This window comes from Camellia sinensis, chromosome 3, assembly GCF_055761805.1.
Source record: "Camellia sinensis isolate YWXY chromosome 3, ASM5576180v1, whole genome shotgun sequence".
NCBI classification, from domain to species: Eukaryota; Viridiplantae; Streptophyta; class Magnoliopsida; order Ericales; family Theaceae; genus Camellia; species Camellia sinensis.
The window spans coordinates 35,214,526-35,286,614 of record NC_138963.1 but is presented as its reverse complement, the minus strand read 5'-3'; the positions used below and the strand labels follow the sequence as shown (position 1 = coordinate 35,286,614).

At 33.8% G+C, this 72,089-nt stretch overlaps 2 protein-coding genes and 1 pseudogene across 4 annotated transcripts; 1 reads left to right on the top strand and 2 right to left on the bottom strand.

Moving 5' to 3' along the window:
- Positions 1-12,741: 12,741 nt before the first annotated feature.
- On the bottom strand, positions 12,742-22,824 carry LOC114264006 (pre-mRNA cleavage complex 2 Pcf11-like protein). Its single transcript, XM_028204593.2, has 7 exons — positions 22,053-22,824; positions 20,088-20,189; positions 19,509-19,769; positions 18,009-18,134; positions 17,475-17,930; positions 14,439-16,451; positions 12,742-13,350 (listed from the first exon to the last, which is right to left on the bottom strand). The coding sequence occupies exons 1-6, from the start codon at positions 22,401-22,403 to the stop codon at positions 14,442-14,444; spliced, it is 3,306 nt and encodes a 1,101-aa protein (XP_028060394.2). The 5' UTR covers positions 22,404-22,824; the 3' UTR covers positions 12,742-13,350; positions 14,439-14,441.
- A 3,359-nt stretch (positions 22,825-26,183) lies between these two features.
- On the bottom strand, positions 26,184-59,811 carry CTR1 (Protein kinase superfamily protein). Of its 2 annotated transcripts, XM_028204594.2 has the most exons (16): positions 59,017-59,811; positions 57,825-58,126; positions 57,579-57,723; positions 57,195-57,298; positions 51,493-51,701; positions 50,621-51,013; positions 50,420-50,460; positions 41,984-42,052; positions 41,750-41,850; positions 41,556-41,640; positions 41,232-41,330; positions 28,777-28,845; positions 28,534-28,665; positions 27,592-27,686; positions 27,279-27,481; positions 26,184-26,555 (listed from the first exon to the last, which is right to left on the bottom strand). In XM_028204594.2, the coding sequence occupies exons 1-15, from the start codon at positions 59,581-59,583 to the stop codon at positions 27,373-27,375; spliced, it is 2,520 nt and encodes an 839-aa protein (XP_028060395.2). In that variant the 5' UTR covers positions 59,584-59,811; the 3' UTR covers positions 26,184-26,555; positions 27,279-27,372. The 2 variants fall into 2 exon arrangements, with proteins under 2 accessions (XP_028060395.2, XP_082773586.1); XM_082917460.1 differs by lacking the exons at positions 26,184-26,555; positions 27,279-27,481; positions 27,592-27,686; positions 28,534-28,665; positions 28,777-28,845 and adding an exon at positions 40,846-40,955 and having other exon boundaries at positions 59,017-59,801.
- LOC145820852 (putative mitochondrial protein AtMg00820 pseudogene) lies at positions 29,269-36,880 on the top strand (annotated as a pseudogene). The gene is made up of 2 exons (XR_014362896.1): positions 29,269-29,896; positions 33,659-36,880. The product of XR_014362896.1 is annotated as a putative mitochondrial protein AtMg00820 pseudogene (transcript).
- Positions 59,812-72,089: the final 12,278 nt, after the last annotated feature.

Below are 72,089 nucleotides of genomic sequence, written 5' to 3'. Positions count from 1 at the left end.
CTCTTTCAAAATTTCTACAAAATCGGCCCCCATTTCCGTTGAAATTGCCTCTATAGCCTCGACCTCCTCCAGAATTAGGAGGACCTGAATTATTTCCAGAAGACCTAAAATTTGAAGAATAAGATCTATGACCACTAGTGGTTGTATAAGCAAACGAAATTTCAAATGCATGAGTATGCTTAAGAGCATGTTCAACATGAATCTCTTCAGAACAAAGTAAAGAGCACAAGGACTCCATGGAAATTTGATCTGATCTTGCTCGAATTGTGGTCTTGAATGCACTGTATTCATCAAGAAGACCATTGAGAATTAAGAGAACTAAATCTTCATCATTCACAAGAGAAACAACTAATGCCAATTGATCTGCAATGGCTTTGATTTGAGACAAATATTCCTCCATAGTGGATCCTTTTTTAGTCAATCGACCAAGCTGATTCTTTAATTGATGGATGTGTGATCGAGATAAGGAGGTGAATCGTTTTTCAAGAACAAACCAAACCTCATAAGTAGTTGTGCAATGGAAAACAGAGGTGAAAATTGCTGGAGATAGAGTAATGTAACTTAGTAGATGTGCATCAATGGTTAACCATTGTGCATGTTCTGGATTCAGAATTACTTCATTGCTTGAATCAACTACCGTAGGAGAAAGACAGTTCTTCGATCCATCAACATAACAAAGGAGTTTTGTTGCTTTCAGTATAGTAAGAAACTAATTCTTCCAGATGATGATTTGGATGAATCCAACTTAACAGTCACAAACGAACTCAGATTTAAAATGAGAAGAGAAAGATTTGATGGAAGAGACGAATCAACCATTGACGAAGACAATTGTAATTCTGTCATTTGACCAAGGATCACAGATCTGCTATGGAAGAAGGATCACAGCTTGTTGAAGCAAGAGCGACTCTGATACCATAAAGAGATTTTGTATTATTGAATTCATTGAATTAATACAATAGTGTACTTGATCTATATATACAATCAAGTCTTGTATCCTAATCATGGTTTATATAAACTCAACATCTAACAGTTTGTTAACTGTAGTAAACTAACAACCTAACTAACTCAACTGTATTAGTTATTCAGTTAATCTGTGAGCTGATCTGTTCATGGTTGTTGTAGAGCATCCGCATCAGACTCTCTACAATAGTTTTGAAGCTATTATAGAGAGCATCAGCATCAAATTTGTTTTCCATCAGTCTCAACAAATTTTTTCTAAATTAACTTTTTATTGTATTTGCTACAGTACATCAACAACTTTGTTGAACCACTGTTCATTAGTTACATGATTTTTTATTATCTTTTATGGAGCAAAACTGGACTAAAATCTTTAAACCGGTCATCCATCTGGATATCTTACCGGATGTCCCGTGAGTACTTGTAGCAGAAGAAAAAAAATGCCCAAAATTAGCCTAACCGGTCGACCGGCCGGTCTGCAGTAATTTTTTTTTTTTTTTAAGAATTGTTTAGGTGGCATCTCATCAATTTAATAAAAAAATAAAAAAAATAACAAATGCAATAAGAAATTAATATTTTAATAAGATTGAGTTCGAATAAAGAGTTTGATACAGTGAGTACTAAAAAGGTGACTAGCTAAAATAACAAAAGTGAATTTGGGTTATAATTTGACTCAAAATTTATTGAGACTGATGAGAATGCCCTTACACCGAAAATTCACTTTTGAAACTATTGAGTTAATCTTTTTAGGTCAAAAGGGTATTATCGGTCAAAATAGCATTTACTTATACAAAAACTTTTATATTTATCTATTTATTCAAATGTAACATGTATGTGTATGTGTCACTTTATCTATTTGTATATCTATCCAATATCATCTATCTGACCAACTCATTGTCACCTGTCACCATTGCCAGACGCGGCTGATTTTTTCGACTAATTTTTCAACGATTTTTTATCAGGTATCGCTAACTTTTCAATGTGTATCCTTGTCACCAAAAATGATTAAATTTTGGGCCAACTAGATAATATATGAATTTTTTACCAATTAATCCTTACATTTATAAGATATAAATAAATTTTAAAAAATTATTATTATTATGAAGAAGAAAATTGTTATTTTAGATTCTAGTTTAAATGTATTGTAAGTGCGGAGGAACAATAATTTCGGATAGATATGTTGAAATAATCCATCTACCTATTAATTTTTTTTTTTTTTTGAAAAAAAAAAAAAAAAAAAAAAAAAAAAACAGGCCTTATCTAGGAACGCGTGGAAAGTATGGATGAGAAAACAGCTGTCGGGCATGAGAGATGAGTTGATCCTTTTTGTAAAGTGACTACTCTTTTATTTATTTATTTTATATGTAATTTATAATTATTATATATGTATTTTATGTTAATTATACAAACACACTGGGTATGTTTGGTTTGTGTTTGAGAGATGTGTTTTAGAGATAAAAAGTACGAAAACATGTTTGGTTTAGTTTTTTTTAAAAGATGTTTTGGAAAATTATTTTGAGATAGAGTTTTGGAAAAAGTGATTGATTTGATATGTGTGAGAGAGAGATTTGTTTGGAAAACTTGTTTGGTTTACAAGTTTTGAGAAATTTTTTTGGGAAAATTTGTTTGGTTTGATTATTTTTGAAAACTTATTTGTAGAGAAAATTTCCCAAAATTTTTTCAGAAAATCAAACCAAACGAGCCCACTCTTTCCCCACGGAGGAATGAGAAATGGGATAGAGAGTAGCGTGGAAAGGTCAAGTACTGATAAGGGTGTTTCATTTTTACATCTTTTGTTTGGTTTTGATCTACCACATGATCAGTCCTGGCCATAGGCCACAACGTCATGGCTTAGGTCTTTTTAATAAAATTTAATGTAATATATTAAGTATTTTTTAAGTTTAAAAAAAATTCAAACTAATTTAAAATAAATTTGCTATTAAAAAATTGAAAATCATCAAAAATTACTTTCGACAACCATGTTACAAAAAAGATTAAATGGATTATCATTGTTATCCATTGAAAATAATTTTGTAAAAAAATTAGATTATACAAGTATGATTTATTTATTTACTTATAAAAATGTAGGAAGAACAAAGATGATGTGATACTTATTAGTTCTTGTAATATAATATTAAATATTTTTTGTGATTTTAATATAAATTTTTTATCGTTTATCTTTAAAAAAAATTATTTAATAAAAAAAATATGAAAGACTCTAAAAATTTAATAATTGATTATCGAATTTAAACTCCCAAAATCTGAGATCACAAGCCAAAAAAAGGTGGGGGTGGTGGTACAATCATAAAGTAACTGTATTAGGGATGAAATTATTTTTTATGCAATTTTTACACGTAAGAAAGGTTTCACCTCTCGTTTGGATTGAGTAATTTGGATTGAATATGACGGGGGAAAAAATTCAATCCCCCCTAATTCACTTTTTGAATCTCTCCAAAATTGGAGAGATTGAAATAAAAAAAAAATGAAAAGATTACTAATTTTATATATTATCAAAATTACCCATTTACCAAAAAAAAACATAACAAGTTGTTTTGGTAATATAAAATTTATAGGTTTTGAGTTCAAGTCACACCTTATAGTCATCGGAGATTTGCCCAGTCATTAATTTTAGGATTCGGAGATTAGTTGAGGTACATAAAAATTGACCCGGATACTCGGATATCAAAAAGAGTTATTTTAATAATATAACATGTAAGATTTTTTTTCTTTATTTTTATGTAATCTATCCGAATAAGATTTAAGCGAAATCACTATCTATTTTTTTCTTTTCTTTCCAATTTAACCAAAATAAATAAATAAATCACAATCATTATTTTTTTTTCTTTTATTTTCTCTCTTTACCTAACAAATCATTTCTCTTATTTTCTTATCCGTTCTCAATATCGAAACATAATCCCACTACATCATAACACTTGAATTATCATGAAAATAGATTTTGCTCTACTGTTCCATGAAAAGCAATTTCTCCAAAAGAAATAAAAGGGATGGAATATGTAGGACCCACCCAAAATTAATGTAATGAAGTTAAACCCATAAATTATTCAATATTTTTGAAATATCACATTATTTATAATTTTCAATCAATTATTATTTTATGTCTCTTTATATTCTTCAATTATTCAACACAATACTCCACTTATTTACCTTTTTTACTAATCATAATATTATAAAATATCATATATTTATATTCTAAAATTACTGAATAATTACCCAATTAAGACCGCCTTCTTTCTCTGTGGTGAGGGACCTCATGTGACTCACCAACAACACCAGCCTTTCTTCTTATTTATACAAGAAGACAACTCCACCACCCCTACCTCACTTCAACCCTTTAATCCTCTCTCTCTCTCTCTCTCTCTCTCTCTCTCTCTCTCTCTCTCAGAGAAGTCTTGAAACCATGAAGCAAATATCTCAAGCGGTTCTCACCATTTTCCTACTATTTTCTTACTCAATAATAGCATCTGCTCGTCTCTTGCCACCCCATCAAGAGCTGCTGGTGAAAGCTAATGAGATGATCACTCATGAAGGTTCATCCCTCAAGATACAAGATGATGATCTATTTAATAATGTAAGAACATATATATATATATATATATATTTGCTTTTCTTTCTTTAATTTTAATTTCTCTTTGTAATTTTACGTTATAATTATAAACTAGTGAAAAATTGAAAGTAATTACAAAATAATTGAAGTGCAAGTAGAGTTTGTGTTCTGGTATAAATACGGTCACAATTTTCACCACGTACGCACTTCCACTTGGATATTTTTGTAATTATTTTTCACTAATTATGATTAATCCTTATAAGTATTTAAAAGATTTTGCCCTTTTTTACCATGCTCTGATAATTTTTTATTCATTTTGGGTTATTTTTCTTTTCAACAGCTAATGGGATTGGAGGAGTGTGATGATGACAAAGATGAAGATTGCATAAAGAGAAGGATGGTTTCAGAGGCTCACTTGGATTACATATACACCCAACACCATAAGCCTAAGGGATCACCTTAGAAAAAAAAACATCAAGTCCTATGGCTTCTCTACACTTAAATTTGTAGTTAGAGATATATATAATATAAGATATGTTTGGGTAAGAAACCATATGTAACTATTAAATTCTATATATATATATATATATATATAAGATGATATGATTGTGGCAAAAGGAGTTGATAGCGCTTTCCAATTGTACAATAGAAGTAGTATTTGCTTGCTAGATGGAGTGCCTCACAGTGATTTTAAATAATATCTGACCTTTCAGAGTTTATGCTTAATATTCAATACAAAGCATCCAAAGTAACACAATCTCAACTAAATGCTAAGATCGAGATCATCATATAATCCTTAAAATATTATTTAGACATTAATTAATTTTTAGAATCAAGCTTGTCTAAATTTTAGATTAGAGGCTCTAATCTTAAAATTCAAACCATTCAACTTGTATTATTTATTAAGTAAATTATTCATTTTAAAAAATTAAGTTAATTAAATATTAGTAGATTTGTGATCAGTATATATTTATATTAAAAAATAGATGAGAAATTTGATCTAACAAGTAAGCTACTCATATCCGATTAAATTCCTTTTTTATATGAATAATTTTTTTAACAAGTCTTATAAGTTGAACAGTTTAAATTATCAAAAACAAATTAATCTAAATCCTTCAATCTAAAAGGTAGACAAGAGACAAGTGTGTGTTGCAATTACAAATTTAAAAAACTCTACTCATACAAAAATATTTACGCAAAAAAATTACAAAAATAGCATGATAATATTATTTTTATAAATAAAATTACTTTTATAAATATTTAATTTTAAAATAAAAAATTTATATTAAACTACATTAATTTATATGAAAAATTATATAAATTTTTTATTTATATATCATACACAAGTTTTGGAGATATCATACAATATTCTTGGAATATCACATGTTTATACTCTCGGAAATGATCCGTAGCTCGAATGCGTAGAGCTCGAATGACTCGAATGATACGGAAAATATTATCTTATCGGTAAGAGAATAAAAAAATTGAATGAAACGACGTTGTTTTGGAATTTCGAACTGCGTAACAGAATTGTTATATTCTCTAATCAATCATCTTTCAATATATCGCTCATATTTCTCAATCACCTAATATAATATCCTATCTACCCACCTTCTTCGCCGTTCATAATGTTATACCCCAAGTTTTGAGTAGGGATAGCAATGGATAACCTACCCTGTGGGTATCCATGGAGACCTAACCCAAATACATGGGTTTTCTCCTCTTTTTCTTATCCATTGGGTAGGGTAGGTGATATTCTTTAAATATCCACAGGGGATGGGTTGGGGATGGGTACCCACTAATTTCCCCATATGGTTTTTTTTTTTTTTTTTTTTTTTTTTTTAAGATTCACAACTAAAACTAAATATACATTCAATCTTTTTTCTTTTTTTTATTTATTTATTTTTTCAGGTTCACAACCAATTTTATTTTTTTATTTTTTTTTTAAGATCCACAACCAAAGCTAAATATACCTCCAATCTTTTTTTATTTTATTTTTAAGGTTCACAACCATTTTTTTTTTAATTTTTAAGATTCACAACAAAAGCTAAATATACATTTAATTTTTTTCCTTTTTTAAATTTTTTTTAAGGTTCACAACCATTTTTTTTTTTTTTTTTTTTTTAGATTCACAACCAAAGCTATACATTCAATCTTATTTTATTTTATTTGGCTCAACAATAAAATCAAATACACATTAATTAACATTCTCACATTATTCTTGTCAAATTTTATGCATATCTAGAATTTTTTTAATTTATTTAAAAAAAATTAAGGACATTGTCTAGTGTAGGTTTCGGTTTGCTTTTCTATGTTATTTTATTTTGTTGTGTATTGTAATTTTCAGAATGGTTTGCTTGTTCTGAAATTTCAATTAACGAGTATGAATCTATTTGTTTTATGTTATCACACAAATTATACAACATATATATATATATATATATGAATGTATTTGAAAATAAGAAAATTGTAGAGAATCAAAACAAGCATGAGTTGTGATTGGTTAGAAATGATGGGTACATAGATTTATTTGCTAAAAAAATAAAAAGGGGATACAAAGTCATACTAAATAATTTTTTTTTAAATTAAAAGAATTTTTCTTAGTTATGAACAGATTTAACTGAAATCAGCTTGTTTCCTAATGTTATGCTTCATTTATTTAAATAGAAAATATTTTTTAATGAAAAATATTTTTTAGTAAAAAAAATTCAAAATATATTTTTTTATATTTGGTGGTGGTGGTGGTGGTGATGGAACGAAGGTGAAAGTAGAAATTGTTACATAGTGGTGGGGTGATGGCGGCAGTGATGATGGTAGTGGCTATGGTGATGGTAGTGTGACAGTGAAAGTGAGAATAGTGGTGATGGTGCTGTGAAATTAGTAAAAATTTAATTGAAAAAATATTTTTTGTTTTTTAAAAGTAACAAACAACAAAATTCGTGGGGGACTAAAGGAAGAAGATGGAGGATGGATTGGGTGTGGTAATGCATAGATATCTTAAAATGAGTGGTTCAGATTTGTTAAAGGTATAATTAGATTTTGGATAAATTAAAATGAATTGTTCAAATTTGGTAAGAGAAAGATGGTTTAATGTCTAAATTGTCCGTGGCTAACAATTCCTTGTTTATGCCCTGATGCAATTTAATATGAGTCTTATAACACTTTCTTCAAACAAACTTTTTGATTTTCTCAAAATTATATATTTGATTATTATAAAACAAACTTTTTAATTAATTAATTAATGTGTATTTGATTTTGTTGTTGAACCAAATAAAATAAAATAAGATTGAATGTATATTTAGCTTTTGTTGTGAACCTTAAAAAAATAAAAAATAAAATAAAAAAATAAGTTGTTAACATTAAATATATTAAAAAAGAAAGAAAAAAGATTGAAGGTATATTTAGCTAAAACCTTTATAAAAAAAAAAAAGACAAAAGAAAAACAAGAAGGTTGTTAACATTAAATATATTAAAAAAGAAAGAAAAAAGATTGAAGGTATATTTAACTTTTGTTGTGAACCTTAAATAAAAAATAAAATAAATGAAATAAAAAAATTGTTAACATTAAATATATTAAAAAAGAAAGAAAAAAGATTGAAGGTATATTTAACTTTTGTTGTGAACCTTAAAAAAATAAATAAATAAATAATAAATAAATAAATAAATAAAAATTGTTAACATTAAATATATTAAAAAAGAAAGAAAAAAGATTGAAGGTATATTTAACTTTTGTTGTGAACCTTAAAAAAAAATAAAAATTAAAAATTAAAAAAAATTAAAAAAAAATTGTTAACATTAAATATATTTAAAAAGAAAGAAAAAAGATTGAAGGTATATTTAGTTTTTGTTGTGAACCTTAAAAAAACAAAAAAAAAACAAAAAAAAGTGGTTGTTAACATTAAATATAAAAAATAAAAATAGGGATAAAAGTAGGTTGAGGAAAATCCATACCCATTAAAAAATGGGGAAGGTGGTACCCATGGAGAATGGAGAATGGAGAATGAGGAAAATTTATTATAAGAGAATGGGGATGGAGAATTAATATCCACCCCATTGCCCCCATTACCCTTCCAAGTTTTGAGCTCTCCTCAAATTCACAAGGATAACATGGGGCCTCACCATTTTTCTTTTCTGTAATTTTTTTTTTTTTTTTGCGGGAGTGTTGTGATGTCGGGGAACTCACATTGGAACATGGGTCGTTTCAGTTGTCATTGGAATTGCTTTTCCATACGTAGTTGACTTTTAAAATCCCTTTCATTGCTTTGATTGTTTTCAATTTGAAAGGAAAAAAACTTTTCTCCCCCACATAACTATTCAAATTTTTCAATGTGATATGTCATGAAAATTAAGGGTAAATTTGGCATGCGTCAAAAAATTATTTAAAAAGTTAAAAAATTATCATTATTTATTAAAAGTCAAAAATTAAAGTTACACAACTCTCAATTTTAATTTTTTCTAGATACTAATTTATACAATTTTTTAATACATATTTTTTCATAAAAAGTTAAAAAGTTAACTCAAACAACCATATTTTTTTCCTCAACTTTTTAGTTTAAAAAGTCAAAAAGTACATTTATTTAGAGCATCCCAAACAACCCCTAAATTTGAATAATTAGAATCTGTCTATAGAATAAATTTGAATGGGCATATTTTAATCAAAAAAATTAAAAGGACGTAAAGGTTATTTTGAGTTATTTTGAAAAGCAAGAGAGAATATAATACAAAGGTGTGTACCATATGTAATTTATAATTAATGAAAGAAATGATATAATTTTGAGTCATAACTATAAATAAAAATAAAAATAAAAAAACTATAATCAAACATTATATGAGGCATAATTAAAATTCTCATGAGTCATAACTAATATATTGTTATAATTAAATAAGAAAATTAGTTATAATTATGAAACATTTACACACAAGTTCTAATTTATGAATTTATACTCCCTTAGGCATCGTTTGGAGAGTAACTATTTCAGCAAAAAATTTAAAAAGTCACTATAAGTTATCACATCACTCTCTTTAATTTTCTGCACATTTTTTCGTAAAAAAATAAAAAGTTACTAAAATAGCTTATTCCTAAACGATCCTGTTACTAAGATTTTTTGGACCTTCAAGTCCCATTAAATTTTTAATAGTCGGAATTACCCTTCAAACAATTATTATTTATCATTTATGATTATCTATTAAAAAAAAATGATAATTTGACATTTATTTTGATTTTCAAAACTTTAAAATATCAACTTTCAAATTAAAAAAACTTTTTAAAAAAATTATGTGCCAAAAAAAATTAAAAAATTTAAATTATTTTTTTGTGCAAAACTAAAAAATTTCTATTTATAACGGAACTTCAAAAAAAAAAACTTTAAAAATGAAAAAACTGATAATGTTCTTAGTTTTAAAATTGAAAAAAAAAAACTGATAATTTTCTCGATTTTTATTAGATAGTTGAATCAAACCAATAAGTAAAAAAGCAAAGACGTTTAATCTCATGTTCTATTTTTTTTTTATCAGTTAACAATATTCTTAGTTTTAAAAATTAATAAAAACTGATAATATTCTCAATTTTACTAAAATTAACTTATTGGTTCAAAAAATCTTAAATAAGACTTGAGCTATCATAACATTTTTAAATAGAACTTTTAGGTAATTAACTTAACAAAAAAAATAACATAATTAGAGATGCATATGGTACATTCTTTTTAAGGAGTGTGTATAGTAAAATTTCTCTTTGAAATATGATTATTTTAATTAACTTTTACCCCCAAAAAAAAAAAGTGTATAAAATAATAATAAAAAATAGTTAACCTTTTATAGTGACTTTTCCTACTATTTTAAGTCGCCAAAACAAGCCTTTGTATTTTCTTGTTTATTTTTTTTCCACTAGATAACAATTAGTTAATATGTTGGTAGTTAAATTACAACGGGCCAATGACTCTTCATAGATTCGAATCTAAAACATCATTCACATTAGTACCTAAGTACCCAATTTATAATCACTTGGACAATTATCCAGAATCTATTTGTAAACTAATATTTATTTAGGTTTATTCTTAAATTAATTTCTTTATAAAAAAATATGTAAAAAAATAGAGAGAATAGCTGATTTTTTGTAGTGACTTTTTAGTTTTTTTACTATTTTAGCCAATTGACATGGTTGTTTTGAGAATTTATTTTTAATAATTTTTTAACTTTTTACGAAAAGACATACAAAAAAGTAAAAAAAATAAAAAAATAAAAAATTTGACTTTCTTATAGTAATTTTTAAACTTTTTAAATAAAATAGGGTGTTGCTAAAATAGGGCTTCCCTTTCATTGCGTAAAACTTTAAAATTTTTACTATTTTATGTACTTTTAAGGCATGTTCAATTAAAAATTATTAATCTATGAGACTTTGCATTCTAGTGTTTGGTTATAGTTTTGGGAAGAGCTAAAAAAGCTAAAAGATTACTTTTCATCAATTTTGGATAACATAATCTCTTTACTATTTTACACTTTTTTTAAAAAAAAGCTATAAAAAAACCAAAATATCAATTTTTAACCAATTTTCCAAAACAATTAAGTTTTCATTCGACATTCTATCTAACAAAATTGACAAAATTTTCAATTCTACAACTAATAATGTAATAATAATAATAATAATAATAAATAATAAAATAATAATTAAAATTACATATTTTTATATTCATTGCAAAACAAACAAGTACAAGAGAAAATTATTTATTAATCTAATTGGATAACCAATCATGCACTAATCTAATAAATTGTTAACTCACTCACAGTTAATCCTTCTATTAATCTTGGTAATTAAATAAAGCCTCAATATACCAAATTTGTCCCAATCTCACATCTTCTTCCTAATGATTCAACTGTATTTGGTGGGAGATTTGAAGAGAGATTTAGAAAGAGAAAAGAAAAATGCGTGTAAAACTAAGTGAAATATAAATATATTTTATTCACATTTCACTTACCTTTTTCATTTCTCTTTCCAATCCATCCTCAAATTCCCTAACCAAACACAAAATATCAAAAACGAAACAAAATAGTGCCCTAGTTGTGATATTAATTTAAGTTCTCAAAAAATCTTGAACTATTACTGTCTCCTTCTCTTCCTCTCATTTGTGGAGAATACCACATAAATTTGACTCCATTACTCCATTATCAATCTTTTTCTTGTCCTCCATAAATTCATGACAAATAACCCTAAAGCCATGCTTGTGTAGCTCCATGAGTAATTTCCTCTATAATTTCATGGCATACAAACATCCGTAAAGCATTAGTAAATTCCTCTATAACTACATGACACAAGCAACTTTAAAGCCATACTTGTTTAGCTCCATCAGTAAATTCCTCTATAAATTTATGATACAAATAATCTAAAAGCTATGTTTGTTAAGTTGCATGAGTAATTTAACGGGCTCCAAATAAATCATTATTTAATGAATTCCTAGTTCTATGAGACTACTAATCCCCGGGTGAGATTAACTTTCTTATTGCACATAAAAATACCATATTTCCCCCATTTTGCAAAAATAAGGGTCACTTTTTATGTAATGACCGCTTTTTACATAATTTTATACTACATTTAATCACAATCAACTAATACTATAACATTAACATGCAAAAAAAAATACAATATATCTCACACCTTCAACCTAATATCACCACCATCACCATACTAATAATAATCACGTCGCTTATAATCTCATCCAACCCAATCACTTGCAATCTCATCCAACCTAATCGGACAATCTGGCCCAAGAGTAATTAACCCGAAAAGAATTCCTACTTTAGTATGTGTGTGTAGGATCAATTCAATTATACTAACATAGGACAAGGAAAATCAGAAGAAATACATGCTTGCCCATTCATTAGCATGTTCATTTGCAAATTCATCCCACCAAAGCTTAACAAAACCAGATAACTGAAATACAAAGAATGAACATGACAATGATTGATAATCCAGGATGTTGAAGAATTACAAAGAATGATTATGTTATGTTGTACAAAAATATGGTTTGTTGTTCCATATGTGACTTTAAAAATCAACTCGTCTAAGCATGAAGAGCACCAAAAACAAGAAGAATGCTCGTAACATTTTCCAATAATAATAGGCACATTTCCATCATCCAATTGGGGTTTCACACCAATAGCCACAAAATACTGAGCAAAAACCAACATGAAAGATGAAAGAAAGAACAATGTTACGCCAATACAAGTTTAAGGACAGCTGCAAGGCCAGTAGTATAGTACTGAAATTGATTATTCTATTAGAAACAGAGTACTTTAAATAATTTTTCCAAAAAAAAAAAAAAAAGAGAAGAAAACAATGCTCAGCCAAAGAAGGGCATAAAAACAAACAAAATGTGCGAGCGCATTTGCGACTTTGATGATATAACGGCATGCATTCTGCTGATTGCAAAGCTGAATGTACATGGCTGGCCATTTTTTGCTATGCACCCGCAACAGATTCAGAAGTCGAGCCAAAAGGTTGATTTAGCTAATCAAAACAAGCAAAAATAAGGGAAAAACAAAAACAAAAACATCAACCAAATTAGAGAACAGAAATGGTGTGCAAACCATCTGGGGAACTGGCATTTCTTTATATGATTCCTCTGTGAATTGAGAAAAGGAAAATTGAGAACAGACAAAACAAGTAAGCAACTATTGGCAACAATTTTAGGCACAGGTAGTTTGGCACCAAAGGGCGATGCATATATAAGTTATGAATTGTAAAACCTGGTTATCCTCCATTAGTTTCTTTACCATATGCGAGTGCATTATGATCGTGTTCCTTTTCCACCTTGAAATATTGTGATTCCTTTTTCCTGCCAACAAAATAAGAGATACCATCAATCATCCATCTGAAAAGTGCAGAAAGAGAAAAGAAGATATATAAAAAACAAGAAGGAAAATAGAAACACAACAATAATCAAGATTAAAATTAGTTTTTCCAGATAAATATAATTATTGTTAAATCTAATTTGTTTGTTTCTATAAATGCATAAATGCATGCCCTTCATTGAAACTTGATGATAATAATACAGAACAAGTTTGTACATACTCCCAGGATTAGCCCACATTGAAAACTTTACCACGATAAACTAAATGTGGCCATAATAAAAATGTATTCGCAAGTACAACAGCTACAAAACACTTTTAACCCAATTAGCATCCACCATTTTACAACATCATAGTTATTCGAAGGGAGACAATGCATCCTAGAGCAAAAACTGGCATTGCCACATACATCTAGAGCTATGACCAAATCTGCCACCAACCACTGCAACATGAATTCCAAAGCTTAAACCAAACTTGCCAAAAGTAGGCAGCAGGCATGAGCATGAAGGCAAATAGTAGGGCCAATTGTTTCTAAAGCACTCATGCAGAAGATCTGAATTCACTCACTTACAAGGTTCTTTGACCTATAAGAAACAAAATATAAAAGTTCTTTTGACCTATAAGAAACAAAAATAAGACAAATTCCAAGAAAAACAAACCACCAGCATGAAAGATTAACTAGATCAAACTTACTAGGCCAAATTATCTAATCAGATGGGGGCATGACAAATGGTGAATCCAAACCCTCAATGATGTCAAGCACATCTTTACAAAGAACAAAAATATCATTCTGCAGTTGGATTCAAAAATATTCTTCTAATAACCCAAAGGGTTTGGCCTGGTGATCAAGGCTCGAGGCCTGGGGGTGTCCTCCCTCAATGGCCTCAGGTTCGAAACCTCCTAAATGCAAACAATTTCTTAGGGCCAGTCCATATAGAGCTTTGACCCATCTTTAATTGCTAGTGGACTGTAGGATTGGTCCCTTAGATTAGTCGGTCCTTGGGGCCAAATACCAAATTATCAAAAATAGAAAAATATTCTACTGATCATCCTAGCTATAATATCATATCCTTACCAATTACACACTGCTGGCCAATCCCAAATCCTGAACTGAACTTTCTGATATACACTTTGCATGAACAATAGGACCCCTAGCAGCACTCTCACTTGAAGTTCCTACCATACCATCTCCCAAAGGCATGGTCATGTAAATAGCTCCTTTGAACATCCATTCATCCCTTTCTTGACAGTAGAAATCTTCAAAAACCTCACCACAAAAAACACATACACATTGACTTTCATCTGCAGAAACCATCTCCTCACTCTTCTCCATTGCCTTGCTAGGAGCTTCCAACACACCAGTGAATTCATATCCAGATGGCATTCCAGAGTTTCCAACAACCCAATCAGCTGAATTCGCATACCAACTCCTTGAAGCCTTATTTAAACTGTTCATTTCAGGATTTCTCAACGCATGCCACTCCATGTGTCTCTCAAATCGTTCTTGAAGTTTAAGTCGAAGACCACATATGTTGCAACAATGAGGAAGGTCATCAGTGAGTTCACTGATCACAGATGGATGCGACTGACGAATCACATCTGGCTTAAACTCAAAACCAATGAGAGTTTTTATCTCTGCTGGGGTGGATTGAGATAACGTCACAGAGCTCTTAGCTGCAGGTTTGGAAAGCTCATCCTCATTAGATGAAACTGTGATAGTTGAGGTTACTGGAACTGAAGAAACAGGCACAGAGCTAGTTTTGATAATGCTTGCTTTCTGGTTTTGGAGTTGAGTAGGAATCCGCTCTGACACAGGTGTTGGTGACTCTGACTTCGATGCAGAAATTAATCCCTTTGCAACCAATGAGCTGAGTAGACTTGACACTGGAGTAGAGACAGAATTCACTGTTTTTGAAGCTTGTGCTGATACACTACCCATAAGTGAGGAAGGGGGAGGACCAGGTGGCAGAGGCGGCTGTTCAACCTTTCGCTGAGAGAAAGTTGTGGAAACTGGTGTTTTTTCATGGGAAGGTAGACTTGGTGGGGATCCTGCATCAAATCTAGGCCCTGAGGACCCAGAGGGTGTGAATTGAGTAGGCGGAGGGCCACTTGGTAGAGGCGGTTGTGTTGCTGATTGAGATGATGACCCAGAATCCTGAAAACCCAATTTAGGCAGGCTATCAGTAACAGAGTTGTTAGTGAGTATTCCACTGTTCATTATTGAGGCCAACAAGCTACTCGTGCTTTGTCGCCCTGGGGTTTCTGCAGGAGTTGCATTATCTGATAATGAATTCCCAGTGGTTGACGGGTTTCCAGAACCTGCAATATGAGGCATTGGCAACTTATGGGATAGACCAGAAGGTTCAGACAATATAGGGTCTGGTGGTAGTTGCTGCGAATAAGGAACATGTTGCTTCAGTTGACTAGAAGGCATAATGGGAGATGAAGTCTCTATATTTTGGGATGGCAATTTTTGAGACTTTCCTGGATGAATATTCTGAGTATGCACAGGCACATAATCCTGAGAAAATTGATTAGGTGGCTTAATGTTTAACGGCACTGAAAATTGAGGTTTTCTCAGCTCTGGATGAGGAAGGGGATGAGCTTGCAGATTGTCTTGGTCATTCAAAGTGTGTAATACTTGATGGGGATGACGCGTTAGCGAAGGTGAGGGAGGATGCTGATGCCTAGGTGACTGCCCAGAAGGCGATGCAGATCCTACAGAGTGTCGTTGCCCCACTGATCCAGTGGAACCTGACACCGGATTAGTCAAAAACCCAAAACTTGCGGTACCAAGATGAGATGGTCCCATCTGTGAATTGAATGGCATCCTGGTTAGAGAACTTGCAGTTGTTGGCAACCCACTGAAAGAACTAGGAAAACCTTCTGAATGACCAGAGATAATTCTACCAGAGCCTGAATGGCCATCTGTTGAATGTTGTTCCTGTGTCCACAATGATGGCATTCGATGCCCAAAAGATGCTTGATCTCTCTGTTCTGTGGACAGTGAATCAGTTGAAGCTTCTCTATCGACCCTTGACCCAACATCATGTGCGTTTTGTCGTTTCCGGAGATGGTTTTCATAGCCCTGCACATGGGAATGTAAATCAGCCGAGACTAATCTATCACACACTTGCAGTAATAATGTACAGTTGAACGGCACACTCTACAATGATCCAAGCTAAGTAAACCAATCAAAGACTTAAAATAAAGTATTAAATGTTTTATTCTAACAAGGCAAACAGACTATCAGTCTTTCTTGCCATAAAAACAATTTTTATATTTACTCTACCTTATATGTAATCTTGCCCCATAATTCCAAATGAACTGAAATGATCCAAGTAAAGTTAAAAGTAATCCAGGGTGTAAGCATTTAAGAGATGTATTTAATTATGTATTTATATATATATATATATATATTCACCAAAATAAACCGACATGATTTGATTGGTCACTTCACATTAGATTGCCCAAGAAAGATAGTGAAATCATCTGTTGCCCTGCAACTAAATGAAAGTGGCAAGTATTACAGCAATGACTTGAACACATCCCTAGACCCAGATAATACCTTGAGTGGAAGGGTAAAATTATCATTTTCACCATGCCATAAACAAATAGAATTACGCAAGTGATGCACAAGCAAGCAGGTAATCACGAAACAGACAGGAAAATACATTTATCCATGCATGGCACCAATAAAGAGGGCAGGTATGCTAGAAAACTGGAAAGAACCAGTCCACAAGAGTCCTATTTAATATATCAAGCAGCAAATCTAACCCAACAACCGATTTGACCCCAGTTAAGTACACAGATCAAATGGTTCAAGACACCAACGGTGTGAAACTTGAGTAAACACATACTCATAATCCCATTTAAACTCAAAATCCCTGGACTTGATCTCTGTCTAACACACCAACCAAAAATAATCTGTCGAGCAGTCACTATGAAATCTGAAACAAGACAAGGCATTGAAGAGAATACATAGTCTAAAATATTGATTTTTTTTTTCACATTTCACTCCAGTTAATTTCTCTCACAGAAAATTTCAAACTAAGGACTAAAATATCTTATTTCATCATTTAAGCATTCATTTCCCTTCCTGAGATCTTACCAATCTTTCAGAGTCATCAGGCATCCTACGATCTTTCTTTGACCTATTGATTGCACCATGATCACTTGATCTAGAGTTCAAATCATCCCACATATACTCTTCTTCATCAGAGTTCTTCCAGCTCCTATCCATCCCACTGCTGCTTCTACCGGGAACACTCTGTGTTGGCTGTAGATGCACATCAGTGTTTGTCGATCTAGGGGCTGGGTAACTTGGAAACCCGTGCTTGATATCAAAACCATTCCTTTGGCTGGAAATCGTCTCTGCCATGTTGCTGCCAGCTCCATACCAAGGTTTGTCGAATCCTCTCTCCGTAACCCTCTCACTAGCTCTTCCAATTCCCAAACCTGAATGCCTTGAAAGATCAGAACCATATTCATAATCTCCTGATGCTGCACCAATGTTTTTCTCACAAACAGACTCATTCAACACATCTCTTTGAGGACGCTGAATATTCTGCACAATTTTCACTTTACTATGTAACCATCAGAAGGAATATTAAAGTGCATAAAATGCAATAATCAATTCCCATACATGCATCTTAAGAGGAGGTTCTGCCCATGGCTTCCCAGAAGTAATACCAACAGCCTTGTCCAACCTCTCTGCATCCTCAAGTGAGTTAACCATGGTTCCGGTACTGTCGCTGGCTGCCCCTTTTACCTTCAACACAAAAATCCATGTTAATGCACAGAAAGTAAGTCCTTGATATATATATATATATATCCATTTGAAATCCATATTAATTACAAGAGCCATCCATCTTTCTCAAGTTTGGGAAAATGATGGTGTATGCCAGTGTATACTTCTGTGTGTGATTGTGATCTTGCTTTGATGCAAGATGACAGAAAGTAATAATCCATTACTCAGTTCTGAGATGAAAACATGGAAGTACAGAAGTTGCATAGTCAACCTTAATCCTTAAATAAAGGCAAAAAAGAGGAGAAATATGACCAAGACAAATGAACATATTACTTGTAAATTTATTCCACAACCATCATTTATGGATTCATAAATAAACACACAACTATAAAATACACTTTAGGGTGCTACATTAAACAAAAATAAGGGAATCAACCATTTTTAGTTAAAGATTTAATCTCTTGGAATGTTGATTTTCATTAGTCTAACACAACTTTTCTAATTTTATGATAAGGCATACTTAATCTAAAGCTAAAGGTGAATGTGTGCATATTATAAGTAGTGGAAGGTGAGGTGATCGGTCATGGTCCTACGAGAAGATGGTTGGGCACTTCAATGGTAAAGAGTCACTTGAGGGGAAGCAATAGAGAACCACGGTAACCTTAGAGAGAGAGAGAGAGAGAGAGAGAGAGAGAGGATGGCATGGGGAAGAAGGTGACAGGAAGGATGATCGTTTATGTTGCATGGATATCCCCTTAATAAGGTCCTGGAGTGTTGAGAGCCAGCTCACCTGTAGACAGGTGGTTGTCTCTCTCCTTAGTTTGGCAATAGAAATATCACATGTACTTCTGTGTCCCATAATTCAAACCTTGGGATTCATATCGTTAGAGTTGCAAAGTAAGGTATAATATCTTAGAAAGTATATCATAGCTAGGTGGTAAGTATAATACCTCTTCTAAGGTGTAAGATGTCCGAATCAACGCCTTTCTCTTTTTGGGACTAGTTAAGGTGGCTGGTCCCCAAAGGGAGAGCGCACCAAGCAACCACAACAAACCCCTACTCCTAACCCCCAAGCCACAATCCTCCATGACCCTCCTGCATGTTGGATCCCTAGGCCCTGCTCCTAATCTAGTATGCCAAAGTGGTGGTAAAGACACCTAGTTATATTTATTTATGACAAGGTCGCTAAAGGATGCCATCCAGTTTGTTTATTGTTATTCTTAGTTTACTGTTTATCCTTTTTTCACTTTTTGGAACATGTCAAGCGTAACACATCTTCAGTATTTTCACAGGAACTCCCACTTAAGAATATATTGGTAAGCTTAGCACATCTATAAAATCAGAAGACAAATATAAGATAACAGAACCAAAGAATGATTGTGGATGTACACATACCCTGCTTGACTGTTGAAAACGCTGTCTTGCCTCTAAGTACTTAGGATTTACGTGAATGCTGGGTGCTGGCCGTTGAGGCTGTGAATCAGTTCTAGATGTTGCAGATCCTGAAGATGAACCATTGACAGCAGGTGGAAAACCAAGATCTTTCTCAATCGCCTGAAGTGCCTGAGGAGGGAAGACTCCTTTCCATGTTCCAAAAAGATGCCGCATTCCAGGATGAATAGAAGAGTCAACCTGTCTATATGCCTTGCAGAATACCTAAAACATGAACCAAAGCATGCAACTATCAAATGATATGACTAATGGACATCAAGCATATAGGAGGAGATACATAGCAAAGACATGTTATAACATTGTTCCACATTTGATAGGATGCAATTTATTAGTCAATTAACAGATAAGAGGGGAGAATGGTACATTATGATCTTTATTTCTGTCAACTAACAAATTTATAACAATATCATAAATAATGGGATGACAGTAATATAGTGCTCCTGAGTGTTCCTTGGAAGCATCATCATTAGAACGTGTAATGCATTGCAGTGATGAGAAACTAAGTGCAGAATAAATTCTAACCTCGGGTAATCTGGCTGCAAAATATTTTATGTAATCCCTCCCAATATTCTTCACAATACTATCTAAAAGATAAAGTGATGGAAGCTTTTGCTCACTAGCAACCTGGAAAAAAAAATATGGAAAATTAAGATCAAAATCATCAGATAAAGCAAGTCGTGCTTTAAAATCTACAAACAAGTTATAATTATAACTGCTGATACCATCAGCCTTTCCATGACCACTGTTACATAGTATTAGGATAATGATGAATGCACAAAGACACGAAAAAGCAAGAGAAAAAAAACAATGCAAATGATATCGTTATCCTTAGAAATGAAGATCACACATTGCACTCCTGAGTGCAAGCCAGTTGATGATTTGATGCAACAACTCAATTCTTCGAACATCCCAACGATAGAATGCCTATATTCTCCTAACATTTTAAATGAATGACCTTTTCCCATACTAAATAATATTGACAGGTGCTTGTGCACTCTCACATCTGCCACTCTCCTATATTATATACCACTTAAAAGCATCATCCTTCACCACAAATTAGAGAACATTCTTTAGCACTTTCTGTAAGAACTGCATCCTCTACCAAGAGGCTTAACAGAATATTTTAAAGAGAGAGGACAAAAAAAACACCAACTAAAATCCAAATTTAAGAATAAACGAGTTAAGTCTCTGATTCAACTTCTAGCAGACACTTAATTGCAAGTAAACTTGACAACCAACTAGGATGCAAAGTAATTATGTCTTCTGATTGAAAGAACAGAAGTTTAATGCTGCCCTGAAAATTAAGATAGTAGAATATAAATGGAGCTCAACACCAGCAGCCAATAGAACTTCGCAGGAGTGAAATCAGCTTTTCCATATCATCTATACAGATTAATGCATAGCATAAGCACCGCAAATGAAAAGATGACAGGACATGAAATCATGCCCGGACCCAAGACACTGGACAAAGTTAACTTCCCACAAAGTAAACAAGATCTTAATTGAAGAAAAGCTCTAAGCTAATCCATCTTGCAGTGATCATAAGAAAGAAACCACTAACACAAAAAGAAAGCAATGCACTTCAACGTTCTTAAAAAATAACGGCATTGTTCTCATTATAATGAAAATTACAAAACATCAAATACTGCTTTCATGCAAAATGAAAGCCACAAGGATGTAATGGACCCATCTCTATGTTTTCCAATTCTCACCCTGCAGCACATTGTATTCTATAAAACTCATCCTCCAGTGAAGGTAGCTCTGTCAGAATACACACTCATAAATATGCTTGTAAAGTGTTTGGCACATCATGTATAATATTTAGGCTTTCCATTGTCCAACCAAATCGATTACAGTAGAGTGAGGTATGTGATAACCCACAGAGTGCACATATCACATATTAAGTAATGGATTCGTTGTTCAGCGATTTCATGCCAACACATTAATTTGATTAAGTAGCCACATGTTGAATTAAAGATGTGCAACGTAAACGATGACACCAAGCCAAAAAAATTATTTTGTGAGAAGGTCGAAAGCTTCTCAAAAGAAAGAAAGAAAGAAAAAGAAATTAGAATCAAAGATCAATTATGTCATTGCTTGTGTAGCACATACTTCACGTTAAGCATCCTCAACAAGTGGAAACGATGAATGCAATTACTTGGTCTAGGTTAGGGCAAAACCACAACTTGCTGGATTGATAGACATCCCATGTTCAAAAGAAGCACAAACTCAACATAGTTATTCAAAACAATAAATAAAATTAAAAAATCCAATAAGACCACTTCTATTTACAATTTAACTCCTGCTATTTCACTAATTGGTAGACATAATCATAACACTAATTCAACTAACCCAATACGAAAAAACCATAAATAAAATAAAAAAAGGCTTTCTTTTTTCCTTTATCCGATACTGATTTCCCTTACAGTTCAACCAACATATCACTGAATTGAACACACAAACAGCTACACTGTAAACCGGAATCACCTCGAGAATGTTCGTGCAGATCGTAGCTGCGATCGCCTTCGCAGCGTGCTGATTCTCTCCGGCAATAATAGTCAAATTAGTAATGATGGGTTTGGAATTGAAAGTCAGCTCCGCAAGAGCAGTCTTGTACTGACTCACAAGCTCTTGATATTGTTGTTGTTGAAAAGTCCCTCTCACCGAATCACTACTCTCCGAGTCTCTATCTCTGTCGTTAGCTCGATATCTCGAAGCCACAAAAGACCTGTTGTTTGAATTGCGATCGACGATGGGTTGCTCTTCGGCCAATCTAGGTTTCTTCAGACCCGGTTCTCTTGATCTATCTAAAGGTCTGCGAGAACTCTCCATCTCCATCACCACAACCAATACACAACCAAGAGAAAAATATATATATATCGAAAACCCTAACCCTAATCCTAGCTATTTTCTCTGTTACATAATACTGATCAAATTCAAAGAAAACAAGAAAAACAAGTACATTTCAAGAAGTTAAGCGATTAATTGAAATGATTCGTACAAATCAAAACCCTAACCCTAATATACCAACAGAGAATCAAATCCAATCCAATCAAATCAAAAAAAAAATAAAAATAAAAATAAAAAATTGAGGCTTTGACTACAAATTTGAAGATTCGAGGAGAGAAAGGAGGGTAGAGGATGAAGGATTCCAGCGTCTTCGAATCGAGAGATAGGGTTTGCAGTGATCAGTGCTTTTTATATATATGTGTGTACGTATAAATCTGAGAGCGTTTAATTTTTAAATTAATATTTAGATAAAAAGTTAAAATAAATATGTTTGGTTAATAAATTTTTTAATTTATTTTATTTATTAATATTTTTTTTTCTTTTCTCTTTTCTTACATTTTATATTTTTATTAATTTTTTTTTCTCTCTTTTTTTTAACATTTTATATATCAATCGATTAATTAAATTTTTTCCTACACACATCTATTTTATAATTATAAAAATATATAAATTATTTTCAAATTTTATAATCAAATAAAATTTTAATTGTTAAAACTTTATTTAATAAATTATTTTTAAAATACAATTCAAAATTTTAGGAGCAAATTACACTAACAGTCCCCATAGTTGGGGTCCGTGTCACTTTGATCCTTAACTTTTCAATTGTGACACTTTGATCCTAAATTTTGAATCTTGTTCCAGATAAGGACAATTGAATATGCCATTGTTTAATTTCAATGGCAAAATCGTCAATTTAATAAAATATAAATTAATTTGACAAAAATAAATGTCAAACAAATATTTTTAATTTTTAAAAAATTATTTTTATCCACCAATGATAAAATTATGTAAAATTGATAAAAATTAATAAAAATTACATGATTAATTTTTAAAAATTAATTTTATATGATCATCATCCAAACACATAATAAAAATAAATTTGATAAAAAAAATAAATAAATGTCTAAAAGATTTATCAATTTTACATAATTTTATTTTTAGTGGGTAGAAATAATTTTTAAAAATCAAAAATATTTGTTTGACATTTATTTTTGACAAATTAGTTTATATTTTATCAAATTGACGATTTTACCCTTGAAAAATCTAATGATATTTTCAATTGTCCTTATTTGAAACAATATTCAAAATTCAGGGTCAAATGTGTCACAATTAAAAAGTCAGAGACCAAAGTGACACAAGCTCCAAACTATAGGGACTATTAGTATAATTCACCCAAATTTTAAAGAGAAGTGATTGAGACCCCCTCAATCATCAACCCCCACTACCCCACACACGTGGGGTTGGTGATTGGAGGAGAAGAAAAAAAAAAATCTGGTCAATCAAAGGCCTGAAGGGGTTTTGGGGGTCTCTGAAGGGGGTCCAGATCATTTTTGAATTTTAAATACTAAATGAAAAATGCATTGGACCCCCAGTGGAGGTGACCCCCACCACCCCCACTATTTCTTATTGGCTGAAATTTTTTTTTTCTGTTTGGCAATTACAGAGCCCCACGTGGAGCGGGGGTGCTGGGGTCCCAGCACGGTTGAATACTAAACCAAACGAATTTGTGATGTGCTTTTTTCTTGGGGCAATGCTAGAGACCACTAAAAGTGGTGTTCTAAAGCAACCACTAATAATGTGGTATTTACTTTAAAAAAAAAATAGACACAACAATACTATGATAGTAGGTGAAACCTATTACCACATCATTAGTGGTGGCACTAATTAGTGCTCCTCCCCATTTCCTTTTTTCTTGGGAGTTTTGGGACCAAAAGAGACAGCCATAGGTGATAAGGCGGAGATGGGGTGGGCTGAGTGTGGGCCAACTAAGGGCTGGATTGGACTGGGTAATACCATTTGGGCTTTGTTTCTTATATACAATACTGAGTTGACTTGTGTGGGAAGATTTGTTAACCACCCTAACTTGATCCAATTTTTAATAGGACTTAGGTCTTGTTTGATAACTCGACATTTTAGTTAAAAAGTCAAAAAGTTAATAAATTATATTAAAAAGTTATGTTTTACCTCATATTTTGGTTCAAAAGTTAAAAATTTACTAAAATAGCTTGTTCCAAACAAGGCCTTAAAGCTTGTTTGGCATCCGACTAAAAAAGTTATATTTTTTTCTAAATTGTTTATTTTTAGAGAAATTTTTTTAAATTATGTCAAATTTTTAACTTTTCATATCGGTCTTGTACAAACAAGTCTAAGAAGTACATTAAAAAAAATAGAATAATTTATTAAAAAATTTAATAAAGGCAAAAAAAAAGTACCAAATTTTAAACTTTTTCAATCTAGTTGAGTAGATCTACTCTAAAGTGTGAAACACTATGAATTTTTTTTCAAAAAATTTACTAAAGACGAAAAAAACTAACAAAAAAATCAACTCCAAACATGTTTTTGCAAGTTGAAGCCAAGGCCTACTCTAGTTTAGCGTTAAATTTGTTCCCCTTTTTTTTAGTTTGATCAACAATTAGAAATTTCACAACATTGATACGAATTTAGAACATTGCTCTAGTGTAATGACAAGGATGTTTACAGATCGAATTGATCCAGTTATAGAATAAATCAAGAATCAAATTAATTCTTACAGTTTTTAAAAAAATAGAATCGTAACCAGAACCAACTCATAAAAAACAATTTGTCTGTGTTTGGCAAGGGCTTTTTCAGGCTTTTTTGGCTATTTTAGCCACAAAAAACAAAATAGGCTATTTTAGCCATAACAAACAAAACATCACATCCAACCTATAATCATTACATTCTTCTCTCACAAAAAAAGTCAAAAAAGCCAAAAAGCCCTTCCCAAACCAAGCTTTTTAGCCCAGGCTAAAATAGCCAAAAAAGCCAAAAAAACCAAAAAGCCAAAAAGCCAACCCACTTCCCAAATGGAGGCTTAATTTGGTTTGATTCTACAATTCAATATATATATATAACAAAAATTATGACATATATCTTGTTAGTTTAGTTAGGTTGGTTAAAATTTGTGAATTTTACAATCAAAACAACTCTTCAAATATTATTAGCAATGAGCTACAGTGCTTCTATTTACACTATTGATTTGCCTAATTACACTCTATTATCGCATAAAACTCCAGACCTTATCTTTGAAAAACTCTTTATGTTGTACTTCACATTTAGGAATTACAAGTTTTTTTTGATTAACGAGTAAACTCTCCAAGTCTATTCTCCACCATCTGAATCAATTTCCTAGTATCGGTTTAACCGGAATAGGACGAGAGGCAAATCTCAGGTATGTACACTGACTCCACAATGCACACACTATTTAAGTCAGAAAGTGCAACTGCTAAAATTTGACCACACCCAAACCCTAGATATGATTCGCCCAACACTTAGAGAGTTGTCATAAGATCATTACACACACCAAACCCGTAAGAGTTGGCCCTAGGAAGTGTAGAACCTAAGACCTCAGGTCTAATACCCCAAAACCTTACCCAAGTGCCACAACCCTAGGAATTACAAGTTGGATTGTAAATTGGGGTTTTTTTTTTTTTTTTTATAAAGATTACAAGGTCCATATTATTTCAAAATGCAAAGAAACAAATCTCGGCACATCTAGTATCATCTGTGAGGCCTAAATTGTATCATTGAGGTGCACTCAGAAGATGTCTCAAGACCTGGAAACCAAAGAAGCATAGGAAGACGGATGCAGAGAGAAATTTGAGCCAATTGATAACCTTTCAAATGTGTATACAATGGTAATAGCTATGACACATCCACTCAAGCAATGTGCAATGCCAGTAAGTTCGACTCTTCTAAGCTGATCTCAGTTACAATACTAATGCATACATACAAAATTATGTGCAGACAGATTGCACATGACATGCCGGCATTTGAATCACAAAATCACTTGAGGAAGCAATAATCTTTCTCAGAAAAGGATACATACATATATATATATATATATATGGAAATGCGGAAAACGATCTCCTCAAAGAACAACAGCAGCAGCTTCCTGGCTTGCATAAAAATCAATATTCTCAAAGGAATGCGAACAGAACTATATGTACAAAAAAAAAGGTCCTGCACAAAATTGCATCATAGTAAGAAATAGGATTTTTCAACCCAAGAAAACAATATGCACCCAAAAACAAATTTATTTTTGATTATTCAAAAAATTATTTCCATCTCAAAAAAGAGAAAATTACATAAAATTGTTTGGTTTTAGGATTCACTTTTCAAAAAATTGAAATTTTTTATTTTTCGCATTTTTTTGTTTTCACTGAATTTTTTAAATATTTTAAGCAAATTTTTTTAATTTTTAGATACACCTAACATATATACACTTAAAAATATAATATTTGTGAAAAAAATCTATAAAAAATTCACTAAATACCAAAAATAAAAAAAAATAAATAAATACGAGAATTCAATACATTTTTGTATTCTTGTGTATTTATTGATTTTTTAAAATATATATTTTTATAGAAATATTTACTTTTTAGATATATTTAAGTAAAATGCATATAAAAAAATTTAAAAATTGCTTAAAAGTTAAAAAATATTCACTAAAAACAAAAAAAAAACACGAAAAAAAAAAAAAAAAAAAAAAACTCAACTTTTAGAAAATTGAATCTAAAAAATTGAAATGAGTTTTTTTTCTTTTTTTTTTTATTCAACCAAACATTGATGTTGGGGGGAGGGGTTTCTAGGATCCCTGTCTTTATACTCTTGGAAGTTTAACAACAACAAAAATCATTTAGAAGAGTAAATAGTCAAAGGCTGCTGTTTTCCAGATAGACACACCTGAGATTATCCGAACAGCATGTCTCGCCAAAAATCGGATCGCCAAAGAATGATATATATGTGCATAACTAAAATTCCCACATCTTGTACAGCTTCATGTAAGTAATTGCATGTCTGCATGAATTGGTTGAGGTGACGGAGATTTAATCAACAGCCTTAAGGTTTCCATGATACTGGAAAAGGAAGGCCGTTTCACGGGCTCACTGCAGGGCAACAAAAACCTTTATTAATAGAAAGAAAAAAAAAAAGCATTGAACGTTGCAATAGGCCATGGAACTTAAGGTTACTAAACAAAATGAGAATTTCAGCTCACTTGGCCCAACAAGCTTCAATTATTGAAGCTACTTGAGGATTTAAATCGCTTGGAATCTCAAGCCTCTTGCACTTAAATCCAACCGCTGCTACAACCTACAATACAGCACGCATTGAGATAAATCTCATAAATTAAGTCCGTGCACCACAATCTTATGCTTAGGTGAGTGTGCAAGATTAAAAGACTAAAACAACATCAGGTTGAACTAAGGCAAAAGAAATGGAGTGAATTTAAGGGAAATCCAGAAGCAGATATTGAGTTTTAGCTCAATTATTTTCAGAGATGTGATTGAGTCTCTGCAAAGTGTTCTTTGCCCAAAACAAAATAGGAAAACGAAAATAAAGTAAAGGTAATAGAAATCAATAAAGCTCCAAACAGAAATGCTATGTATCCAAAAAAGTGTCTAGAATTTGTATCTATGGTATAGATTCAAACTTGACGCCTAGAATGAATCTGATCCACACATTTCAAATTCTGGGCTTCTTTTTTCCCTGGGTGTGCAGCATTGCTGAGCTCCAAATGATCGCCACAATCCACACTTCCAAAAACTATATTTGCTTTCGAGGATCTCAAGGTGTTGTTTAGTATTATACACACTAAAAGTTATAGCTCATTGTGTGGGGAAAAAGCAGTCATATTTACATGACTAGAACGGAGGACTTTCAACCTGCTCTGGAAACAAGTTTTGGTCTCAGGTTCAATAGTTAATATTAATTCATCTAAAAATCGTTCATCTAAGTATTCAATAGTCAACCGAGGAATTTATTTTTCTGTAAGTCATTCATCTAAGTATCCTTTGACCATTTTTGCATATTCTATTTCAACCTAACTATTGCATTCACAGATATTTTTTAAACAGATTTTCCTTGTCACCAATTCCAAAAGGCCCTCGATGTCCAATGCCAATATATCACCAATAATAGAAAATCACATCATACAAACCTGTGCTGGATTTAAATTACTCCAAGGTTGTTGCAGCGTAGCAAGTTCCCACAATATCACGCCAAAGCTATACACATCTGACTTTTCATTTGATGGTTCATCACGGAGAACTTCTGGTGCCATCCATTCAGGCTATTAAAATAAAACAAAAAGAAGAAAATTTTATTTTGTGATAGAAGCAACACACACCATCAAAGGATAACGAGTCAAAAATAATGACGTGATATAATTGGACAGACTTACAGTTCCTGCCGCTGACTTTGATGAAAGGAATGTTTTTGCTTTTAAGCGGGAAAGACCGAAATCACAGACCTAATTGAACAAAAAGGGCAAGACTAAAATAAAGGAAACAGATATTGGAACTAGAATACATATATTATATATAGTATACACAACATATATAGTGCTTTCAACTGAAATACATAAATTATCAAGAACTCATGTTAACCAAATCAACTTGAATGCTAAACAAATTGAAAAGGCATCATTGCGAGAATGTGTTCTCCTTTTTCCTTATAGGATTAGGGATTAGTGTCCTATATCTATTAGAATTCTATATATCAGTGTATTCATGTAAGATTAGGAATCAGTGTTCTATATAAACGATGTATTCTTTGTTCAATCTAATATACAGTTTCATTCAGAAAACTTACATGGTATCAAAGCCTCCACTGGAACCCTAGAAGCCGTTTGCTATTTGCTGACTCTGAGTTGGCTCTGGTTCGTAGTTCTTCCTTTTGTTTCGTGACTGGTTCTCCTTCGTGATTGGGTATCTGTCACATTTGATCCGTGGTTCTATGTGAGTCATCTCTGGCGCATCTCTCAGCATCGTTGGATCGTGGTTCTTGTCTCTGGTTTATGGTTGGTTCATCTCCTCTGATTCGTGGCTCACACTCTCTTGCGAGAGTCTGCTCTGGTTCACTGTCTCTTTCTGTCTCGCTGGTTCTCCTTAGGGCTGCGACATCGCCATCGAGCTCTTTGGTTATCTCTCTCTCTCTCGCTCTCTCTCTCGTATTGAGCTCTCTGGTTATCTCTCTCTCTCTCTCTCTCTCTAGTATTGTTATTGGTATCTGAGTTCACCAGTATTTGACCCAACTGTGCTAACTTTAGGATTATTATAATTTGACCCATCTAATTAAATTTATTTTATATTTAGACACCATAAACTTTGCTTTATTACAATGTCGGATACTAAAATCCAAGCCATCAAATGCAAACTCATTGGTGGCAATTATGCCTATTAGGCTAGTGTTATGAAGAATTTTATTCTTGTTCAGAAAAAAATAGGGCTATGTTTCTAGTTCTATTCCTCGTCTATCGGACCCAAAGGCGGAAGGGTATCTAACTTCCTGTGACACTTGATGTAGAGAATTTAATGTATAAAGAGAAATAGAGAATTGTATAGATATTGATTGTATTATTGATTGATAGTATTGTTATATTACAATGATTCCTATATATAGAAGAGTAGGTGGTAGGTGGAGTAGGTGAAGTGGAGGTGGTAGTGGTGTAGTGGGTTAGGTTTAGTGGAGTAGGTGAGGTGGTAGTGGTGTAGTGGGTTAGGTTTAGTGGAGTAGGTGAAGTGGAGGTGATAGTGGTGTAGTGGGTTAGGTTTAGTGGAGTAGGTGAGGTGGTAGTGGTGTAGTGGGTGGATTTTAACAGCCCCCCGCAAACTCAAGGGGGATAGGAACTAACCAACTTGAGTTTGGAGAGAGTAACAAAACAAGAAAATACATAAAAATAAAAGAGGATAGGAGACACTGTATGGTCGTATCAGACCATTGGTGAAGACACTGGATGGTGGTGTCATAACGTTGTAGAGGACACTGTATGGGGGTGTCATAACGTTGTAGAGGACACTGTATGGTGGTGTCATAACGGTGTAGAGGACACTGGATGGCGGTGTCAGACCGATGTAGAAGACAGTTTATGAGGTCATGTCGGACCGTTGTAGCAGACAATGTTCTGACAGTTGTTGTGACAGTTTACAGAGTCTTGCTGGACCCTTGTAGAAACTAACCGGAATCAATGTCGGGACAGTTTATAGAGTCTTGTCGGACCCATAAAGGAGCTAACCGGAATCAATGTCGGGACAGTTTACAGAGTCTTGTCGGACCCATGAAGGAGCTAACCGGAATCAATGTCGGGACAGTTTACAGAGTCTTGTCGGACCCATGTAGAAGACAGTTTATGGGGTCATGTCGGACCGCTGTAGAAGACTGTGTACGGGGTCATGTCGGACCGATGTAGAAGACAACCCATGAAGGAGCTAACCGGAATCAATGTCGGGACAGTTTACAGAGTCTTGTCGGACCCATGTAGAAGACAGTTTATGGGGTCATGTCGGACCGCTGTAGAAGACTGTGTACGGGGTCATGTCGGACCCATGTAGAAGACAGTTTATGGGGTCATGTCGGACCGGTGTAGAAGACACTGTATGAGTGTGTATATAGGCTGCCCAAAAGATATACATGTAGATATATATATCGAGCCCGCAAAAGTCGCGCCCTCAAAAGGCGCGCCCACTTTATCAAAAGATGTGCCCGACAGAAATCATCGAGCGGCGAGCCATCAAAAGGCGCGCCAGACACGCGGCGATGCACGTGACCGACAGAACGCGTGTCGGCCTCTTCGTCAGGGTCTTTATAAACCGAAGCGGAGGCTGAGGCTTGGAAGCATAACAAACCAGTTGAAACCTCTGCATTCTCAGAGAGCTTGTCTCGAAGAGCTGCAAATCTTGAAACACTCTGTAACCAACCATGTCTGATAGTACCAATCGGTAATCGCTGCTTCTCTGAAACACTTAGCAACCCAAAAACATGGCCTCTTCTTCCCGTCCAGCTACCCAGAACATGGCCTCTTCTTCCCGTGGTCTGCTTACTCTCTTTCCCGACCTCAACGAGTCCACAAGAGAGATAACCGGTGCGGTTGCCCTTGAACCTCAACCAAACGCCCCTGAGTTTGCTCCGTTGACCTTTCCTATGCGGTCTGTGGAGCAAAGAATGGCAGCGCAATCAGATATTGAGGCGAATCAGTATACTTTGAAGTCATGTGTGGAAACCATGACTGCGGTTACAAATTTGTCGAACCGGCTGCAGAGTAGGACAAATGAGGTGCAGCAGTTAAACGCCCAACTAGCTCTGCTCCAACGCATGTATAAGGATGCGCGAGCAGAGATAAGTGTGCTAAAGGCAGAAAATAAGGAGCTGAAGCGGAAGGCCACCGTGATGTTCCGATTTGGAGGGCCGCCATATGCTGCAGTGGAGGAGCAGGGAGTAGTGATCATGCCCAGTGGAGTGGGAAATACGGAGGCAACACCGGCAAGGGCCGCCCAGGACGGAGGCAAGAAAAAGCGACCCGCAGCAGAGTAGAGAAGCAAAATCCCGCCTGTGGATGTGGTTGTTTTGTGTGTGTGTGTTTTTTTTTTTTTTTTTTTTTTTTTTTTTTTTTTTTTTTTTTGGTGTAAAATGCTGATCGGGGTTGATCCCCGGCATGAAGAAATGACAAGTTTGTAAAATGTTTTTTTTTTTTTTTTTGGGAGTGTTGTGTTGAAAAAATAAAAATAAAATGAAAGAAAACAAGGGAGAAAGAAAATAGATAAAAAAATATGTATAGATGGATTATATGAAAAATATCAGTGTGATTGTTTCAAAAATAAAGTGGGGGTATGTAAAAAGGAGGAAAAGTGATTTGGAAAAAATAAATAAAAAATAAGTGATTTTAAAATCAAATGGAGGAGAGTTTGAGTAATAGAATATAATAAAAAGAGATATATATATATATAAAGTAAAGAAGGTGGGGAACAACATGATAAGGGTGTATTTTAAAATGATAAATAAAAGAAAGTTGAAGACAACATGATACCGGTGTGTATGGATGTGATAATGAGAGTGAAACAAACTTGGTGAGTGTGATTAAATAAATAAAAGAAGAATGGGTGTGCTTTCCTTAGTGCTCCTCTCTCTGCCTTCAAAGTCGAGATTGGTCTCTCCAAACGAAGGCTCAACATTCAAATCATTGTAGTCCTCTGAAAAGGTTCTAACCATGTGCCACAAAATTGGCCCCACCATTATTTGCCTAATAGATAGATGGCTGGAAGCCCTTGACAACACCAGCACCACATATGGACAAATGCATACACACACAATCACAGCGCTGGCACCACCGATGAGTATGGTGGATAGCCTCCTGTGGGCCATCTCTAACACCTCATCATCTCTATAACTAGATACTGATATTAAACAGAATGTTAATATAAATATCAGCAGCCCATAATCGTATCTTGCTTTCATTCTTGTAAAAAATCTAATGAATGTCACTACTGCAGCTAGTATGAAGACGAAAAGCCCAAGTAATATGGGCTCACATATTTCTCCAGAGAAACTAGCAATTCGATGAGCTCCAACGCCAAGAGTACCAGCAAGCAGTGTTGCAAAACCCCTATTTACACCCCTTCCAAGTGTTGCACCCACAGAGAAGTCAAAGACAACAACAATAGTAAGAACAGCCCACATTGCAGAGACACCAAAACCATCATAGAGAGGGTCACAGTAGTAGAACTAAAAGGTTGAGAAGGTGGTGTAGAGAGAAACCGAAGAGAGAGTTGCCGAGAGAGAGAGGTTGGCCTCTTCATCTCAGAGAGAGATGAGAATGGTTGATCTTTGTATGTAGAGAAGTCGCCTCTGGTGGCGGCGAACTGGAAGCTATATGTATTGATAGAGATGACAGCGGAATAGGTTGAGGTCCGGCGGGCGGCTAAGGTGAGGTTGCCGCCCGCCGGGGAAGCGAAAATACTAGGTTCTAAACCTGCTCTGATACCATGTAGAGAATTTAATGTATAAAGAGAAATAGAGAATTGTATAGATATTGATTGTATTATTGATTGATAGTATTGTTATATTACAATGATTCCTATATATAGAAGAGTAGGTGGTAGGTGGAGTAGGTGAAGTGGAGGTGGTAGTGGTGTAGTGGGTTAGGTTTAGTGGAGTAGGTGAGGTGGTAGTGGTGTAGTGGGTTAGGTTTAGTGGAGTAGGTGAAGTGGAGGTGATAGTGGTGTAGTGGGTTAGGTTTAGTGGAGTAGGTGAGGTGGTAGTGGTGTAGTGGGTGGATTTTAACACTTGAGATTATGATAATGCCCAAGTTCTGACCTGGTTTCATAATTCTGTGGATGACCGTATTGGAATGATGTTTTCCAAGTACAGTATTGCCAAGGAGGTGTGGGATTATTTGTTAGGTGTTTATCAGCAGTCCAACTTTGCCAAGCGGTATGAGTTGGAAACAGCTATTCAGAGTGCTCGTCAGCGGGATCAGACTATTCAGGACTTCTATATTGAGATGACAGGTCTCTGGGATCAATTGGCTCTTATGGAACCACCTAATCTCAAGATACTGGACGCTTATCTTAAGTTTCGGGAGCAGGGTCGCTTAGTGTAATTCTTAACAGCTCTCTCCCCTCAGTATAAGGCTATCCGAGGTGGCATCCTCCACCGATCTCCTCTTCCTTCTGTGGATGTTATTGTTCGTGAGCTCCTCTTCGAGGAAACCCGCCTTAAGACGGCCAATCAAACTCAGCCTCCTCCCATCTTCTTAACTCCTACCAAGCCTTCCTTGTTATCGATCCCACTTCCTCATCAGCTTCAGGCCACTGCGAAACCCAAGGAAGGACCATTAGGCCAGATGAGTGTGCTTTCTACCACCAAAAGGGTCATTAGAAGAACAACTGTCCCAAGAAGGGACGTCAGCCTGCCCCATCTTCTCAGACACAATTCCGCGGTCCTATTTCAGGTACTTTCCGACCTCCTGCCGCTTAAACTGCATCTACTCTGACTCCCAATCCTAACCTGACTTCCTTGAGTGCTCAGGTTGCACAACTTCAGCATCTCCTGTCCACCTCTCAACCATTCCCATCTGCCTCCGCTCTTACCTCTCTTCATTCAGGTTTGCTTGGGTCCTCTTCAGGTATCCCTTCTTCTATCTAGCTTTTTTATTCTGGTGCCTCTTATCATATGACTCATCACATTTCCTTCAAAACTATATTCCCCCACATGTTCTTATTACTATTAATACTGCTAATGGGTCTGGTATGTTTGTTTTGTCTATTGGATCTGTCTTACGCTCTGTCATGTCTGCTGTTATTATTCCTTCTGTTTTTTATGTCCCTCAGTTATCTGTCAGTTTATTATCTATCAATCAACTTGATGCGTCTGGTTTTGATGTTACCTTTTCCTCTTCTATTCGTTGTGTGCAAGATCGAGTGTCCAAGAAGTAGATTAGGATCGGCCGAAGAGTTGGAGATCTGTATGTGGTTGAAAGCTTGCATCTTCCCTTATCCACCTATCCAGCTGTACTTTCCTCGTTTCAGTTAGATTCTCAGTCGAGTCAGTTTTACTTATGGCATTCTCGCCTCGGTCATTTGTTTGTTGACAGCTTACGGTCTTTAGCTCAGTCAGGGTTGTTGGGTAAAGTTTCTCCTAGTCAAATTGATGAAAGTCGGGGGTGTAAACTTGCCAAAATGTCAGCTTTACCATTTAGTAAAGGTACATCTATTTCTATTTCTCCTTTTTCTCTTGTGCATACTAATGTCTAGGGCCCCTCTCCTGTTCTTACTAAAGGGGGTTCAGTATACTATGCGTCTTTTGTTGATGATTGCACCCATTACACATGGGTTTATCTTATGACTCATAAGTCTGACTTCTACCAGATATACCGTACTTTCCAGTCTATGGTAACTACACAGTTTGGGTCTACTATTAAATTATTGCAGTCTAACTTGTGTAAGGAATACTTTAAAACTAAATTCTGTGAATATTTAGCCAACTTGGGTACCATTTACCAAACTACTTGTACTGATACACCTGCCCAAAATGGTCGAGCTGAACGTAAACACCGTCATCTCCTTGAGACAACTAGGTCTCTTCTTCTCCCTGCCTATGTTCCGGCTCCATTTTAGGGTGAGACAGTTCTTACTGCTGCTTTTCTTCTCAACCGTATGCCTACCCCCCTTCTTTCTGGTCGGTCTCCTTATGAGGCTCTGTTTTCTCAACTTCCTAATTACTCCCTCTTTCGTGTGTTTAGGTCTGCTTGTTTTGTCTTTTTACCCCGTAAAGATAAGACCAAACTTACTGCCCGATCTGTCCTATGTGTTTTTTTGGGTTATAGTCTCACTTAAAAAGATTATCATTGTTATGATCCTGTTTCTCATTGCCTTTATGTCTCCCACCATGTTGCCTTTCTCGAATGTCTATCTTATTTTTAGCTTCCTCCTCTCACCGCCCCAGTTTCCAAAGAGGATTTGATTCATATTGATCCATTTTCTTTTGAGGTCTCGTCTAATGAGTACATCTCCACAGTTCCTCATGAGCTCGTTCCATCTTCTCCTCCTGCTTCACCTCTAACTGCTTCTCCTCTTTCGCCTTATTCTCTTCCTCCATTGTTAGTTTATTTTCATCACAAGGCTCCTCCTCCACCAGTTGTCTCTACCCCTACTGCTGATCCTCCTGCTTTTGACAACTCTGATCCTGCTGCACACCAATATCCTCCTCGAGCGCGTCATCCTCCAAACAGGTTGGGTTGGTATAATACTTGTTTTTATGCTTCCTATCATACCTTTCTGTCTGCTATTCACTCTTTTGCAGAACCCTAGTCTTATATGGAGGCCTGTCAGGATCCTCATTGGGTTCAAGTTATGGAGGATGAGCTGTTTGCTCTACAAAAAACCAGTACTTGGGAATTGGTTCCTTTGCCTACTGGTAAGAATCTGGTTGGTTACAAATGGGTCTACAAAGTCAAGACTCATTCTGATGGTTCTCTTGAGCGCTACAAAGCTCGTCTGGTGGCCAAAGGTTTCTCCCAAGAGCATGGTATTGATTATGAAGAGACATTTGCTCCTGTTGCCAAGATGACTACTGTCCATGCTTTGATCTCTGTCGCTGTTGTTTGTTCTTGGCATCTTTATCAGATGGATGTTAAGAATGCTTTTCTTAATGGCCACCTCACTGAGGAGGTTTACATGCGTCCTCTCCCTGGTCTTCACCATTCCTCTGGCCAGGTTTGTCGTCTTCGGCGTGCTCTGTATGGTCTGAAGTAGTCCCCTCGTGCTTGGTGTGATCACTTTCAAACTACTGTTACCGAGCTTGGGTTTCATCCTTCTACTTCCGACTCTGCTTTATTTCTAAGACATACCTCGGCTAGTTTTGTTGCTCTCTTACTATATGTGGATGATATGATCATCATTGACTCTTACTCTTCTGCTATCTCTGAGGTCAAGTAGAATCTCTTCCGCACCTTTGAAATGAAAGATCTGGGACCGTTGTGGTATTTTCTTGGGTATTGAGGTGGCTTCTTCTCCCAAGGGTTACTTTCTGTTCCAGGCTAAGTATGCCAACGAGGTTATACATCGTGCCGGACTTACTGACACTAAGCTTTCTGATACCCCCATTGAGCTTAATGTAAAGCTCAACACTACTGATGGTGTTCCTCTAGATGATCCTACGTTATATCGCAAACTTGTGGGTTGCTTAGTCTATCTGACAGTTACTCGCCCTAACCTTGCCTATGTTGTCCAAGTGGTTAGTCAGTTTGTTTCTGCTCCTCGTTCTACACATTGGGCTGCTTTGCTTCGGATTCTTCGTAATCTTCGCAGTACTATCTTCCAAGGCTTGCTATTTTCTTCTACTTCTTCCTTAGACTTGGTGGTTTATGTTGATGCTGATTGGGTTAGTGATTGTTAAAATCCACCTACTCTCCACCTACTTCACCCACTTAAACCTACTCCACTAAACCTAACCCACTACACCACTACCACCTCACCTACTCCACTAAACCTAACCCACTACACCACTACCACCTCCACTTCACCTACTCCTTACCTACTACACACTCACCCTCTTCTATATATAGGAATCATGAATCATTGTAATAGATATCAATAAATATCAATCAATAATACAATTCTCTATTTCTCTTTATACATTAAATTTTCTACATGGTATCAGAGCAAGGTTAAGCACTTAGTATTTTTCGCTTCACCGGCAGGCGGCAACCTCGCCCTGGCCGCCCGCCGGACCTCAACCTAATCTGCTAGAATTTTCTACACATACCTTGAAATTTCTTCGAGTCCACCACCACTGCCTCTCCTCTCACTGTTGTCCTCCCATACACCACCGTCTCGATCGTCTTCATCTACAATGTTGCAGTGAAGGATCTCAAGCGTGGTTTTGTTGCATCCAACTCAAAGGATGATCCAGCCAAGGAAGCTACAAATTTCACCTCCCAGGTTATTATTATGAATCACCCGGGTTAGATTGGTAATGGGTATGCTCCAGTTCTTGACTGCCACACCTCCCACATTGCTGTCAAGTTTGCTGAGATTGATCGTCGATCTGGCAAGGAGATTGAGAAGGAGCCCAAGTTCTTCCGTGAACATGCTCTCCTTCCTTTTACTCTTGGAGTGAGGCAGATGATTTGCTGCTGTAACAAGATGGATGCTACCACTCCTAAGTACTCAAAAGCAAGGTATGATGAAATTGTGCAGGAAGTCTCTTCCTATCTGAAGAAGGTTGGTTACAACCCTGACAAAATTCCTTTTGTCCCCATCTCTGGTTTTGAGGGTGACAACATGATTGAGAGGTCCACAAACCTCGATATGATTACACAGCCCAAGAGGCCATCAGACAAGCCTCCTCTTCTCTACATTCTTGATAACACCAACAGCAACAGTTTGACGCATTTATTAGAGAAAAGGTCTAAAGGCAGCTCCTGTCAAAGCTGATGCTCAGCAGGCTGTACCACCTATTGAAGTGCCAGCACTATCCTTGCACATGGGGGGCACCCACTCATTTCTTTATTGTTTTCTTTTACTCACCCATGTGACCCACGATACAACCTATACTTTTTCTTTTCTTTACACTCTTGTTCCCCACTTTCTTTATTATATATATATATATATATATATATCTCTTTTTATTATATTATATTAAAAAAAAAAAAAAATCTTCATCTCTCCTCCGTTTGATTTCCAACTCCATTATTTTTATTTTTATTTATTTTCTCCAAACCACTTTCCTTATTTCCTCCATCTTTCATTTTTTGATTTCAAATATATTTTTATTATTTTTTCTTTATTTTTCTTTCACATTCTTTTTAATCTTTTTCCAATTCCCTTCATACCATATAGCTTTGCACACCAAATCATATTTTATTCATCTCAGGGATCAACCCCGATCACAATTTTACACACACAAAAAAAAAAAAAAAAAAAAAAAACAACCAACAAACAAACAAACCACCACAACACACCCGCACCCACAGTGGGATTTTTCTTCTCTACTCTGCTGCAGGTCTCTTCTTCTTGCTTTTCTCTTGGGTGTCCCTTACCGGCGCTGCCTCCATACTACCCACTCCACCGAGCACGTTCACTCCACCCTGCTCCTCCACTGCAGCATATGGCGGCCCTCCAAACCGGAACATAAAACTGGCCTTCCGCTTCAGCTCCTTGTTTTCCGCCTTTAGCACACTTATCTCTACTCGCGCATCCTTATACATGCGTTGGAGCAGAGCCAGTTGGGCGTTTAACTGCTGCACCTCATTTGTCCTACTCTGCAGCCGGTTCGACAAATTTGTAACCGCAGTCATGGTTTCCACACATGACTTCAAGGTATACTGATTGGCCTCCACATCCGACTGCACCGCCATTTTTTGCTCCACCGACCGCATCGGAAAGTTCAACGGAGCAAAACCAGAGGTGTTTGGTTGAGGTTCACTGGCCACCGCACCAGTTATTTCTCTTGTGGACTCGTTCAGTTCTGGAAAGAGCGTGAGCAGACCACGGGAAGAGGAGGCCATGTTCTGGGTAGCTGGACGGGAAGAAGAGGCCATGTTGCTGAGTGTTTCAGAGACGGGTTGGTTACAGAGTATTACAGAGTTTCTTTCTCAGCAAAGGAAGAGTTGTTTTCAGAGGATTTTCAGAAGTTTTTTTGTCTGCCTCAGCCTCAGCATCAACCTTGGTTAAATAGCGAGGCAGCCACGCGTATCGCGCGCCACTTGACGCCAGACGACAAACGGGCGCGCCAGTCAAGGCACTCACGTGCCTCGCCATCATGTCCGGCACATCTTTTTATGACTTGGGCTCGCCTTTTGATGGCACGTCTTTTTATGGATTGGGCACGCCTTTTGATGGCACGCCTTTTTATGGATTGGGCACGCCTTTTGATGGCACGCCTTTTGAAAGATTGGGCACACCTTTTGAGGGTGCGACTTTTTAGGGGTCCGACAAGACTCTGTAAACTGTCCCGACATTTGATTCCGGTTAGCTTTTCCAAGGGTCCGACAAGACTCTGTAAACTGTCCCGACATTGATTCCGGTTAGTTTCTACAAGGGTCCAGCAAGACTCCGTAAACTGTCACAACAACTGTCACAACATTGTCTGCTACAACGGTCCGACATGACCCCATAAACTGTCTTCTACATCGGTCTGACACCGCCATCGAGTGTCCTCTACAACGTTATGACACCCCCATACAGTGTCCTCTACAACGTTATGACACCCCCATACAGTGTCCTCTACAACGTTATGACACCACCATCCAGTGTCTTCACCAATGGTCTGACACGACCATACAGTGTCTCTTATCCTCTTTTATTTTTATGTATTTTCTTGTTTTGTTACTCTCTCCAAACTCAAGTTGGTTAGTTCCTATCCCCCTTGAGTTTGCGGGGGGCTGTTAAAATCCACCTACTCTCCACCTACTTCACCCACTTAAACCTACTCCACTAAACCTAACCCACTACACCACTACCACCTCACCTACTCCACTAAACCTAACCCACTACACCACTACCACCTCCACTTCACCTACTCCTTACCTACTACACACTCACCCTCTTCTATATATAGGAATCATGAATCATTGTAATAGATATCAATAAATATCAATCAATAATATAATTCTCTATTTCTCTTTATACATTAAATTTTCTACAGTGATGTTAATGATCGTAAATCTACTTCTTGTTTCTGTATGTTTCTTGGCGATTCCCTGATTTCTTAGAAAACAAGAAACAAACTGTTGTTGCACGTTCTACTGCCGAAGCTGAGTATCGTGCTATGGCTCATGCTACTGCTGAAATTGTCTGGCTTCGTGGTCTCTTATCTGACATGGGCGTCCCTCAGTCTTCCCCGACCTCTCTCTATTGTGACAACGGAAGCGCTATTCAAATTGCTCATAACACTGTCTTCCATGAACGGACAAAGCATATTGAGATTGATTGTTACTTCATCCGTCAGCATCTGCAGTCTGGCTTTATCTCGCTTTCTTTTATCTCTTCGGCTCTGCAACTTGCTGACTTCTTCACCAAGACTCACACCATTGCTCGGTTTCGGTTTTTTTTGACAAACTCTCACTGTTTTCTGCTACAAAACCTTGAGTTTGAGCGGGGGTGTGAGAATGTGTTCTCCTTTTTCCTTATAGGAATAGGAATTAGTGTCTTATATCTATTAGAATTCTATATATCAATGTATTCATGTAGGATTAGGAATTAGTGTTATATATAAATGATGTATTCTTTGTTTAATCTAATATACAGTTTCATTCAGAAAACTTACAATCATAACATAAATACTTTAGAGAGGTAAGTGATCAAGTAAAATTGGAAGCTTGGAAGCTATCTCCTATGATCAAGTAATCCTTATTCTCACCTTCACTGTATATTTTTTGTCAACCAAAAGATTTGGAGACTTCAAATCTCGATGAACAATGGGAGGATTGCGGTTATGAAGATAATTCATTCCCTTTGCCTATAGAAGACAAATGCAAATAGTTAAACCCAAAAAAATATAATATACAGATGCCAGTGTCACTTAAGACAATGAAAAGAAAAAAATTAAACAATGGTGAATGCCTCCTTTATCATTTTGATGAGACAGCAAGATGTGCATAGGGGAGGGAAAACACCATACATTACATGTGTAAGCATGTATGTTACAACACCAAACACAAGATTTCAACATTCAAATGCATACCACGTCATAAGCCATACTCAACCTACGCCTCTCATCCAATACTTCTTTTGCACCAGGTTTATGCAAAAGCCTATATAAACTGCCTCTGCAATTCAAAACCACTACTGTAATTAGTTAATTACTTAGAACAATGCTTGCAATAATATCTAATTCCCATATTGATGCTAAGGGAATTAAAAGAAACAATACAAAACCTTGATAGATATTCTGTTACTATGGACAAGTTTGGGGGCTGAGTAACAGCACCCATGAAAAGAACAATATTTGGGTGCCGCAGGCATTTCATAATTGCGAGCTACAAACATAAGTAGTGAAGTTAGAACATAGCAATAAACTTAAAAGTAAATAAACAAAAATAAAAACCATCAAATAAGCTGCTACTCCTCAATTTCAGAGCTCAGTTCATCCAGAAAGTTGTTGATGGTTACCTCCCTTACAAATTCATTGATTCGCTCTGGATGAAAGTCTTGATCCACAAGAATCTTCACAGCCACATCCTGAAAGTTACAGCTTTTGTAAGATTATAACATGTAACAGAATGATGCAACCGAAACAGCAATAATGCCTTAAAATATGATTGAACTGTGAAGCTAGGAAGATAAACTACATCATAGAACATTAATCAAAGAGAACCTAAAGAAGAGTGATAACAAAGAAAGACTTCTTTCTTAGAACACTAAGCAAAAACTTCACAGGATCTTGGACATGGAATCCAGAGGGTCTAGTTCACTCCACTCGAGTTCGAATGTACAAGCTCAAGTGTACAACAATATGTGCACACCCGCAATAGCAAATGCATATAGACTATATACCACAGGTTCCAGGATGGTTCATTATGCTACCAGAAGTTTAAATTTAGGCCTACATCAATTACTTAAAATATGACTTTGTAATGTTAGGAGGGGAAAAAAAAAGAGCCCAAAGCTAAAAATTGCAATTTGCAGGAAAAATATTTCAAAGAATTGTTCTTGATGATCAGGTCCCATAGTAATGGTTAAATTCTAGAGTTTATGGCCTGTATCCAGAACCCAGTTACAGACAGCATCACCACGCATCAGTCTGGAAGTATCTTCTGAACCTAATAAAATGTTTGATAGTTTATTATCCTCATCTCCAAAAAGAACTTTAACTAAGTTTTTGCATCTGCTTTTCACCGTCAACCATGATCCAACTCTATCATACAAATTTCAAATTTCTCATTTTACTTGTCAACAATTGGTAGTATAGTGCGTATTGTAGAAATGACATCATTCATACCAAAAATGCTCTGAATTTTGAAAAATCTAAAACATAATTTTGCCCAAAACAAGTTCATGCTGCCTGTCTTAATTTATATATCACCATATTTTGGAAATAAATCATCTGATCAAACTGAATGGAGTAAATTTATGGCATGCAAATGCATAAATTGTATCAATGTCTCAAACCACCAAAGGAAAGGACTTCTGTAACAAATTAAAATATTCCTTTCCTCTTCCTGATTGAACAAACTGAACCGTTAGCCTCCACCAATGACTTTACTCCTTTATTTTCTAAGAACTTTCACTCATTGACATGCTTTTACCTTTCTATACTCCTTTAGGCCATGTTCGGATGGTAGGAACAGAAGAGAAGGAATTCATTACCAATAATGAGATTCTGCCATTAATGTCATTCAAGAATTAGGACTAGCAAGGACTATTTCTGAGAAAGAATTCATTACCAATAGAGGTCTTGCCATTAATGTCATTCAAAAATTTGGACTAGCAAGGACTATTATCCAATAAGATGATATAATACATAAATATTGCAGTCCAGGAATGTCATATTACCATGGGGGTGAGGGAGAATGAGATACCCACTAGGGAAGTTGACATTGATAAAGAGCACTTTAGGGAGCATTCCTACGTATTTCATGTCAGTACATGTTATTCTGATATCGGTTGTCTGTCATTTGGAGAAAATACAGCGAGATTTTTTATTGGGTGATCAATTGGAGGACTTTTTAGCTTTGATGTATGGTGTTAGGGAGGTAGGGAAAGCAGAGGATGGGCAGATGTGGTGTTGTAAGGGCGCTAAAGGAGTTTTCTCGGTGTCATCCTTTTATCATGCTCAGGTGGATTTCATGGACAGTTCTTTTCCGTGGCTGAGTGTGTGGGTTGTTGGCGTGCCATCCAAAGTGGCATTTTTTGCGTGGACGACTATGTGTGATAGGATTTTGACATTGGATAATTTGATTCGATGTCGCCAGATTTCAACAAAATCCACTTGGCATCGTTTACTTCACTGCCCTGTAACACCTCGACTTTGACATTTGATTTTTCAGTGTTTGGTTTGGATTGGGTGCAGCAGGGGATCGTGCAGGAGGTGATGTGCAATTGCCAGGGGGTCGGGTGGGAAAGAGATGTCGGAAGGCTTGGGATCTTGCGCCTTTTTGTTTAACGTTGTTGGTTTGGTTGGAGCATAATCGTAAGACTTTTCAAGGGTTAACAGTTTCATTGCCTCATTTGAGGAATACATTTTTGGTGGTATTATATAGTTGGGTGTCGGGGAGAGTGACACCAGATTTCTTTTCTTTTGTGGAGTTTATTGATTCTTTATATGTCCAGATTGGTTTGGTGACGCTGTTTGTTTTGTTAGCATCATCTTGATGCTCTCTTTGTAATAAAATTTACTCTTTATTTAACACCGAAAATTAAAAAAGGAATGAGATACCCACTAGTTTGGCAATCTCATTCCGTCTTGAAAAAGATAGTCCAGATTAGTTTACAAGTCTTTAAATGCACTCAACAATGGAATGGAGACAACGAATGAGATTCCTATTATGAATCCCCATTCAGGCCATACACGTACCCTTAATGTTTTTGGTAGAGGAAAATCAGTCTATATCTTCCAGATAGATTTCCAACTCCATAAAGTTCCAAGAGTATCTGACTCAAAAAATTTGCATTCTTAATAAATATTTTCAAATGCTTCAAAATCACTAGAACCATAACTGCTTTGGGGGGAAAATGATTGAATTTATTGTAAAAGGGTTACCTAAAAAGATAAGGAAAAAGAAAAGAAAGAAAGTGTGGATGACAGAGAGACAATTCGTACAGCAATCATCCGTGCCTATCTCTTCCTCTTTTTCGTAAAGGGTAATTGTAATCTGCCTGAAAGCAGAAACATATAAGTTAAGTGCATGTTTTAAAATTAGGTGAATGAAATATCTGGATACTAAGGTTTTACTTCATTGCATTCTGCAGCATTTGAAAGATATGAAGCAGAAGAACCAGAAGTTGATTTCCTTGGAGAACCATCTGGAAAATTTGGCTATTATGTCCTTTACTCAGACAGGAACAAGTCCATATGTGCATTTCAGTCAACAGCTTATTCACGCAATCAGTTCCTTAAAACCCCACCCCCAGTGCACACGTGTGCATGCAAACTGCATCACAACAAATTCATGTTTATTTGTCTCAGATCTCACTCATGTTAGCAGTAGCTTCCCTCCTTTGTAGTTAAAAATTAAAATGATGCATTGAGATAAAGGTCAACCAGTTTCTGGCTAATATGATATATATACTTCTCTATAATTTTATAGCTTATTACTGCTCATTTGGGTAATTTTCTTTTACAGCTTATACAATTAATTCATTCTACAGATACCACATAAAAAGTTAGGAAATAAGTTTAGAATGGGAAAGAGGCATGCAAATATACACTGTTGTCCTTAGAAGCATGGATATGATATCATGCAACAGGACATGGACAGGATACAGACATGCTGGCACAACAAAATTCAAAAAATGCAGGACACAATATGTGAGAGACACACAAAAAATACATTTTTATATGTACCATACATAAATATGTAATTCAAAACTAACAATAAAAATACAATACAAGACCAATTTCTAAATTTTAAAGTAAGGTTAATAAATATAAATCTATATTATTTTTTTTATCATTGGATCTCAAGCTATTTTGTTCAAACTACTGTGTTTCATGTGTCAAAAGTCTAAATGATGGACACTTGTTTCCCGCAAGTGTCTTAAAAAAAATTTATATAATAGGATAGGACATGTTTGGACGTGCACGAAATGTGTTGGTGTCCAACATAGATATACTACCTTCTTAGAAGTGTTTGTGTTTCTTAGTTGTTGTCAAAAGACTACAATTTCCAAAGGGAAGGAGAAAATATGAAATGCCCAACTTAAAACACAATAAAATTCGAGGAAAAAAAATATTTATCTTTTGCAAATATTGGTAATAAAAACATCTTAAAGATAAGAATTGTAGATATAGAAGTTATCATTGCCTGCCCCAGACACCACAGCCACTGGTCCCTATGACTGCCCTTCACTGCAGGCACAAGACATACTTTTTTTATTTTTATTTTTTAAGTGAAATTCATATATTCACCATTTAGTCTATAGGAGTGATTTTGAATCAAGGTTGAATATGGCAATGGTTGTTGTAACACAGTGGAGAGGTTTATAGTAGGGAGAAAGACAGTAATACAGTGGGAGGTATAATAGTCAATTTGCATTTTCTGCTAAGGGCGAATAACACTAACAGGCCCTATAGTTCGGGACTTGTATCACTTTAATCCCTGACTTTTCAATTGTAATACATTTAACCTGAATTTTGAATCTTATTCCAAATACAGACAATCAAAAATGTTTCATTTGCAAAAGGTCCATTTCAATAGCAGAGTCGTCATATAACTTATTTTGTGTTAGTTAACTTATATGTTGTTTGAAATATAATGACCTTTTTTAAAATAAATAATGTTGAAATTTTATTGGTTATAAAGTTCTGTTTTGTTTGGTTTTCAAAATCTATTTTCAGAAATTTTTTCTAAGAAACTAAATATTAAATTAACGAAAACAAATTAAATCTTTTGGGAGGGTAGAAATAATTTTTTTAAATACTTTTTTTTAATATTTATTTCCATTAAATTAGTTTTTATTTTTCAAAAATCAAATATGGCGACAACTTTGATATAATTATTCAACCAATCCATTAAATCAAAAAATCCAAAACTAAAAATATTTCATATATTTAATATATCGATTACACATTAAAAGCCTAATAACCATCCATTATATAATAACCATCCAAAAACATCAGCAAAAACAACCACCCATTACTATAGTTGCCAAATCAGGATTCGTATCATGAATCGAAATGGCCTTGTACCGAATCGCGAATCGAATCGAATCGTGAATCTTAAAGATTCAGTCACTTTTTTAAAATTCCTTAAAAACATATATCTACACATTTAGATGTTAAATATATCTTATAAATATGAAATAATTAGACTTAAATCAATGAAAATGTTATTTTAAATGATAATCACGTAACTTAATAAGTAAGAAGTTAACAAAGGTTCCTATGTAAGATCACCATATTACCTTTTTTCTTTTTTAGATATTTCTTATCAACCATTCTTAATAAAGATAATAACCAAATAGGCAAACTATCAATTTCTAAAGTAACACTAATTAACAATGGTATTGATATTTCAACAATAAGCCTACATACTTTTCTAAGTAACAATGAGCAAATAATAAGAAAGAATTATTTAAAATCTTTTATTTTAAAGCCTAAAATATTTTAAAAGGTATAATTGATCTCACACATGTAATATTCAACTATATTCAATTTAATAAAATAGCAATAGATAATTCATAGTATAACTTTTTATCTTAAACATCTTTAGAAGATATATTATGTTTTTTAGAGGAAAAAAATGAGAAGAAAGATTAAAAATATGTTGGGCCTGACTGAATCTGATTGGATTCTATCAAAAACTCTATGATTACTAAAATAACAATAAATCACTTATATAAGTTGGTTATCTTGGTATTAAACGCTATTAGAAGTTATATTATGTCATTTTCACTAAAAAGATGGAGGAAAAAAAAGTTAAAAATATGTCAGACACAATAATTTCAAAAATTGCATGAATCGTAAAAAGTTAATCGAATCGTGAATCAATTCACTATAGATTCACTTCTAAAATAGATTCACCTATAGATTCGTATCGATTTTGCAAAAATTGCAAATCAAATAGTGAATTGAATCACGAATCACGAATTATAAGATTTTGATAACAGAGCCCATTACATGATTATTATCTAAACACATACTAAAAATTAATTTGATAAAAAAAAATTAAACAAAAATATAAAAGATTTATCATTTTTATATAATTTTATCTTTGGTGGGTAGAAATAATTTTTAAAAATTCAAAATAATTTTTTAACATTTATTTTTGTCAAATTAGTTTATATTTTATCAAATTGACAACTTTACCCTTTGCAATGGAACAACAATGTCTTCAATTATCCTTATTTGGAACAAGATTCAAAATTGAAGGTCAAAAATCACAATTGAAAGGTTAGGGACCAAAGCGACACAAGCCCCAAACTACAGGGACGTCAGTGTAATTCACCTTTCTATTAACAATCTTAGCAGTGCAATTTAGTCCCCAACCATGCGACGGCACTTTGCATATATTTAAATGTGAGGGCGTAAACAGAATTTTTTCCTATTTATTAACATATATATATATATATATATTATTTGTTGCCATGTCCTTGCCATGCGTTGATTTTTTTGAAATTTCCATGTTAGCATGTCCATATTATGTCATATTTGTGTCCCATGTTCGTAAACCGTACTTCTTAGGTGGCTACAGAGTGCAACAGATTTCTTTATGAATCTAATCTCACTTTCCAGTCAATAAGCATGTTAGCTGGTTAGTGGCTATAAAGTACGATGGATTTCATTATGTGCTAATTTCAATTTCCTAATTAAACCTACATCTATACTGGATATTTAAAAACTAGTTATTCATAGAAATAAAAATGATCATAATAAAGATTTCCATTTGAGCCACAAGAAGGAAGTATGATATCTGTACTTTTCTCTTATCACATCTTTTGAAAATCCTTGATTTTTGGCTATGGAAATATAAAATCGAGTAATTCTATTTAAACACCATAAAAAATCTCAGTACAAACACAACATTTATATCATTCAGATATAAACTTCTGAACAAAAGTCAAATGTTCAAATATAAACTTATGAACAAAAAGCAATTGTTCAGATAAAAACAGTTGAAAAAAATATATTTGAACATTTTATTTTTGTTCATCAATTTATGTCCGAACATTTGCCTTTTGTTCGAAAGTTTATATCCGAACAAAACAAATGGCGTGTATTGAGAAGAATTTCCCTATAAAATAATAGGTTTCGAGATAGAAGACGGCTGGATCATTAAGGTCACAAATGAAGCAGTGTTTATTGAGATATATATTAAGAACAAAATTATTCAAGCGTGTACTGCTATGCGTAACACTAATGAGAGAATGGAAAGCAGTAGTTGAGACCAAATCTCATTTTTGAATTATGCTTTCCTCTTGGGACAAACCTAAGGAAGTGCAAATGTCAGTTATGCCCTCATACATTCTTGGGAAATTGTGAATGAGTAGAATTTGAAATAAATCACAAGTGAACAATATCAGTTATCTTTTTCAAAAATTTTGGTTTTGGAAAACTAATGAGATTCACCCTCATACATTCTGGGCAAATGACGAATGAATGGAATTTGAAATACATCATAAGGGAACAATATCAGTTATCTTTCCAATTTTTTAGGTTTTGGGAAACTAAAGAGAAAAGAATTGGGATCTTTAACACATCTTAGAAGCCAATGATTTGTTACTATATATTTATAATGAAAGAAGATAGTTCAAATGTCATCATATGGATCCAAAAAAAAAACGGACCCATGGAGAATGCAAAGCATCCTCTATAAGCTACTGATCTAGCAACCACATTTGAGTGCTCCATCAAACAGTTACCACGATTGGCCCAGAGGAAGAGTCCCTAACAAAAGAAAAGAAATCAAAACTGGAGGACATCTGAATCTCACTACCCTGATTTTGTGAAGTTCGTTTACAGTCGCTTCACAGTTCATTGAGACTAGACTTATTTTCATGAGTTATTCCATAGGATCTCTTCCTTTTCTCTCTTCGATTAGTCCTCTGCTTCAACATAATCTCTAATGATTCTCATCCCCCCCAAAAAATTAGAAAGTATATGCAAGAGGGATATTTTCACATCAACTACTCTAAAATTCTATAATCATAAGCCACAACTTAATGCTATTTGCAGGTTATGTCATTATTTCCTTCACAGCATTGAAAGTTGTGACCACAAAAAGACTATTCACAGTTGTCAAACTTTATGACTTCTAAAAGACTCCATGCTTGGAATAGAAGCAAGAAAGTATATCACTCACTACCACTGCAATTTTCCACCAACTAAAGGGTCAATTTAGAAAACACAATAGGCTACGAGCACAGTTGAGTTGCTTAATCATAATCTGAGAATATTATGCAAGTTTCAACCATGTCTCCATGAATCTCAACGCACTTACAATACTCCTTAAATTTCCACTATTAATTCTATTCTTGAGTATCATGAAACAGAACATGAACCAATTGAACAATAGACTCATCAAATCCTCGAAGTGACTCATCTCACACAAGGCTTAACAGAAATTACAAGCACAATTAAGACTCTCCTACAGAACCACATGGAAATTCAGTCTAAGGGAATAACATGACCATGCACATATAATCAGCTCCCCTTCATCATCATCGCCTTATTTTTTTGACGACGTCATCAACAATAATGTACAGGTTCTCATGATACCTTAAACCCAAAAGCTCAAATAGATACTGCACATTAGCACTGGAAAATACAGATTGCCATACTACCGCAATAATCACATTAACTTGTACCATGGTAACATACTCCCATTCATCAATATTAGAGCATAACAAGTGTCAGCTAGTAATCGAGTACAGAGATGAATTACTTACCGAGCCATGCCAATCAGCACGATGGACAGTACCAAAAGAACCTGGAAATTCACCAAGTCACTTGGTTTCAGTATAACTTCCTACAACATAAAAAGAAAAAGCCACTTTGCAACATTGAGAAAGGTACATGACCTCCTTAAGCTACAAAACAGCTATATTGTTAGCATTCTAATGTTTTTCCAACGGGGAGGAAAACAATACCTGATCCAATTCTCTCTTTCAGAACGAGGTCACTCCATGGAATGTCCAAATCTTCCACATCAAGGGATAGTTTTTTACTTGGTTGCCTTGGAACCATTTGACCTCCCTCAACAAACCTCAAATCTTTTGCATTTCCCCTTGGATCAGACAAGCCTACAAGTGGTTGAACTTCTCTATGACCAATTGGCGGGAAATGCTTTAGAGGGACTGGATCTTTGACCATGTTTGTTGAGCTTATAATAGTATGAGGATTACTTGATTTAAGCAGCTGCAAATCCCTATCATGACTTTCATTGCTGTTGCTTGGACTAGGCACGTGATTGTGTCTATCCATGCACTGCCTATCAGATTGCTTGGGATATGTCGAGTCTCCAGTATCCCCATCAACAGTACCTGTGAGATTAATTTGGAACCTTTAAAATCAGTAAGTGACAAATCACTACGATGAACATTGAAACTACAGTTTAACCATAGCCAAGCAACATGCATTGCTTTCACATGCAATCAATTTCTCCACAAAGGAAAACAAAAGGAACAAGCAAACACATTGCATGAGCATAAAAATGATAAATAGACGGGGAAATACCAAATAAGTCTTACTTTTCCAATGAAATTCTCATTAAGTCCTATTAACTAATGAATCAACTCTCTCAACATAGTGTTAATAGAACTCAATGGAAATTTCATTAGAAAAATAAGACTTATATGATATTTCCCCTAAATAGAATCAATGATTCAATATACAAAAATATGCACATTTTTCCATTGCTCAATAAATTAAGGGCCATAATTTTCTATAAAAGTTCTCCATGGATGTGGAAAATAAAAACATCAACAATTATGGACATAAATGTTCAAGAACTGGAGATCACCTGTGGAAGAGTCATCGAATACAATATTCAGTGATTCAAAGTCTGAGAAAAATTGTTTGGCCACTAATCTGAAATCAATTGGAGGTTCAACTTGTCTGAATCGGGGGAAGCACAATGGTGAAGAAATCAAGATGGAAGATGGACCATTCAACAAAGAATCAGGTTCACACAAACATCCTGGCTTCCCAATTAAATCAACTAGACATTCTCTGTAATAATACATAGAAAATGTGAGCAGCAATTAAATAAGTTTTATTAAAAAGGCAACGAAGGGGTGCCACCAGTAAACACATAAGAGAAGAAAACAATTATGCCTACATCATCTATAAATCAAAAACTTTACTAAAAAATGCTCTACAAAGTCCAAAACGTTGGTTAAGGATGGATCTAATCTACTTGAAAACCAACTAAACTAAACAAAAAAGAGAAAATTCTACTCTTCCATACCCTTCACCAACCCCCCCCCCCCCCCCCCCCCCCCCCCCCCCCAAAACACATTCGCAAAGAAGGCCCACTCCGTGCCAAGCATACACAAAATTAAGGACCACAACTGTCTGCCGCACAATGAATAATCATGCTTGCACATACAGCATAAATATGTTACATGGTCTCAACCCCAAAAACTAGCTATTGAGGTGAGGGTGCCCTCAAGCTTATATATTGCACATTACTTTTGCACCTTAGCAATGTGGGACTTCCCTTCACACCCTCTCTCAAGCGCAGCATGGTAAATTAACAGCACCTACTGCGTGCAAGCAATTGAAAAGCCCAACCTACACTTCTCTTTAAAACCCAGGCATTGAGAAAAGGAAAACTGGAGCCTCATAACCAGTACAGATGTGGCAACTCCAGGTGATATGGGACACATTCCAAAGACACACACCCTACCCATCTCTCAGTACTCCGGTTCTAATACTATACTACACAATCTTAGGTAGAACTCAACCAAGATTTCGAAAAGTGGTTGTGGTTGCAGAGTGCAAAGGCTATAGCGTAACGGTTACAGTAACCGAAACCGTGATTTTTTTTATTTTTCACACAATTTGAAGAAAATTTAGCGATATGCATAATTTTTTTCAAAATCACATTTATTGGGATTTAAAATAGATTTTGATTAATTTTTGTTAATTTTTAAATATGATCTAATATATTTCATATTTTCAAATCACTATAAAATGAGCATTTTATATTTTATTTCAATAGTTAATAATTTAAGAATAATTGATTTTAAATGTCTACAAATTATTTTTGACCAATCCTGAACTAACTGAATAAAAAATAATCACAATTATTCAATGAAATGATTATAAAAATAAAAATTGTGCCATAAACCAAAAAAAAAAAATAATTTGAGTTATTTTTTGCAATTACGTATTAAATAAAATAATTATAAAAATAAAAATTTTGCCATAAACAAAAATTATTTTTGAGCTATTAATTTTATTTATTTTTTTAAAGACATTTTTTAGACAACACATTATAGTAACAAAATAAAAAATATTTACAATTAAATATTAAATAAAATGATTATAAAAATAAATACAACCACTGTTTATATATATTTTATATTAAATGCTAATGTAATGAAATAAAAATTAAAAAAAATTTATAAAGAAAATAAATTGATATAAGATTTTTTCTTTGGATTTAGATCAATTGAGTATTTGTTCTTTTTTTGTAAGTTTTTTTTTTTTTTTTTGGAGGGGGGAAGGTATTTAGAATATTGTAAAATGATGTAATGGTGTGTGATGTAACGGTATGTAACGAACCGTTACAGTAGTTACGTAATACCGAAACGACCGTTACACGTGAGAATTTCTGTCACAATGCTATAGCGGCCGTAATAGATGGCGGTAACCATCACAACTGTTACGTAACAGCGTTATATAACGGTTGCAGCCGCTTTTTAAAACCTTGAACTCAACCTTAAAATAATGAGGTGAGGGTGCTCGCATGTTTACATAGACACTGCACATTACTTTCATACCCAAGTGATATGCGACTTCACTTCACAAAATCAACATGAATTTGTCTCATAATCAAATTATCATTAGTAAGGATCTTTCCATGCACACCGTCCACCACAAAAAAAAAAAAAAAAAAAAAAAAAAAAAAAAAAGGCGTAACTTTAGGAGAAGCCTTCAAACAGCCTAATCCCTTACAAGGAAATGAAGAACGACCCTCTTTGAGCCATATAAAAGGGGTTCACCTTAAAACACTCTTATTGACCACAATGCTGGTAAGAGTAGGATATGTCTCCTCCAACTTCTTCTGCGCCACAAAATGTCTTCAAAAGCACACTTACACAACTTTCACAACAATAAAACAAGATTGAAGAACTCATTACACCCTCTTCAAATACCCTATAAAGCATGGACACCTCCCTGGAGGCAGCGTATGGGTATACGACATGTCACACATGGACATGTGTCAGACACGCGATGGGCATGTGTCAAACACTCTACCTAACATGTCCTCTTTTTTTCAAATTTTTGCAGTCGAACACATTCAGAACACTCTTGGACACCTTATTGACACCTACGTTACACGGACTCTTTGGAATTTCGGAGGTACCCGTCTCAACACGACACAAATGCGAGTGCGGGTGCGGGTGTGGGATACGGCTTCTTAGAAACGGATACGGCAGAAGAAACGAAAGAGGAGAGAGTAAGAAGAGAACCTGATCACCGACTTCAATTTGACCTGGTTGCAGAGTTGATCGATCGATTTGAGAAGCTTGACCTGCGAAGTTGATCAATCTGCAAAGTTGATCTACTGTGTTCCTTTGTCTTCCCCTTTGATCTCTCTCTCTCTCTCTCTCTCTCTCTCTCTCTTCTTCTGTCTTCTTCTCGTCTCTTTGTCACTCTCTCTCTCTCTATCTTTTTTTGTTTTTTTTATCAGTCTCTGTCTCTTCTTTTTAATATAATTTGAATTATATATTCTGTCTTCTTCTCGTCTCTTCGTCACTCTCTCTCTCTCTCTTTTTTGTTTTTTTTTTATCAGTCTCTGTCTCTTCTTTTTAATATAATTTGAATTATATATAATATAAACTATATTAATATAATATAATTCATATTATATAATATTATTTACCTGAAAAAATATTATATAATATAATATATCATAAATAACATAACTTTTATGCCTAAAATTAAAATAATTTATTTTATCATATATAATATAATTTATTTTATGTCTAAAATAATTTTTATAATTTTTATTTATTATTTATTTGTTATTTTTTTAATAAAATTTGTTATTCCTTAACTTTTTTAAACTCATCTTCATATAATAAATATATTTTAAAATAACTATTTAACGTATCCCCGTACCCGTATCCTAATTTGGATCCATACCCATGTATCCTTAATTTTTAATTTTAAAGTGTCCGACCCCGAAATACATACCCACACCCAAGTCCGTATAACGTAGATGGACACGTTGGGGAGAGAGAGAGAGAGGGAGTGAAGAACCTATTGAAGCGCTAGATCAAGGCTAGATCGAGGTATGTTCTTCGAGTATGTTCTTCGTTTCTTCGAATATGTTCTTCGATCTTTGAATTTGTTCTTTGATCTTCTTTGTTTCTTCTTCTTTCATCGTTTCTTCTGTTTGCCTCTCTCTCTCTTTGTTCAACTATTCAACTCTCTCTCTCTCTCTCCCATTCTCTATGTTTTCTACGTGTTCGACTCTCTCTTTCTCTCTCTAGTTGTTTGACTGAGACTCTCTCCGTGTTTGACCTTCTCTCTCTCTTCATTTTTTTCTTTTCTTTTCCCCCTCTTCTCTCTCTCTCTCTCTTTCTGAGATGAAACCCTTTTTATAATACTTTTTTATTTTGGTAACAAAACCTTTTTTTCCTTTTTTCCTTTTTTCTATTTTTTTGGTTATTCTTGTTTGCTAAACATTAACATATATAGAATAAATTATTTTTATTTGTAGAAAAAAATTATTTTTTAAATGATATTTGATATTAAAGTAAATAAATTAATAATATATAATTTTTAATTTTACATATAATAAATAAAAAAATTATATATATTAAGTGTGTCACCAGTGTGTCGTGTCCTCTATTTTTTGAAAATTTACATGTTCGCATGTCTGTGTCGTGTCCCGTGTCCGTACTTCATAACGGATACCTATCTAAACCCGTTTCCATAAGACATAGATACCTCCATGAAAGACCAATCCTCCCCGTATACAACCATACTTCAATTTGACCACTCTTCTCCAAAACCTCTCTCCCCGTCTCTCTCACAAGCAAACCTCTAAACCAATTTCCTTCACAAAGCTTGTTGGAAAATAGCAAGCCTCAACCTACAATACCGCTTCTAATCTCCTTCTCTAAAGATAATAGTTCACGTCAGATCTTTCCAATGTGATTACTCTTGTAAGTATCGGCCATCTTATGAAAATTGTGGATATTCTCATCTCCTTTTTTAAGCAGTTGTTGTCTCAATTTTTATCACCAACTAATTTTTTCCATCATAGCAATCTTCCTAAACTCCTTGCAATAAACCTTCCTAAGTTTTTCTTTCTCCATAAGACCACAACTCCCTTCCAAATCATCCAAGACACAAATTTGCTCCAATACCTTCATCTTTTAGAGCTTCCAAATTTTCAAACTCTTCCTTATTCTACTTCTCCAAATTATGGAGTGCGCACACCTTCCAGTAAAATTAGAAATTTTGCACGTGTCCCCCATGTGTTGTGACTTACATTTTTTGAATATTTTTGTATTAGAGCGTCCATGTTGTGTTGTGTGCGTCCATGTCCGCGCTTCTTGAGAAGTAATTATAATTTTGAAAGAAATTGAATTGGTGCACAGTTATAGGATTCTTAAGTTCATAGATATACAGTTACAAAAGTATTTGCATTACAAAAGGTAGCTGCTCTTGAGAGTATTTTCGGAAAGAGAAATTCTGTGATATCAACTCCAACTCCCCAACCTTTGCTTTATATAACAGTACAGATATATTTATTATATGTCATATATAAGAATAAATACTTACTATATGCCATATATATGAATATTTAGTAGTTTTTAAAATCTAATAATGGGGAAGAATAAGCATAAATTTACATTATTTTTGTGTTATAATTAGATTCCAAGTTATTTTATTCAAACTCATAATGTGATTTATGCGTGTAAGTATTGGGAAGTCTCCGATGAGTGTCGTATCATTTTGGTGTCAAACACGACATGCTATCTTCTTACTAGTTCATCATAGAAGTACCATATAGAAGAGTGACACAAATTCAGACCTCATTTGGGAAGCAACCCATTTAGCCAAAAAGTCGCTAAAAAAATCAAAAAGCCAACAACCCATACCAAAAAGTCAAAAATTCTCTTTTCTCTCTACTTTTTACACATCTTTTTGTAAAAAGCCAAAAAGTCATCCCAAACATACTAGTCTTTTGTATCTCATATTTTAGCCAAATAGTCAAAAAGTTACTAAATTAGCCTATTCCCAAACGAGGGCTCAGTAAATAATGTCATGAGAGAAAATTGAATTAGCATCACACAAACATTCCAATGAAGATTTTTTGACTATGGAAAGTATAAATTACAACATCAATGGATAAAACTATTTGAAAGCCATCATAGCATGGCAACAAGGCACCCACTATGAGGTAGGTTTGGGATTCAATTCTTACTCATGATCACAATGGAAATGCAATGGATGCAATTAATTTACACAGTATACCTGTCAGGGCCGAAGCGAACAAGACAAGTGGCAGCATCATCTCTCTTACAATATTTGCAGCCCTTGGCAATTCGACATGGTAAATCAATTGTGTCAGCCAGCACCTGCATAAACCAATAGTTGAAAACATACGAATCGACCTATTCTTCCACAAGAACAATATAGAGTTTACACCAGAAAAAATGTTATTGATATCTCTTTCTCTTTTCTTGGTTATGCTTAATCATATTCTTCGTCGCTTTTCAAAAGTGATTCAACAATACTTTTACTCAAAGGGCAAAAAACCAATTAAAATGGGGACATTGAAAAATACCTCCTGTTAGAGTGAATTCAAAATTATACATCAAAGCAAACTAAAGTCACAGTAAGGTATCTAGAACGTACTTTGAATAGCAAAGCACGATGTCTGCAAAGACCAACAGAAAGGCTACCAATTGGAAGCACGGTAGATCGTAAACTTTCCTTAAGATCATCACTGCACTCCTTCCAGGCGGGAAGAAAGTCATCTTCTCCAGTTGAAGCTGCACCCCTTGCGATGACAATAAAATTTGGTTATAAAAATGAAATTAAAAATACACCAGAAACAGACAGTTCCATGACTCTCTTTAACAGACCATGCCAAAAACTCACCCCATGCGATTGCAGATGATCTTTGCAAGCTCGTCAACAACTTCTTCTGTAGTGACACAACTGCAGGAGACCCGATGAATCCTGTTCTGTAGTTCTTTTAAGCTAGGATCACTATGCTGATCAATCAAAATTACTTGAATTGAAGAATCGATTCTAGGATCAGCAGCCTTTAGCAATTCAATTGATGGAATACGGCCATTCTCTTGCAGATTAGTGCATACAGTCCAGACATACGGATCCATCCCATGAATTAAATAAAACCCATCGGGAATTCTGTCCGAGTATGATAGGCAGCCATTCACCTGAAGCATATTAAATTTGAAGGCATCGTATATCAATCCTAATGCACATTATAATACACATTACTTAATAACAGCACGTCAAAAGGCACGTTTATTATATAAAAATCATGTAAAGAAAATCTTACAAGCATCAGAACAAAATGAACAGACCATAAGAGTGCGAATTCATTTATTGACCTTTATCTAGATTCTAGTGAGCCATTTCATTGCTGATAAAATGAGACAAAGTTACAGAAATTTAAATTGTCAGTCAAAGAGGTTGTTATCATGCGGAGCTGAAAACTCAAGAATGTACTCAACCGATTATTATACAACTATATGGCTTCATTAAGGCAATAATTCATTTATTGGAAACCAAAGTAATTAAAAATAATAATTAAAAATCAAAAGAAAAATAAATAACATTAAATCTTTCTCTTCTCATAGTCTCTATTAAGCATGTTAAGGGGAGTACAAAACCTAGATTAGTGCATCAGGTCCCATTCTGTAACTGAATAACATCAAGTGAATATAGATATGTGCTAGTTACTTGTATCAGCATAGTTATTGAGAACATTGAAATTTTAAAATAGCATAGTTTATCAGAGCATTGATGAGGATCAAAGTTGAGGCACTTGGTTTTAAGATCAGGGCCAATAACCCATCTGCAAAGCAATGTGTTTCACTCTCACTCAAATTGGCAAGTTTTCCCCATTCATTGCAGCGGTAATTAAATAACATAAAAAATCTTTCCTTATATTCCCTCATTCAATTAGAAAGCCCAATTTTATCAAGAAAATGTAAACAGAGCATCTACATTTCACATTGTACGCCTCAAATTCTTTCTCAAAACAAGAAATTTAATCCCAACTGTTTATGAAATGAAGGTGAAGGAGCATGATAGACCCTACCCAGAATCGGTGGGACACAGACTCAACCGAATCAGACGAAGCGAATGAGAGTGATGCGGATTCATCTGGCACTGGATCCAAGAAATTGGGATCATCAGCACAAGTAGCTTCGGATGACAATCGAAGCGCCAAAGCCAGCTGCAATTGGTAACTCTCCTCCGTCTGCTGCGCCCAGCTCCTCGACGACGAAGACCCCCCACCGCCAATCTCCGCCGCCTTGAACCTGAAATCGCCACCACCGCCAACCTTGAACACATCGTCATGCAAGTGGCTATGGCTATCAGCAACAGAAGGCACATAGAACTCCCCAGACATAGAACTCTCGCCAAAGCTACTCCCACTCGACTGTCTCTGCAACGCGATCGGAGCCTGAAACGCCGCCCCGATCCGGCGGTGATCAATCAAGTCCCAATCAAAACCTCTCTCTCCTCCTCCCTTTCCTTTGTTCTTCTCCCCGGACAACGACTCGTAGTACGGACCAGCTCCGCCGCCCGGCGGCTGGTGGTTGTGGTCGTCCGGAACCTGACTCAACAGAGTGTAATTCGATCGTCTACCAGGCATCTCCATTGTTAAAAAAAAATTAAAAAATAAAAATTGAAATCTTCACAAAAACCTAGAGGCCGCCATTGTTACAGGTCTGGGTTCGTGCACTTTCTCTTTCTAGAATTTCGCACTCTCTCTCTCTCTCACTAGAATTTCGCTCGGTAGTGTTGTCGGAGTGAAAGAAGAGAGGGGTTTTGATTGGTGGCGTAGTCGTAATATTGGAAATTTGGTGGTTTAATTAATTGATTAATTAATGGTTAATACTTGTTAGCGTTTAATTTATTTTTTGGGGGAGCGTGACGTGACGGTGGGGCATGCAATGCGCATCACAACACAAGCGTACTCGTTCCCACTTTGGATTGCACGTTGGGGTTTGTTGTTCGGTGGCTTTTGTACACGTGAATGAGACAAAATACAATATGGATTGGATTCTAAAAAAAATGTGGTATTTAAGATTTCATTCCGTTTTGGTTTAAAACTTAATTTATTGATTAAAAAATTATTAAATGAATTATAATAACAAAAATTTAATTATGGCATTTGTATTTTTCCTTTTCGATGTACCAAAAAAATATATATATTTGTATTTTAGTATTTGAACTTTAAAATATTCAACTATCTAAAAGTATTATTTTGTTATAGTTAATTTCTTTATCATTTGATGATCTCGTTGTACTTTGTCACTAACATAACGGAGATAAAATACAAATGAAATTACTAAATAAAGATATTATTACCATAAAACAAAGCAACAACCTGCAGGGACGGAGTCGACATCCTATTATAGGGGGGCTGAAAGAAATATATTTGGACAAATCCAAAAGGTTAGATCAAAATATATTTAAACGACTTAAATAATTATTAAAATAAATAAATTATTATTAAAAATAAACTAATAAATAATGGGAATATTTTAAATATGTTATAATAACTTGAACTTTAATGATTCATTGTTAAAATAATGTAAATTATAAATAATATCACATAATTTATTAGGTACATAAATGTATATTATACTATGTATCTAATTTTTTTTATACTAATGTGAAAAATAATTAAGGGAAGTGAAAAATTATAGTACATATCTTGAAAGGGTATACTGTATGTTCTTTTGTAACTACACTATAATAATTCATAACAAAATCATAATGATTCGTAACTTTTCTGACTAAAATAATTCATATATTTAAATATTAATAATATAATTACAATAATTCGTAGCTAAATCTTTTTGTATGATGCATCTTCCGTAACCAGTGGCGAAATCAAGAAATTAAATCAGAGGGGACACTTATTAATTATAACACTGAAAATTTTTACAAAATATTTCGTATAAATTTTTACGATTGACTTCAAAAAAGATAAATATATATATATATATATATATATTATTTATAATTAGTATATCATGGACAATATATAAAATAAAATAAAAAAAGTCATGGATATAAATTTAAAATTAATTATATAATGATAAATTAATTTTTTATACAAAATTTCAATAAAAATTTAATATAATAGTAATATCACGTCATTATTGACATATAATACCACCAACCAATAGTAAAAAAACACATAGAGGATAAACCCCACATGTCAAATGTACCTAACAATTCAATAAACTCCAAATTTTTATTGAGATTAATTATAATTGAATGTCAATAATGATAGACATCACGATTGTATTGAAATTTTCATAGATAATAATATGACTTATTGTAATATCTTTATTTTCAATAAAAAAAATAACCATTATTATTCTCATAATTTTAAAAATATCATTGATATTTTTTTTCTTTAATATTTTATAATTTTTTTTTGTTTAAAATATTTTCTTTATATTTATACACACAAAAAAAAAAAATATCCAAAATTCAGGGGCACATGACCCCCGGTCTTGCTATGACCCCCGGTCTAGCTGTGGCTCCGCCACGTCCGTAACATAACTACAGTAATTTAGAAGAAAAGAGAAGAAAATTAATTATTTTTATAAAAAAAAATTATGAAAGCAGTATTTGAATTTAAATGTATTATATAATATTAAAAAAAAATTGGGGCAAGTGCAATTAAACAAGGTCAACTTTATCTATCTTGTACATATATTCATAGGGTTTGATAGAAATGAGCAGGGACGGCACCCCCCAACCGCCCTCCCTCCGCCCTCCCTCCGCCCCTGATAACCGGTATTATTGTTTTAAAAAATTAATAAACATATCACATGCTTCTTGCATGAATCGGTTAAATTCTGGTACAAAATTATAATTGAAGGTGTTAAGTCTAATAAAATAATATTATCTATTGCATTTTGAAATTCACAACAAAAAAAAAAAAAAGTACAAATGAGTTATAGATTTAGGAAGTTTATTGTAATTGACCCCAAAAAATTTACTAAACTTTTTAAATTTGTTTAGCAAATTCATTCCTGTCCTTAAGCCACTTTAACCAACAAATTTATTAGAAATTAAAATAATAATAATAATGTATCTAATAAATTAGTTTTTAGCTAAATCTTAAAGAAAATATAAGCCTCGTCATAGTATACGGTTTTTGACCAAATTCACCTAAATTTAAAATGGATTTAATTTATTTTATTTTTTCACCGAATCCCTCAAATCAAAGGCATTGTTAGGCCACTATAAGAGAAGCATTAACTATTTAGTTTTTGAAACAAATTAACTAAGAGAAGCTTTAACTATTTCGCCGAATCCCTCAAATCAATGGTTGTTTAATTTTTAATGATGCAATTAATTAGCTTGTTGATGGTATCTTCTCGTGTTTACACTAATTGTGGTCACAAAATAAATTTTAAGAGCTTGCTACAAACACATAAATTGTGCACATAATCAAAGCAAACAAGATACAAATTGTGAGTTCTACACGTAAGTCCCACATAGATTGAACCCACCCTTTGCGTCTCCTCTATAATTGATTCTGTGTACTTAACTTTTCTCAAATTTTAAACAACAAATCCCTTCATATTAAATTTGCATTTGCTTTTGGTAAAAAATCATACCAACCAACTATTATTGATTCAATTAATGGGTTGTTTGTTATCTCTTATAGCATTTGCATTAATTGTGATTAGAAAACAAATTTTGAACACCAAACCTGTCCGTGATAAATTAGCATTATTCTTGCACTTGTCTTTACATTAGGCTAATTAGAAAAATGCTAGAGGTCCCAAATTTTCTACCAAATAAATGATCAAATGTCTCACATTACCCGGCTAATTATCTCATAGTTCCAAAGAACTATGTGGCAATAATTTATATCAATCACACATAAGTTGGTTTAAAAGTTTAGAGTAATGTTATACAAATAAAAAATTCATACATGATAATGTGATTTATTGTAGACAATTCACTTAAAATGAAACATAATTAAAGAATAATTTATTTACAATAATGACAGTGTCACATTATTATTATAAATTTTTTATATTAATAGAAATTTTCAAAAGTTTAAGAGGGTAGCGAAATTATTGGAATATTTCACCCAAACTATTCATGTTTTTATGTGGTGTTTCATGTGTCATGATGAGTCTCAATTTTTTCCAGATTTTGTTAACAAGTAATTTAAGAGACGTTAATTAACAACGTTATAAAAAATGACTTACATTTATACGAATCAAACTTTTATAAAGAATATTAATTATTAAAATGGTTGCACATTTTCTACTGTAATGAAAAAGTTAAAAAAATTTGAAGGCGCCATCATTAGTTTAATTTATTTTTTATTATTAAATGTTCAATTTAATATTTATTTTTTATCATTTACCATTTTAAAAAATTAATAATATTCACAATTTTAAAGCCCATACTACCCCTCCCCAAATTGTTGGGTGCACTTGCGATTGCCATTGTTTGGTAAAGAAGCAAAAACCCATTAGGACAGCAGAGGAGGAGGCACTTTCTAACACTGGAGCACATGTGATGTCAAGGCTTAAGAATGGGGTGATCAAAAGAGTGGTATGGTACGTGGTGCACAAAACTAGCATTTTTTAATTTTTGTTATTTTTAATGTTGTGTTTAGTTGGGAGATTTAGAAAGAGATTTAGAAAGAGAAAGGAAAAATGTGTGTGAAACTAAGTAAAATATAGGTATATTTTATTCACATTTCACCTACATTTTCTATTTATTTTTTCAAATTTCTCTTTAAATCCCTCAACTAAACATAGCATAAGAGAATCACCTAACAGAGATTAGAAAAATAAAAATTACACAAATATAAAGAGGTACAACTCAGCCTTCATAGTGTTTGAGTTGCACCCAATTTTATAAATCCTACACCTTGCAGGGTAATTCCTTTTCTTTTCTTTTCTTTTTTTAATTTATTTTTTTTAAATCCATGTTAATGGTGAATAGTTTCTCTCCATACCACTAACCTCTATATTTGTTCATACTTTATTTTGTGAGTTTCATTGCGGGTCCATAATGATGATCTGAACCGTTCATCTCATATATTCAACAATAAAAATAAATTGCATAAAAAATCAATTTCATCAGATAAACATATAAACAAATTAAATTTTATTTTTTTAAATGAATGACAACTATGAGTATAAATTTAAATTGTCAATTTTATAAAACAAAAAGGCGATTTTGTTCATCTATTCATTGATATCTAATGAAGTTGATTTTTTACACAAATGATCTTCACTACGAGATTGGAGAGATGAATGGTTTTAATCATCGGTTTAGAATAATGACCACAAATAAAGTATAGAGAAGTATGGAAGATTATGGTATGAAAAGGATAGGGAAATTTGTTATGTAGTCCTAAAGTATCATATGATATTATTTATGTAGTGATTGTCATAAATTAGAAATTGTAAAATACAGTAAGTGGGTCATCATTTGTCTATCAAATTACCTAACAAAGTTTGGGACAATTAGGGGGAAAAAACTAGTGTTTGACCATTGTAACAAAGTAAGTCATGGATTTTTAATTTAAATCAGTTGCCTGTTTTCGCTAACTAAAATCAACGAAAATTATTTTAGTCATTGGACTCAATATAAGCATACATAAAATGTTTAAAATCTCCATTTTTATTGAGTTTAATGATTAAAATACCAATCTTTCGTTGATTTTATTTAATGAAAATAAGCAAATGGTTCATATTGAAAACAAATAAAAAATTTAGAATTTAAATTGATAAAATTAAAAATTCATAATTTATTTTTCTACAAAGGTCAAACACTAAGAGTTTTTTTTTTGTTTTTCCAATTTACCCCAAATGTTTTAATCATATTTGTACCATCATTTGTCTATCAACCATAACAATGTGTTTGCATCACTCTAGGGACTAAATATTTTAATTGTCAAAAAAATATCATTGTTTTAATAATAAAATTGGACATTTAATAATGAATTAAAAAAAAAAGGCACAAAACTATTTTGTTCCAAAAAGTATATTTATTAACAACATTTTCAAAATTTTGTCATTAAATGTTATTTTTTGACTTTTCAGGACAATATTTTAGTGACAATCAGAACTATTTTGCTCACATTTTTTACAATTAAATTTTCACTTTTTAAGAACAAAATATATAATCCCTAAAATCCTTATATTTTGTAGTGACAACGTATTTGGTTTATCAATATTTAGATTGAATTCTCAACAAACCCTTCTTTTTTAGATAGACAATTACAATTGAACTTTTTCATTTAACAAGTCATCAAATACTTTTTATGTTGTTTTGTTTTTTGGCTAGAGGACCAATACTTTCACAGCCATATATCTAAATTGAAATAATTCAGCAACAATCAAATGGACTATTTGAAAGCCACCTAAGTGATACTTCAATGTTTTCAACTTACTTGTATTAGTTATATCATATATTTAATTCCCGAATGTTATAAATCACTAATTTTTATTACTATTTTATTTTGAGTGTTACATAAATAAATTTTTATTACTATTTTATTTTGAGTGTTACATAAATTAATTAATTAAATTAAATGCATGATTCCCACAACAACTGCCCCTAAAATGGGTTAGCCTCATGTGGACCTTTAATCACCAATAGGTCCTCTTTCTCCAATCATATAGTATATCATGTAAACATCATGGTAATTTACTTAGAGTAATTCTAGTACTGAAATAGCACAGTGAAGTGCGGTATAAAAATTCACTATGACAGGATAATATATGTTGTGTTAAAATAGTATTGTGAAGTGTTTTTTTTTTTACACTACACCATTGGAGCAGCTTATAGTAAGATTGTATAGGGCGTGCCTTTGTTTGACTAAAGTAGTATAAAAATATTACACCAATAAAGATATTCTTAAATAATACAGAATGTATAATGTGCCTTGTACAGTGAAAATTACCACGGCGGAGTTGTACAAGGCCTGCTTGATAGTATATTCGACCAGGCACACCAAGGTGCACTCAATATATTGAGTCTGTTTATGGTAAGTTAAATGCTATAATAGAAGCGAAAAACACTTTTTTCTCAATTTCCAAATAATTAATTTTTTCAATCTATTTAAACTATATATGCTAAAAGTTGTAAATAAAAATTACACTAAATAATTAGACATAAACTCTAAAAGTAATATAAAAATTATAAATAGTTTATATAAATTGCAACGAATAACTTTACTAAGTAGATGCACGTCTACAAAACTCTCTCGGGATCTCTGATTTATACACGCTCGAAAATCCACACCGATTAACCTTAATTAAGAAGCAAATCCACTCGTAGATACGAAGGAAACAATCAATTATATTTCAGATTGATTCAACGTTATCTCACTCTCAATAATATATATATTTTTTAAAGTCCCTTCTAACCACTGTTATTTTATGGGATTATAAAAAGAACATGCGTGGAAATTCTACAATGAACGTATTCATTTTGGATGTTAGTATTTGAATTCCCACGTGGAAATTTGAGTTGTAATTCAAAACCTTACTATAGAAAAAGGAACCACTTGTGGAAATTAACATATTGTTTACTCATTTCTATGTACCTCATCAAGGCCTAATTACTTAACATAAAGTCTCTCTCTCTATTTTATTTTATTTTTTTTCTTTTTAATAAAGCCGCCGGTCTTGTTGAACTATGAAATGAAAAAAGAACTATGAGATGAAAAAAGCTATGTACCCTGTAAAAAGTATCATAAAAAATAAAATGTGTTTGCGCCAGTTATTCTTGAAATAAATGTGATGAATACTATTTATGAATATCTAGCACTGTGAAATTCAACTAGCTGGAAGGTACCGTGACATTGTCACAGAGGATGTGGATGAATTAATATTTCAAAGATATTTAAGTCAATTCGTTAGGCTAATTTTAATGAGGATGTGTTCAGCTTGTTTGGTTTCGTTTTTCTGAAAATAATTTTTAGAAAATTTTACTTTCTTATTTTTCATATTTTTTTTGTTTTTAATGAATTTTTTTAATATTTTAAACAATTTTTAAAATTTTTAGATATACCTAACACATATATACCTAAAAAGTAAAAAATTTGTGAAAAAAACTTTTAAAAATTCACTAAATACCAAAAATACAAAAAAAAAAAAACGAGAATTCAGTACATTTTTTATATTTTTATGTATTTAATAATTTTTTAAAATATTTTTTTACAAATTTTTTACTTTTTAGATACGTCTAAGTAAGGTGCATCTAAAAAACTAAAAAAAATGTTTAAAATTTTAAAAATATTCACTAAAAACAAAAAAATACGAAAAATAAAAAACTCAATTTTCAAAAAACTTAATTCAGAAAACTCAAACCAAACACACTAATTAATATTTCGAATATTTTCAAGTCTACTCGTTTGGCTAATTTTAAGTTGATGTGTGTATGATTTGGATCCTCTCAAATAGATATCACCATTTTATTTTATAATGTTATAATACATCAATAAAATTTAGAATTGATTATTTATAATTATTATTGTTGGTATTTTTTCATAAACATATAAGAAAAATATATAAAATAAATTAAATAGAAATGGCAAAACAATTTTTTTATTATTATTAAATAATGAAATATAAAATAAACTACACAACTAAAAATACATAAATGAATTAGATTATATTACTAATAGAACAAATTATTAATATGGATAACTAAAAATTATAACTCATCTTTTTAAACTAAATTTTTGAAAAAATAAGAACAAATGATAAGAAAATAAGTAAACTAAAGTCTGCACTAAACAGTTTTCTTAAAACAGATTCATCACCTCCCAATGGATGCTGGAGGAACGTCGGCGTCTGTCTTCCAAGATACGACGGTCGAAACCAACTAATACAGAAGCACCTTCTAAATGGTTTCGGTGAACTTGACAATGGTTGTATTCTCTTTAACAAGAACCAAATAAGGGGCTAGTAAAAGAAAATAGGAAAAAATTTATTTGGTGGAAAAAAACATCTCCAACTTTTTATCTCAAAACACCATCTTTATTTTCCATCAAAAACTTCTCCACAAAAATTATCTACTAAGTTGAAGAAGAAAGACCTTTATTTATAGTAAGTAAAGGAGAGCCTTAGCCATGAAGATTAATATCAATGGGGTCATCAAATGTCATCAACTCTAACCATTAGGACTAGAGTTACAAAGGTTCAAAACTCCAAAACCATTATATAAATCATAATGTATATAATGCATAAGTTTTGAGAATTAAACTAGATGCGTTACAAAATTGATACGAGTGTTGGGTCACAACCCAATCCAAACTCAATCTCAAACACATACACAGACTAAACCCAACACAACTCAGTGCAAAACTCAACACTAAGTCCAAGTCCAGATTTCACGACCCAAAACCGCCCCTATAGGTTTAGCGTCGTAACCGGCTAGTAATCCTGGGATTACCAAAGGCCTATGAACGAATTAAACAAAATACAGGGGCCAGAGGAAGCAAATACAAACATATGACGTCCATAGAGCTGTGTAGACTAACATGAGACTAAAAATTTAAAACTTATATCCATATCTGTGACGTTACTAACACATTGGTCTTCCGTCATCATAATATAAGAAATACAAAAGTCCCGAACATCAATCACAAACACTTGACCACGTCAAAACGGGAATCTCCTTGGAAGGCATAGTGGCTGGTTGACCAAAACAACTTTACAGGCAGCAGCTTAGACCTGGTCACGCGCCTGCTCACCTACATACATAAATAATACAGTAAGTTGGAGTCCAGTGAATAATAACAGAGTAAAGGTGTTGATGAATGATATCCATACCAGATTTAGAAATCAGAAACAGATTCATATTCATATTCGTGTTCAGAGTTCACATATTCTATATGATCATATGTGGTACATCCATTAGCGCTAACAAATCCGATGACCCATAAAGGGACGACCATACAGGCATTCTGATGACCTATAAATGGACGCCATAAAGGCATTCCGATGACTCATGTGCACAAAGACGTTTCTGATGACCATAAAGGAACAATCATAAAAACATCTCGATGACTAATAAAGAGACGACCATAAAGGCATTCTGATATCATATGATGCTAAGGGTGCCACGAATACTTTTCAGAAACTTGGACAATTATTCATTCATACAAAATATAGCATTTTCAGAAAAACTGATCATTACATATCATCAGAAAGTAATTAAAGTTAAACATAATTTTACAGAGTTATTATTTATAAATAGCTCCGATAGCAAATCAAACGAATCAAACAACCAAGCAGCTAAGGCGCGTGACCTACACAAACACATAGTGGATACATATTGAAATGCACATTCTGAAAACACTTAACCTATTTATCTTCTATCTTGGTGTGTTTTTAATTCTTGTCCTCATTGTTGTGTCCTAATTAAGGCTTAGAAATGCCTAAGATACAACGAGGATGCCAAAATATATGTTGTAACACTTAGTCAAATTTCTGAAAACAACATATTCGTTCGAGTGCAACTTTGGTCGCTCGAGCAGACTGCAAAATTCTGTAAAACTTCTGGGAGCTCTCATTTTACGCTTGAGAGCAACTTCTAGTTGCTCAAGCCAAGGTTCAAAAATAAGCACGGTCGCTTGAGCGCAGGTTCTCTTGCTCAAGCAGAGGCTCATGTTTGCAAAAGTACTAGGAGCATGAATTTTACGCTCAAGCCAACTTTTAGTCGCTCGAGTGAAAGTGTAAAACAATGAGTGGTCGCTCGAGTGATGATGCAGAATTCTAGAATTTCAAAATTGATGTTCAATATGCAAAACTCAATTTCAAAGCTTTAAAACACATCCTTTGTGCTCAAAACTTGAGAAAACATGGCTAAACTTATAAAACATAAAGAATTAAGAATTATTTTGCAAAATCAAGTCCCAAAAGCAAGTCAATTGTCCAAAATTCAACTTGAAACTTCCAAAACATAACATGCATGTAATGATATGAGCTTTAACTTTCCAAACCATGATCAATTGAGATGTTTGGTACAAAAACATGTTGAATTCTCAAAACATAGCCAAGGTAAGGTCATGTATGTGAAATTTTTTTGGGTAAAAAACTTCAAAATACCATGATATGTACATGCATGCTTGATATGGTCTCAATTCTACCTCTACAGCTTAATTCTTGCATCTCTTAGCTCAATTCTCTTTAATTCATGCATTAACCAACTTAGGTACAACCTAAAGGTTTAAATTCTTACCTTAAGTGTTCAATTGGGCTCTAAATGACCAATTCTCAAAGCTCCAAGTTAGTTCCTCCAAAATTCCTAGTTAATCTCCCTTCTCTAGCTTTGATCTCAATTTTTTCTTTTCTTTTTTTGTTCTCTCTCTCTCTCTCTCTCTCACACATACACACACACATTTTTCTCCTCAAAAGATGATGAATCAAAATAGTTCTAATATGTATATGAGCCTTATATAGGCTTGGTTAGTGGGCTTAATTAAAATAGGCTTACCACTAATCAAATGAGCATTATTTTATTCTAGTTATAACGATCCTGGTTTTGACCCAACTCTTGTGGTATTCCAGACTCGGGTTTAATGCTTTAATATTGTTGTTTACATCTTTTTTCCCTTGTATCTCTTGAAAATTGACTTTTGGGTTGTTATGGTTATGTTTGGACAGGTTGATCGCTTGTTTTTCAAACCTTGTGCTGCATAAAAATTTGGTCCTTCGCTCGAGCGGCACTTCCTTGGCTCGAGCGGGCTTTGCAAACTCTCAGTACTTTTACAGGTCTGGAATAGTGATTTTTACGCTCGAGCAAGTAGACGATCGAGCGGCCCTTCTTGCGCTTGAGCATTGGATTGTTGTCTGCAAAACTACTGGATGTGTGTTTTCTACGCTCGAGCACTGAGCGTCTTGTTCATTGTGTCTTGGCGCTTGAGCGACCTTTCTTACGCTCGAGCAGAACAACTTTTTGTGACTGATGCTCGAGCGATACTTCTTGCGTTCGAGCGGACTGTGCGTATATCAAATCACGAAAATGGCTTTTTACATCACTTTTTCTGATATTTTCTTCCTAAAACCTAAAGTTGAGACCATCTTTCTCTAAAACTCTCTCTCTCTCTCTACATTTTGACCTAGTTTTAGTGGTTTGTTCACCCTAGTCCCTTTGATAAAAAAGGTAGACCATCTCAAGATCTCCATTTTGATCCGAATAGAGCTGGATTTGGGCATCCTTGAAGTTTCACTCTTGCTTGGCTCATCTTCTTTCTTTGAGGTAAGGATCCTCTATACTTTTATATGATTTTTAGCTTAGTTATTTGTCGTTGTGCAAAAAATTGTGGGATTTGGGAGAATTTTGAATAAACCTAGGGTTTGGGTGTGAAATAAAAAGAGGGGTTTTTGGGAAATGTGAAATGAATGGTTATGGGGTTGAATGTGAGGTTGTATCGTGGCCAAATATTTGAATTGGGCCATTTGAGTTGATATTTGAAAAAGGTGGGGTTTTGCCCTAGATGGGTCAAATTGTTATTTTGTATAAATAGCTAAAATTAATAATGGTAATGTGAAATTTGATGACTGTTGATGGACATGGTAGAGCTAGACACATGTTGTCTCTCACCCGTGGAAATTTGAATAATATATCTGTTGAGAATATTGTATATCTGTTTAGAAATATCTATATTGGGCTATCGGTGGAAAATAGTTATGATTGTTGTAGAAATTGCATGAGGATTAAGTAAATTGAAACTAATCTATTGTTGATTGCCATTGAATATGACGATGATTTATATACATTGTATATGTATGATTGTTTGGAAAGAGGAAGGGGATGTACTCCACTATTTGGGAGGAGATAGGAGATAAGTTGGATGGAGTGTCCAGAGTAAAAGTCCCGAAATCTTGTGTATATATGGGTGCCAATCCCGCGGATGAAATTTTCGTTAAATGGCAGATTTGAAGTGTTTGTGTAATAATGTATTGAATTAGAAAATCACTGAGTTGTAGTATTTGTTAGGTTGTTGAAAGAAAATGAAATTGACCTATGAACTGGAAATAATAAATGAACTTGAAATGAATTGAAGGAAAATAAATTGAAATATGAACTTTGGGACTCTACGATCATATGTAATGTGAATACCTTGTCACAAGCCTTGTATATGCA

Coding starts and splice junctions, on each gene's coding strand:
- LOC114264006 (XM_028204593.2), bottom strand. CDS start 22,403: ATGGAGATGGAGAGTTCTCGCAGACCTTTAGATAGATCAAGAGAACCG. Junction 17,931..18,008: donor AACCTCCTCTTAAGATGCAT/GTATGGGAATTG, acceptor AAAATTGTGCAG/AATATTCAGCGTCCTCAAAG. Junction 16,452..17,474: donor CTGATGACTCTGAAAGATTG/GTAAGATCTCAG, acceptor TCCCATGTGCAG/GGCTATGAAAACCATCTCCG.
- CTR1 (XM_028204594.2), bottom strand. CDS start 59,583: ATGGAGATGCCTGGTAGACGATCGAATTACACTCTGTTGAGTCAGGTT. Junction 42,053..50,419: donor GTGCTGATTGGCATGGCTCG/GTAAGTAATTCA, acceptor TGTAACTTTCAG/GATGTGGCTGTGAAGATTCT. Junction 28,666..28,776: donor CAAAGTCAGCGGCAGGAACT/GTAAGTCTGTCC, acceptor TTATTTTAATAG/CCTGAATGGATGGCACCAGA.